Source organism: Epinephelus fuscoguttatus, linkage group LG21 (genome assembly GCF_011397635.1).
Source record: "Epinephelus fuscoguttatus linkage group LG21, E.fuscoguttatus.final_Chr_v1".
Taxonomy (NCBI): domain Eukaryota; kingdom Metazoa; phylum Chordata; class Actinopteri; order Perciformes; family Serranidae; genus Epinephelus; species Epinephelus fuscoguttatus.
The window spans coordinates 33,100,267-33,160,326 of record NC_064772.1 but is presented as its reverse complement, the minus strand read 5'-3'; the positions used below and the strand labels follow the sequence as shown (position 1 = coordinate 33,160,326).

At 44.3% G+C, this 60,060-nt stretch overlaps 1 protein-coding gene across 1 annotated transcript; it reads left to right on the top strand.

The window, feature by feature from the left end:
• Nucleotides 1-285: 285 nt before the first annotated feature.
• On the top strand, nt 286-59,802 carry znf438 (zinc finger protein 438). The gene is made up of 4 exons (XM_049564748.1): nt 286-398; nt 35,100-35,197; nt 54,893-56,677; nt 56,824-59,802. The coding sequence occupies exons 3-4, from the start codon at nt 54,921-54,923 to the stop codon at nt 57,419-57,421; spliced, it is 2,355 nt and encodes a 784-aa protein (XP_049420705.1). The 5' UTR covers nt 286-398; nt 35,100-35,197; nt 54,893-54,920; the 3' UTR covers nt 57,422-59,802.
• Nucleotides 59,803-60,060: the final 258 nt, after the last annotated feature.

Genomic DNA, 60,060 nt, shown 5'->3' with positions numbered 1-60,060 from the left:
GGTTACTACACAGCCGCTCATTGGCTGCTCTCACACAGCACAGCGAAGTAGGTCCCCGGAATTTTACGGACTGAACCATTTCTGCTTACACGGGGGTTCACCGGAAATAGTGACATCATAATATTGCTTCCTCAACCGTCTGAAACACTTTTATCCCACTAAAACACAAACTTAACGTTTGTTAGGTTGAATGTAATTAATTTTGTTACGCTTAAGCTTAGAAATGACATTGATTAGTAACTCGCTAATATTTGTTTCACCCGCCTGATCAAGTTGACGGTTTGGCTCAAAATGGCTGTAGAGAAACAGTTATGAGGATCGACGGTTTCACCAGATATTTACGAAAAATGAGCCTGTCGTAGCCCGAAGGCGCTTCCTCCACCTAACTGGGGATCCAGGTGAGACATGTTTACAGTTAATCCGACATTTTGCCGCAGCCCGCCGCCGTTAGACAGTCAAAATGAAGCCTAGCTGGGCTCGTTTGCAGTGTTACCACGGTAGCATTTGTATGCAGCAGTGAGGACCTCTGGCTTTGCCCTGTATTTACAGAATGACAAACTGCTCCAAACTCAGATAACAGTCCTCACCAAGTGTCGATGTGACGTGACAGTGCACGTGCAAGGGACAGCGGGTGGATACACGTATGGTGGGTGTCATGCAGTGTGTGTGCAGCTAATGCAGAGCAGGCCTGCGGCTAACCCTGCAGCTGTGCATCGCAGACATACGTCATCAGGCTAGGATTCCCCGCAGTCAGATCTGTACACACACACACACACACACACACACACACACACACACATCAGCGAGATGAGCAAACACACAGTGCACTGGGTGTTGTGTGGACAACCCCACGTCTGTCCTCAGCTCTCCTCCTGAGTGTCCCCAGTGCTGGATGTGCAGCTGTACCTTGTGTAAACCTCTGAGGAGGGAGTCAGGGTAGATTTGGGATCTGTTAGTAGGCACTGTAGTGTAGGAGAGTGCACTGACGTAGATCATATGTAGTAGCCTGCAACATGCTTATCAATATTGGGGTAATCCAACTCAGTTTGGTTGCTGTGGATATAATAAAAGATAAATGCAGAGAGCAAACACACGATCCTATTGAAACAGAAAATGTAATGCAGTTAATATTTGCTGCATTAATGACTCTTATTGCAGTTTGTATAATTTATTTAAATGCACACAGATTGACCCAGTCTTTGGGCAATCTGATGACATCTACTGTGCGCTCTAATACCTGTACTATATAGTACTCCACAAAGAGATTTAGCATGTCCCAGTACATAGTATGTCAGATGCAGAAAACTGCCAGGATATTTTCGGACTATTCTGACCCACAATCCTCTGCACAGCTGACGATACGTCACATCGACTGAGCAGCAACTTGACAGCTGTCAGAAGTCACAATGATGGACGATAGCACATTCAACTAACTGATGACCAGTCGAATAGTAATTATAGGAATATTGATTAAGTAAACAAAATAGAATGTACAATATACATATATTGCAAAGTGACAACAGCAGAGCTCTTGAGTTCAAATTTGGTGAGTTGCGTTTATCCCCAAAGTAACGGATATAAAAGCAAGACGGTCAGAGTTCAGGGTGTAATGTTATTAGGAAATAGTATGTCCCGATTGTGTGCATGCATGCAACAGTACGTACTTCTCAAGGGCAGTAAAAAGAAAAAGTATGCGACTCAGAAAGTTGTGTAAACTCTGAGAGGCGTTGCTAGTCGGTGTTTAAAGTGTGAGAGTTGTGGCTGTGTAGGCCGTTGCAAGAAATGTTCAAACTATGCAGCAGGACTGGATTTAAACGATTTTTTGCATCACTTTGATGGAGTGCCTTCATTAAACATAACTATGATAAATTCGTTTTTACTCATATCACCCATCACTGAAGGGCCCTCATCACTTTAATTACTGTCACTGGAGTTTTGTCCTCTGATCCTGTCACAATCATTTTCAAAGTACTGTTACACTGTAAAACACGGAGCACTGTCTGTTTGATTTGCTCCATGCAGATCTGCTAAACTCCCTGTTACCCTTTAAGAACTCCATTTCCCAGCAGCCTTAGCTTGATCATGCGCCACTTCTCAGCACAGTTGTGTTAGTCTGTTCCAACCTCCAAAGCGGCGAGCCACATGTCTGCTGCTCAGTCTAGTCCAGTTCCTGTGTTCCCTTTGTGAAGACAGGTGTGTTTCTGTATGAATAAACCACACACACACACACACACACACACACACACACACACACACACACACGTCCTGATATTTATAACACATCTCATCTGGGCTTCCATGTGTAACCCAACTGTTCAAGAGACTGCTGTGGAGCTTTGTCCCTGGATTGCCAGCATATTCCTTCTGACCAGGGACGAATCAGGTGGTGCACGTTTCCTCCAGCTACTAGATGCAGTGGCTCAGACATGTAGGTGCCTACTTTTTATGCTTTGGATTGAATTACAGATAATTATCATCAGTGATGCACCAGTCTGATGTGCACAGGTACTAGGTCTGGGTATTGGTTAACAGGTGTCAACTGAAATGACCCAGTCCAGAGTAGTATCGAAAGTTCTCCAGTCAAACACAGTTCAGGGCGACGTCTAGCTCACCTGGTAGATTGTTCGTCCCACATTGGCTGAGTCCTCTGCAGCAGCTCCGGTTTGATTCCGACTTGTGACCCTTTGCCGCATGTCATCCCCCCTCTTATGTGGTTTTGCTCGCTGCCAATCTCCGCAAGCATTCTTCGATTTAATGCGACCTATGATTCGTCCACTACCGCAGCAGCTATAACACACACAGTTTGGTGTGGTGCAGTTGAGTGCGGTGTCTTTGACAGAGTTGGCAGTTCAGCATACCAAGATGCCACCAAAACGTTCGTAAGTGTGCCTCTACTACAGGCCGCTAGCCTCTGGTGGCATATCCCTTTTGAAGTACTGGTATTGTAATTTATTTGAGATGATCCCCAACCTTAGCAAGTATTGACCCTACTACACTTGGCATCAACAAGACCTGACAGAGCTTATTGACTTATTTACTGCACTGTCTCTTAGTCACTGTCAATGTAATCTCTCAAGACAGATTCTGCAATTTACATTGTAGAATCTTTAGAAGCTTTAGCCAATCACAATGGAGGGGGCGTAGCCAAGACGTGCAGGTGTCCCCAGGAAATGTGTACCTACAGAAACAGCAAGCTCCGCGTCCATGGCAATCGCTCCGCCTAAAACGCAGTCTCGTCAACGTGAAAAAAATTTGAATAAATTTTGAATAAATTTTGAATAAATACCACACATAGCAACACAAAACTGCTTTGCTAGCTCAATCATGTTCTAACTAAGATATCCGCTGGAAAAAATATTTTATTCACGGACCGTTTATTGAGTTATTACCTTATTTTTATACAGTCTATGGTTATTACAGACACCGCTAACGTTAACAGTTAATGGTTAGCCCAGCTAATCTACGATAACCATGTTATTAATTACAAAACGTGCACACAGAAATAGTAACATTTGTTCAGTCATTGTGTTTATAGACTTAAAAAACATCAGATTAATCTACACGGTGATATAGTGATGTGAAAAATGTGATATATAGCTAAACTCTGCTGGTTTTCTAGCCAAAGTATTTGTAAACAACACGGCGATTTCCTGGGGGCACCGCCGGAAGTGAAGGGCGTGAGCGATGGCAGACGTCCCTGCACTTCCGTTAGTCGAAAAACTCCGGGCAGGAAGAAAAAAAAAGTGTTTTTTTTTTTTTTTTTTTTTTTAAACTGATGGATTTCCAGATAGCTGTCAATGTAATATTGTAACATTGAAAGTTTTACAAAGCAAAGTTCAGGTGTCACAAACTTTGCTGGGAAAGAAAAGGTAAATTCCATTGATGCAGCGATGAAGCTCTTCAGCTGCCATCAGGCTGCTGTTGGAGGGGAATTCTTTAATTCTAAAACATTTCTGGCACTTCTCCACAGGGAGGTCAAAGGTCAGATCTTGGGTACAGGAGTGTTTGTGTTGCTCATTGAAATGTTGCTGACATGTTGCTCAAAATGATCCTGTTGCTTCACACGAGCTTCTCTAGAAAGGGTGACGGAAACTGCAAGAGTTCCTCGGTACACTTATATTAGGCCTTGTGTTCCATACTAGGAAACACTCAGTGCATGATTTCATGTCTTGAATTTGGAGCACTGATGCAGTCTCAGTGTCGGCTCTGTGAGGATGGATTCTGGTGGAGGAGAAAATTCCCCTTCAGTCAGGTCCATCGTATTGGAACTGGAATTCCCTCTCGCTGTGGTGTACAGTATGTTCCAGAGGGTGTTCTTGCTTTTCCTTTCCAGATACAACAATTTATCATTTTCATTATCTGCAGCAGCCCAGTTTTTGTCACATAAAAGATGCCGTAAAGGTCAGCAAACCCCACGTCTAAGGTCTTTATGCCGGGAAAGTTGACTGAAAACAGTTTTCTTTTTGACAACAGTTTCGCTTTTTCAGTTCTCACTAATTTAGAACTGGGAGGTTCCCAGTACAAACACATTTTTTTTATTTTTTCCTGAGGATTTGGGGCTTCAGTGGCTTTCTGAAGGGGTCTGGTGTTGATCTGACGCGACTCGGTTTTGTATGTGTCAGACTCTGACAAAGGTCTGACTCACTGTAAGGCAACATTATTAAGACCTGTCGAGAGAAAAATGCTTTACTGTTGCACCTTTTTTTGGGTAGAAAAACTGCTGCCTCAGCATTATTTTGTGCTGATGATGGAAAGAAGGTCACACCACACAAATCAGCAAACACTTTTTCGCATTTGGTACAGCTTTCACACTCATAACAGAAACTCCCACGGCACAGCCGACACCTACTCCATACCGGTGCTTGTTTATCATAGTTAACAAATACCGCTTACTTTCCCTCCATGACACGCTCCAGTTTGATTGTGGTTGTTGTCGTCGGTGGGGAAATCCTGCGCTCTTGATTGTTGTGATTGGCTGGCTCACACAGACATCATGTCAACTCCTCCAAAAAAGCTGTTTAGTTCAGTCGGTTTTATGTGGTCAGGTTTTGATACCTGTCAGTGAGATTTCTGAATCCATGCAACAGATGTGAATGGTAATTTGTTTGTGTTCACACGAAGCAAGACTGGACTCATGACCTCGGCGTGTCTAAAATCTTGGTTAGGGCCCTGGTCCTGGTTACCTTAGATAATTCACAGAACAGTTTTTAATGAAACTACTTTCTACCACAGAAAGAGTCTCTAGAAAACCTAGAGCTGAAAGAGAGAAAATCAGTTGACAACTATTTTATTAATCGACAAATACTACATTTTCAAGCACTTTTTCTGGGCTGCTTTTCTTTGTCTTACTTGCCTAGGTCAAGACCTTGGAATCCGCAGTTGATCTGGCGTCATGACATGAAACAGCGGTTTCTCCATTGAAATAAAATACAACCAATGAGCACTGTGAGGGGACCAATGATTAGCCAATAGGGGTGTGTCATATCATCTTCTTCATGATCATACCGGTATGATTTTTAATGTCATATGAAAAATTCATATTGTGATACTTGCGATGTTTCGACTTGTTGACATTGACGTCATACTGTTACTCACGGCAACAACAAGCACGGCTGAAAGCGATATTATTACGAACTCCATGGTGGTTCCAAAAAGAGGAGCAGCTTCAGTAGTGTGGAATAAACTGTGGCGTCCTGAATGTTTTATGAACAGCCTCAGACTTCTCAGACTCTTTTAGTGACTTACTGCTCAGAGGGAACTCATTCAGCGGCTCCTCTGGCAGCAGCATCTCTCCCTCTTCTCTTTCGTCGTGTGCACACGGGAGTCAATGTCTTCAAGTGATTTTGTCATAAACCTTTGACTTCAATCCGTGTAACCAATAATGAGGAAATGCAGTGAGTGACAACAACCCCGCCCATGTTTAAGAGTACTGTTTGCGGTGGAAACGCTAAGGTCTAGATACCATGTCTGAAGGGTTACTTTTGGTTCCAAAGGTACTATAGCGAAAGTGTTCGGTGGGAACGGGGCTTATGTGACGTGATATTCGGACGCTCGCTTGCTGTTACGACTAGTGTTACTATGTTCCACTTGGGATGAGTTAAGTGCGACACCTAGTGGTAAAATTAGGTAGTCCAGTCCGATGATTGGCTTAACATCAAACCGTTTTGAACATTTTTACACCGGCCCAACCCAAATCTGGTCAAATAAAACCAAACATACCTGCATGCCTATGCAGCACTAGAGCTAAGAGGCAAAATATGTATTGTCCTTAAATTGAGTGAACTGACCCTTTAATACTGTCAACTTTATAACATGCCCCACTCTGCCTTAAGTGGCTGCTTTCTGTTTGCCTTGTGAGAACGCAGAGTGCTTGTCATGTTGTATAAGCGCAGGTCACCTCAGTAGAAACAGGCCGTACAGTTCATCCAAGGTATCTGTCAGAGTATGTGACCGGACCAGTTTTAAAGCTAATCAGACACACTTTAATCTGCTTTCATTCTGGCTCCAGTTCATCTGATAAATTACTTTCCATTTACATTTATTTATTTATTTATTTATTTACTTTCAAAGCAGCGTGCTGCTCACTTGGAAAATTGGTTAGCCTACACTTTTTTTTTGTTCAGATTTTTTGCAGACTCAGAGCAGCTCTCTGCCTTATAGATGAGTCAGTGTGAGGAACACCCTCCCTTCCCACACACACACACACACACGGAGCAGAGTTTGACTGTGACGGGCCTCCTTTATCTCGCAGCTCACTGTGGGAAATGTCTCACACTTTAAGGTTCATTGCATACAATGATTATAAAAGAGGAATTACACTGCGTGATATTTATCACCAGAATATGAGTAAGGGGTTGGCACGTCAAGCTGGCATCCAGTGTAAACACATGCCATGTGACCGGCTGGAGCGTTTACTTTGGCCGGCGAGCAGTTCCAGTGTGGTTTCACATGTGGCTAGATGAGGAGGGTAGAAGCAGGCGGAGGAAACTTAGATGCTTGTCTAACATTTCCGCTCAATCATAACCAAGATCATGTTACCATAACACACACAAGATTTTTTTTCCCAGGCGCCACTCATTGCAGGCTTTGAAGTACCAGTCTAAGGAGCAGGCAGTAACCAAGAAGTTGCGAATGTTCCCAAATCTTGTTGACATTTTGCACAAGGGGTATGATAATACAGCTCAACACTCAGCCAGCCATTCTGCACGGCGAGGCTTGCAGGTCGGACACTGATTGTGTTTTTCTGAGTTAAATTTTGCTTTAAGGCTTGGCCTACTTTTTAAATTATGGCATCTCTACATTATGGATGTAATACAGGCACTGCAAGACTGCATTAAAATGCAGCTCTCCCCTAAAAACATTAATACGCTGGCTAATTCAGTGATGCATTCAGAGACAGAATCCTCTTGTGTACGTTTTGGAGTAAAACCTTAAGTCCTGATGCAAAATTAGAAAGACCATCAGCCTATTAAGCCTAATTGATTAAAATGTTGAAGTCGTCTTTCCACATTTAAATATATATATTTTTAGTCATACCTGAATTCTAAGCAGCTGATATGTATCCCGTCTGTTAAGTGCTGCCCAAAGATGTCATGAGTGGAGAGCTGAAGAACAAGGAAAGTGCATCTCCTGTCTGAATAATGAATGGAGACCATATTGTGGATGGAAAAGGGAGGATGTGGTTCAGTAATAGTCTGGTGAACATTTCTCTCTCTGCTAAATTGTTGGTCTTGCTAGATTCTTGTTTCCAAGAAAAGTTAATGAAAATTACATGTGAAGCCTAATGACTGACTTTTACAGGATTTGTAGGCTGCAGGCATCTCGGGCATATTATTATATTAGGCTGCTCCTTTGAGCATTAGCATAGTTCCTGGCTGTGCTCCACTTCTAGCAAACCATTTTGTTCGCTGTGTGCGTGGTCAAAAATCGGTCGTCGTGTGGTAACATAAGAGGCTGATGAGAAGCGACAGCAGCATCGGACTTGTACGGTCATCGTAACTGGCTGCTAGTTTTTTACATCTGTCATTTCACTTAGTGTAATGATGCTTTTATGATGCATCATAAGTTTCCTCTAAAATAAAAGTTAAGTCAGACAGGTTTTAAAATGGAGTCCAGTGAAGGCCAGCTTTTATAAATCTGGTCAGGGAAGTGGGAGAGCAGTCCTTCTGTTATAACCCACGCTTACTGTAGCTGCCTTTGAGCATTGCAAGCATAACCACAAACTGTTGAAGCAGCCAGCGACAGATAAGACCGTGGTTGTACAGACCAGTTTCAAGGAACTCAAAGTGAAAGACGGGCTGTTCCTGTAAAAGATTTGTGCTCAGTAACTGAAGGCTTTTAAAAAAAGGGAAGCTGTGTTCCGCCACTATCATGAAAAAGCAGTGTCGTGGTTCAGCTGTGCTGCGGGAGGGATTGCAATCAGGGGTTTTTCATTGTTTAGGTATTTTTAGATTTAGGTACATGACGTGATGAAGGGAATTCCTTTAAATATAAATATCAAACTCGTTCTAAGGTAACGAAAACACAACAGTTATTAGATTCAGGTGATTTATATACTAATGAAAACATAGGCTAATCATATTAATTGCTGCCAATAGATCCCCTAAAGCAGTGTTGGCCCAATGACCATTTTCTGATTCACAATGAAAACACAGTGAGCCACACTGGGATTTTCTCTTATTAGGAATGCACGATAGTATCTGCATGTCATCAGTATTGGCCAATATTGGCTTTAACATGAGTTATTGGAATTGGCCTAATGTTTTTCTTATGTTGCACAATGATTGAATATTACATACATTGAAAAGTATTTCATGTCTCCATCTGCTGGTGGGCCGTCATGTCAAGAGTATACATCCATAATATGATGCTAATGCCACGACAGAAGAGACTTGGTGGGGAAAAAAGTGGATATATCTATCGGCTATTGGTCAGATGAATTGTTACATATCAGCATATCGGAAATCGGCTAAAACCCAATATTGTGCATTTTTTTTATACTTTGAATGTAAATGGTGCCACAATGCTTCGAAATAAAAAGCTTATCTATCAAAAGAAGTGCAAAGGGAGGACACATGCGAACTCCCCAACAGATGACCAGGCTAATTATTTATGTATTAATTATTAATGTCTGTTTATCAACTGGCCCCTGGCCGTCTGTCATTTTGCACAATTGGCCTCCTGGCAAAGCAAGCTGAGTATCCCTGCCTTAAACCCTACTCACTGCTCTTTTGAATGATAGCAAACTGAACATGTTTGAGTTTTGGATAAAATCAGAAACAGTGAAAATGTTAATTTTGGCTCTGAGAACTTGTGATTGGCCTTTTTCAGTACTCTATCAAATTCTTTTACCAATAAATAAACCATTTAACTGTGAAATCACCAGATGTGGATGAAGTGAAATACTTTGAATCAATGGGCATCTTCAGCACCTTCAGATCAGGCGGTAAAGCTGGACCCAACTTCAGGCCCTGTCATGACAGTAATGATGTTGTTTAGTGGAGCATATTAACACATTTTCAATTAAATTAGCACAAACATGTTGGCACACAGTCGGCCCGGAGCTCGTAGGACCCCTGGCGTTCTGGAAACCTTCCAGTCCTCAATGAGTGCTCTGTGTAAAACTCAGCTGTGGTTTAATGGATGGGCTGATTGGATGCAACACACTGACTGTGAACCGGGTCTTCAGATTAAGGTTTTTTACTTCTACTCAAATTTAGTTTAGTCTGCATCAATAAGCTAAGGTAAACTGGAAACCAAAATGGAAAGAATGGAAATAAAAACGGAGGTGAGAAAGTGAATCTGTTAGTTTATATGGAGCGGTTTATTCCTGGTTGAATGTTTTGGTCTATATGAAGAGGTATACATTTATTTATGTCTACCAGCCTGAATTTCTCAATTAGTTTCAGACATTAGGGAAAATCTAAGTCATTTTGGGCCTACGCGTGTTTATTCTGTCTGAGACAGGCTTGTGAATTTGAGACCCAAGCCCACGCCTTGTCATTCCTCTGCGGTCCCTCCCACCCCAGCGGTGGGTGCAGCACGTGCATGAAAAGCAGCAGAGAGGCGTTCACTTTCATCCCCTGTCATTTGGCCGCTTCCCAAATATATCATCCAACCGCTGCTCATTTCTCTGCCCGTCCCACCCACTGTCTCCTCGGCGTCTCATCCCCCTGCGTATCTTTCTTGCAAACACATTTGTGTGTCTCCCTCTCTCCATCCCACAGCTATGATTTTGGCGTCAGGGTTGCTCCCACTCCCTCCCAGCCCTGGATCATGTTACCCTGCCATTACTCAGTCGTTCCCCCTGCGAGGGTGCTCCATGTCAGGCGTAGCGGAGCCTGCCTGCCTGCTCGCTGCCTGCCTCTCCGGACCTGCGGACTAGCTCAGTGCAACCACAGACGCCCCTGGTCAGTGGAGGCGCTCCAGCTATGGCACAGACTCCCTGGAAAATTATGCAGAGGAGCGAGCGGCGGGGAGCGGGGTTAGCTGCAGTTTTAGAGCTGTGTTTTCAATTTCACGTGGGGTGAGGGAAACTCCAGCATTTAGACTGCTTCCATCTGACTGCAGGACAAATGGGTCACATTAGGAATCAGTGTTGTTGTTGTTTCTACTCTTACACCCACAAACACGAGCGTTTACTGGCAGGGTTGTGAGCCGCACAACAAGCCCAACCCTGCCGTGCATCACAAATCGGCCGGTGATTTGTGGACCTCATCGTTTTATGGTTATGCAATGTCGGTTCCCTTGACGAGTAAAACCTCTTGTTAAACCCCACGCCGCCCTATTCCCATAAAAGTGAGTGATGCAGGCAGTGGGCCTTGCTGTCCCGTTAAGGCTGGCCTGTCTTCCTACAGCACATGTCATGGGACTGGATGGGATCTGCACAGGTGGCTTAGCCAAAGCATGACACTGCAGAAATTTCACCGACTTGGCTTTATCGCTTGATTAATGCATGCTGAGTAAAACTACTAAATCTGCTGAGGAACTGTGGGATCCTATAGGTCTAATTTATGAGCATCAGCGAGGGAAGGTGTGTACCTGTGTGTCCGCCCGCTCCCTTTCATAGGGTGTCAACTTTTATGGAGGCTACAGCATCCTCCTCCTATTAAGCCTGTTGTGCACTCTAGTGGAGCCATAACTCCCCTCTCTGCTCTCGCCAAGCTTTCAGCTCCTCTGTAATTTATTTAGGTCTGACATATGGCTGTCCTGTGCGATGCAAGGTAACATATCGCAGCACAGGAAGGCCCGCTCAGGCTAGGCTAATCCTTTCTAATTGAAAGGGAGGCAGCGTTTTGGGCCAGTGGCTTGTATGTCGCTCATCTCTCTGCTTGTTTTACAGTAATGAGACATCTGGGGCTGGAGAGCAGAGCTGTTTGTAGAGGGAGAAACGGCTCTGGAGCCCGAGGGCCTGCAGGGCTGTCACAGACAGAACAACAGAGCTGACTGCATGTTTACTCCTGTCTGTATGTGGGCATTTTATTCTCCCCGTACACCGTCTCGGCACAGTCTCACTCGCCATGCTGATGTTGGATTAGATTTATTTCACAGGAAAGAATCATACATTTGGGATATTTAGGCCAAGGGTAAGGCTATTTAAGGCTAAGGGAGGACATCTCTGTGCCCAAAAGAGAGTCTGCTATTATTAGGCCCACATTCCCATCATCTCCACTATTAGTCTGTAGTGTTTTGTAGCCGTCACTGCAGGCTGTTTGTCCCATTATTACTACAGATAAAACTTCTGTTGCAGCTTTTACAATTTGTTTAACTGTTATTCAGTCTTAATTGGTGTGGAGTGGTTGTGTATATGAAAACAGAATAGTCTGAGTAGAACTAATATAGGTCTAATTTATTGTAGTACATTTATTAGATGCTTAGGTGCCTGAGCACACTTAGCAAACACCTTGTAGATACTGTGTGTACTCCTACACCAGGCAGTACGGGATTCAGAGGTCAGCCAACCTGCTACAGTTCCGTATGAAACTGTACTCCTCTTCTTGCCCAAAGTTGTTGCCATATCACCCCCCGTAGTTTTGGTGTGATTCGTCATAGTTTGACTGTACTGACTCATGATCGCTTGTCAGAGGCATGTGGTCTCTGGTGCTTAAAACAACCACAATCATATACACACCCTATTGTGAACGGTTTTATTTATTTATTTCATTTTAACTTTTTCTACCAGGTACACCTGTCAATCAGCTGTCTCTATATAGAGGGAGAGAAAGAATTTCCCTCTGAGCCTTCAGATGTCATTTATGTGGTGATTTGAGCACACAAACGAGCTGCCCATGAGCTCTGCTCTACTGGGTAGGGCTACAACTGGTGTTTTCAAACCCAAGTCACAGTGGTAATACGTAATGCCGGGCAAGTTGATCGGCCAGACTGCACGTTGAGTGTGTTTAGAAGAGTGGTTCCCAGTTGGTCCAGCCACAGGTCCAGATTTCTCTTTAGTCCTTAGTCCTCACAGTTCAATACATGCAGCATCATACGTTGAGCTAGTCTGCCATGTCTGTCAAGTGGCTGTCCGTTAGTCTCTCACGGCACTTCAACATAAAAGACTTGTGCTTGAAATTCACTGTACTTACAAACTTGACATTTGGAAGTCACTTATGGTCCATTAAGAACGAACCCGAGACCCACTTTTGGACCGCAAACCCACTAGTAGGGAACTACTGTTTTAGAAGATGTCATCATTTTAATTACACCTGACAGCGAAAATGCATTGTGATTGGCTGAACATGTCATGTCATTTTTTTCGTCATCTTTTTTTCCCATTGTCCGGTGGGATGATATTAGTGGCTGGCCTTCTGTGGTGGTCACGACAACAAGTGGAGGAGAAACTGGTGGTAGTGGTTGCTGGATACCCAGAGCTATACAGCCCGATGATAGACAGCAGGTTGTCAAACTGCCCCTGAGTCATCCTAAAATATGCCTGGAAACAGCCATCATGAGGAGAAGCTCCTCGACCAACTGGTGGTACTCCCCATGATCCACCCTCTTTTTTAGGGTCTCATGTACCCACACAGATCTCTGTTCATCTGCTGACAGCCTCTCACCCTCAACCAGAGCTACAGACAGCACCCTCTGCCTCAACATGGCAGGAACTGGCTACAAACTACTGTCAAATAACTAACTAGTAGATTGATTACACGGCAAGGTTAGAATAAGGAAATGAGTCCGTGGTTTCTTGGCAACAATACTAAGGTGCAGGAAGAGGTTTTTTTCACTTGTGGCATTCAATTAAAAAAAAAAAAAGGCAGTGCGGTTCACCTCGCGATCAAGGCGCAACATAAAAACACACACAGTTATATGGCACAACACAGTCCCTGAGCCTGCATACCTAAGATGTTAGAGTGCATGCTAAAATATGTCAAGTTAAAACAATAAAAACAATATAAAATAGTAAACACAACAAACACTGGGTTACTTGGTGGAAACACTGTGATGTGTTTTGTACAGTTTTAACATTAAGTATCAATAACTGAAGGAAAACAAATCTAAAGGGAGCTTTATCTTTCTGCATATGTATTATAAATATCAAAAACTATGAAAGGGTTATTTTCATTTTTTGGCTGCAGGGTCAGAGAAAATACACAAGTGGCCTGTAAAACTCTGATCTACTACCTTGAGGGGCAGTGGGGGAAAATGTTACGTTGTATGCTGATGATGGTCAGTAATATTTTGGCAGATACAGTCAGTGCTGGCTGTCTGAATGGTTGTGACCCCACTGGCTACAAGACCGTTATGTTACCTCTAAATTGTGCCAGTACATATCCTTCAACACTTCTTCTTTCTTGCACAGTTCCACAGTTTTGCACACAACTGCATTTGTTTTCTTCGATGGCTGCACCCTGACATAGTTTTATAGTACTCAGGTATGGATAAATGTCTTATCTCTGGTGGTCGTGGCTGAACACAGTGCTTGAGTGGCAGATACACTAAGGGCAGTCAGTGGCACTGAGTATATAGTGTATTTTCTTAGCTTTTACCCGGCACCACCACCTTGTTTATGTGCCCGGAGCTACAAGCAGCCATACTGGCCTTGTATTGCCATTTTCACACAGTACCGGTGACCTGGCAGTGCATTAAGGCAGGTCTGCAGCTACACTCCAGATCCAGTTGGACACGCTAAGCCCTCTAGAGCTCACCAGAGACCTCTAAATTACTGCTTTTCACGAGCAGAAAAGCACCTCACATGTTTGAGGAGGGATTTTTCTGTGTTTGCCGTTATGTTTTTCTCTGCTTCAGCGGCGACTTCAGTGCACACACACGCAGAGGAACAGTTTGTACATCTGATATCTTTGCTTGTATGAGTAAAATCTACTCGCTTATACTCACGTGTGCGTGCCGCAGCAGTGTTACTTCATGTTTTATCCTACTCAGGAAAATATACGCTCACACTCTGAGATGTATGAATCTGAGTAACCTTGGCAAAGATACTCGAGAGGCTTAAGGTTAATACTAAACTGCTGTAATCCATTATTTGGTTGGTTTGAGAGCAGAGATAGCAATGGTTCAGCATGTACCTGTCAGTACTAAATGATTGCTTATTTCCTGCCTGAGGAGGGGGGTTTGAGGTGGACTAATAGCAAGCAGCTGCCTCAGCTGGACCTTACCTTTCCTTTCTGTCAGCCTGCTGTTCTCTCCAGCTAGCCTGCGTGCCAAAACACCTACTTGTGCTCAAGCTCTGCACTGCCCGTTCAAAGGAGCAACTGCTGTAGGTGGTGTGTAATCAGGACGGAGTACAAGAAAAGCTTGATCCACCTTGATGAGTGATAACTTCCTGTGAGGCGGCGTTGGAGTAAGCATTACGAGCAAATGAAAAGCATCATTGTTTGTCCGGCGAGTTCACTGAACGCCTCCTGCTTATGACAATCCTTTTTTATTCTTCCTTCTGTGGCGCTCCTTTGTGATTAGCTAAATGCTCCATCGATTGGCCAAGTTGAGGCACCCAGAGCCAGGGAGCCATATTTATCACACAGTGAGAGGAGCATGCAGGATGTTGCACCGGCTGTCCCTCTTTCATTGGAAAACGATAAACATAAATCTGTGAAATGCGTCCATGTGATATAAGTCTACGGCGGACCAGGGAGGGAAGAGGGGGGAAGGAAAAAGGCCTGATCTGCTCCGCTCTCCTCAGGCACTAGAATTAGAGAGCCGGAGCTCTGTGGGGTTTACTGACATTTGAGGGGAAAAAAGCCCACCCTCAGCAAAGACAGACTTGCAAATCAGTGTCACAAGTGCAGGATTGTGACTCTAAAATAGACGAGAGGATGCGAGGGCTTCTGAGGAGCCCCCTCAGCAATGCAGAGGGACTGTGTATAGGGCAAGGCTTCTCCCTCTGAATCACAGCTAATTAACGAAAGTAATTAAGATCAGAATCTCTGCTCAGAGAAGGACTCTAAATTGTCTATACATTCAAATAGGCCATCAAAAGGAAATCCCTTCCATTCATGAAAGGGGTAAATTAAAGCGTTCAGACCCTTTCCTCTCTATTATCCTCGCCGTGTGTCACACAAGGGACATCTGTTGAAAAGAGCAAGCCAGTGTTACGGTGAGTTAAAGCTCTCTCTGCTCCATCAGAAGCACTGTTCATAATGCATTCGCTATACATATTTCAGCTTGAGTGAATTTATTTCAATAAATAATGTCACTCCAAGGACACGCTTCGATCTTTCCGCGGCGGCCGCACCGACTGTAAGCCACACCATATTGTTATCTCATTCCTCTTGTGGCAAATGATAGATTAACAAACAGTTTATAAACAGGGCACTGAGCATGTCCGCAGTTTTATCATCACCGCACACTGCCAGAACAACCTCTCTTTATGATGGATGTATTTTCCAGGTTTATTCTGCTGCTACAAGCTGCAAGGATATCTATGGGTATGGCCGTAATGTTAGGGCTTACAGGGAATCTCATATAGTGGGCGCACAGTGGATTGGATTTATAGCCGGGATTAAGTCCAGTGGGCTTTTTCTGGTAGGCAGTATTTAGGTGGTGCTGTCATTTACAGTGTCTGCTTTTAAATGCTGCATCTTTTCCCCGAAATGCATCTTGAATAGAATGTTTCCTGGGACTTGGGGAAAGTGCTGCAGTGCTCTCTCGTGTCATGTCAGTGTCTCAGTCAGTGGTTGATTTCCACAAAGTAGACACAACTGAAGCTTCTTAAAAACAGGCATATTACAGCCTTTCTAGCCAGTGGTGTGGTTTTAGGGATGGCAGTGTTGGATAGTCAGCTAGTCAGCCCTTTACTTGGTGCCAGTGCTCCCTGCTGTTGACAACCATGGATACATGACCACAGAATGTTTCTCAGACATTCATCTTCCCCACAGGATGAATCCTAATGATCTCCAAACCTTTCCTCTGATGCCACCAGCAGGTCAAAGGTTTCACTAATTGAGCGAAACCAAGCGACATGATGAATCCTCCTGGACCACAGTTTGTTTGGCTGTGCTTTAAACAGATACACTTGTTCTTTTGTTGCATTTCTGACAGTGTAGCTGCTCAAGATATGTTTGCTGCCACCTTGATTTGATAGACATGTCATTTGTCACCTGGCAAGATTTTAGATTTTGGACAATTCTGCATTACCCTGAATTATGGTCGGTAATGGGTTTTTATTAACGTCCAGTTATGTCCAATTATGTCCAATACTTTTTTTTAAAATACTTGCCTTCTGTGCAGTATGATTAAAGCAGCTGTGCAGAACTTTACGTTTTTGTTGATTATAGTATGGTATGACACCCACAGCCTGGTGTCATAAAATTCCGACTCTAGCCGGCATTCGGCTTCATTCGTAAAATCTCGACCGCAACCGGCAATTACCGCATGCATTTGTTTTGGAGAGCGAGAGGTAAATCATAAATGTTCTGGTGTAGCTCTGAATTTCTTATAAACTGAGGACAACTGCCTGCTGTGTATTTGTGTTCACGGTCACAGTCACAGATAATTTTGTGGTGTTTGTTGTAACGTTACTAGACAAAAGCGGTTCACATCAGCTAACATTATATTTAGCTTGCATATAACTTCCATGTTGTCATATATTGAAGTGAAACAACGTCTAACAAGTTGCGGTATATTCTCTAAATAAAAACAAAAATGACATACCTGTCGATTAGGAAAAGGGCCAACTCGGGATCAGTTTTAAAACCTTTCAAATCTCTCAGCTCTCTCCACTTGGTGACCGAGGTTTACATGCGTTTGGGCTCGAGCCCTATCACTGTCCCGTTTAGCCTTCTTCTGTTTTTCTGTTCTTTTACTTTTCGATGGTGCTCCTTCTCTATCCGCCATGACATCGAAAGTACAACCAAGTTCTTATAGATACATCTGGTAAAACTGTTATGTGTTCAGCAATGCCCGTTTCGTACCGCTTACTCGAAGAACACTCTCTGTAAACACAGCTCCTTCTTCTATGGTTTAATGGCTGCGGGTCGCTGCGGGTGTGCAGACTTACTTCTGCCTCCAGGTGCCGTATTCTGGTTTGCTGACTTCCGCTGTGTCTGACCCTACCGAGGCAACGCTAAATAGCCATATAGAGAAAGGCTTTTTTGTTGCTGTTGGGTTCAAATAAATATGCGGATCTTCAAGGGGGGGGTGATACGAGCTAGGGACAGTTTTATAAATGGTAAAAAGTTCTGCACAGCTGCTTTAAGAATAAGGAAATATCCTTGTAATGAAGTTATGGATAATTGAGGGCTTGACCGGTTTGAGTGACAGACATGTGCCATTCGTTGAGAATTCGATTCGTGAGATTCGCTACCGTGGTGACAACGTTCGTCAGGTAATGTAACCATGGTGCAACCCCAAACGGCTAGCAGTTAGGATTAGTTCCACTTTTAAATTGGAACTAATTGTAGGTAAAATAGTGAGTGATCAGTTGGTAACCTTGTGGAACTTTGAGACTTTCATGTAAGAGGACAGCTCGTGAACTGGAGGTTCAAAATGTGTAAAAGTTCATCAAATACAAAGAATATAATTTCCAATAATGACTGAATGATTAATGATGATTAATAAACATTTACTGGGGTCTAAATGGAGTAATTTCAGCTAATGTCAGCTGTCATTATGTCAGTATGTTTTTAGTTTATTAAAGGTAATTGTGACATTTTCATTGTCTAGAAAAGCCCTGTTCAGCATTTGGTTGTACTTGAGATTCAGTTTTTCCAGTTAGTACATTTTGTTTTTATGGTTTTACGCCTGTTTTTGTGAGCGAAAATTAGCATTAGCACTACCACTGTTAACCATATCTGTAAATACACTGTGCTAACCATACTAGCAGTTAGGGTTAGCTCCACTTTCTCAAAATGGGAGTCCACAAACCAGTGGGTGATGTCATGGTGGCTCTGTTCATTTTTCTATACAGTCATTGGTCCAGCACTCACTCCTGATGACAACCACTGGATGGATGACGATGGAATATTTCTTAGACATAAATACTCCCAGAGGATGAAACCTAATGATCCCCTGGCCTCTCCTGTAGTGCCACCAGCAGGTCAAAGGTTTCACTTGTTGAGTATAACAGGTTGACCATCTACAAAATGGGCTGGTACAGAATATTGTCCAGTACAGACATCTGTGGTCCCTGAGGAGGAATCCTGAAAACTGTATATGAATATTTTGATAGCTGTTGGATGGATTGCCATGATATTTGGTACAGACACTCATGGTCCCCGCGGGATTAATTTTAACTTTGCTATTGATAATATAAACATACATGGAGCTCAAAATAGCTTTCCTTTACGTGCACACAGCAGGGCTTCTCACAGGAAATTGGTGGAAACTAACTTGAGCTTGTCTGTTTGTCTCTACTCAGCACAACTTGTAAAATCAGAAGGTTTCCTTTTTCCCCTGACATTTGGATGAACTGCTTTGATTAATTACTAATGTATGACGTGATCGATCGGTCGATCACCTCCCGAGCAGAATCAGATGGATCCTGATTCATCTCATCTCAGTAAATGGCGATTAAAGCAGTTGCCTCGCTCATTAAATATGCGGCCTTTTCTGTGTGATATAATGCCTGTGCGAGTTTTCCCAGAAGCTTAATAAGCTTTATATTTCATAAAAATTTAATACTTTCCTCTGACATTAGAGGAGGCACGCTGTGGGAAAACATGCACAGGACACCACTTAGCCCGGAAAATCAGGCTGGAAATCAGACGTGTTTACATGCTCCGTTGGGTGCTGCTGTAAATATGTGTATACATGCAGTATATTATTTGTAACGTGGTCATGTTCACTCCCTAGTGTGGCTGTAAACTCCAGGGTGCTACCCCTGTGTGCGTGCGTCTATGTGTGCAACTCCTTTTCCTCAGCTGGGTCACAGGACAGCGCAGGAATAGGCCTCTTATAGCAGGACTTATGGGTTGATAAGTGTTCTCTGCTCAGGGTACAAAGCAAACCCCTGTTTCCTGAGCTGTCTTGTGCAATTTGTGCTGAGCTCAGTTCAGCGCCAGAACATTTCCACTTATGTTTCACCTCAGCCTATATACTCTGCCGAAAGACACACCGGATCGAGACAGTGATGGGGAAATTCAAGCAGAGTCTATGTTGAGTTTAGAGGCCACTACCTTTTTTTCCCAGTGCTTTTCTTGTATCACATTTGAGCCCTGGGTCCTCACACATCACCTTTCTGAACGCCGACGTAGGTAGAGATCACACTCACAGAGCCAGGAAGTGTTACTTTCAAGAGAAGTGAAACTGCTTCTTTCCAGGTTTCTAAATTAACTGTCTAAATTTAGCATTTGTAAAAACCTAGCGTACCTATAAATGCCAACAGGCTCGCTTTCAGGTTACAGTTGAAATCCGTCACATAGTCCAAATCACTTCCTCTTCTCTTTCCTCTCAGGCATGAAGGGGTTACTCTCCATGTTTCCTGTCCAATTCCCAGAGCTCCGGCTACGTTCTGATTGCTTTCTTGATGTTAAACATTCCCAGGCTCCTATAACCTTCTAGCTTGCCTCCGCCGTCCAAGAGCCGTCCCAGGTGAACGAGTGGGCGAACCTCCTGTTTTTAAGGATAAAATCTCTACAATTTTTTTTTTCTCACAGGGGGTGGGAGATACAGGGACTGGAGGGGCAGGGAGCCGTGCGATGGGAAAGCATTCTTTCTTTGCATTCCGTTTAGTTGTTGTAAGGCTGTGGGAAAGCATGTTTTCCCAACAGTGGTCCGCTTCTTGTGAAATAAGGCCGTATTCAAGCTGGAGGTTTGATTGTGAAAAAGCAGGGCACAGCATTTAGACCCATTTAAACTGTGATAGCATAAATAAATATGAGTCAGTCAACTTTAGGAACACGCATCTCCGACTCATATTTTCTGGATATATCGAGGTTAACATGTGCTTCCTTTTCAAACGTCATCCCTTTATATTTTTTTTTTCTTCCACGACTCCTTCCCACTCACTTCCTTCCCTCCCGAGACACCTGATCGACGGCTGAGTTATGTTATCTCGTCTGAGTCAGCGGGGCCTTCACATCAGTCATAAAACAAACGGGATCCAGATTGAAGTAACATGCCTGCGTGGAGGCTGCGGTGTGGATATGACCCAGGAGCAGAGCTGGGCCAAGCCGGACTATATTTAGCCCAGCGTTGCTCAGGCTAATTGCCCTCCCAGGCCTAATCATTTCCAGGCTCTGCAGCTCACAAACGACTGGAGGGGAGGCCAAACACCCACTAACCTCATGTTAAAGAGATGTCGGCATCAATGGGGTTGTCAGAGCGCTCCACAGACAAGACAAATTAGCACAATATCCTTCCTCCTCGTATGCTATTAGATGTTCTATAAGCGGATTGGATTGGAGAGTTCAGTACTGCTGTCTGCTGTCGTGTATTAATTGAATATGTTTTCCTCTTACTGTATCAGTAATGTGAAGAGTCTTGGCAGCATCCTCTACAGGCGACATTGGGAGGTAGTCTTCACTTCATCCCAGCTTTTGAGGCCTGCTTGAGAAATCCCCTGTGAATGATAAATCCCTCCACTGCTGCCTCCTACGGCCAGCTTAGCTCCTCTATGTGGGCCTAACCTGGCCTGAAAAGAGAAATGCGCCAAACTCGCCTTAGCTGTGATGTGGCGTTGGTGGAAAAGTTTACTTTGTGGTATTTTGTTCTCACCACCCCCTCTGCGCGAGTTCCTGTCCGTGTCTGGTTGCGCCGTTTCCTGTGTGGTTCCTGTCCCAGAGACCTGCCCAGGTTAAACAGCGGGCACGTGATGGCCCAGGTCACGGGACGGGGGCTTTGTGGCGAGGGGATGGTAGGATGAACAGGTTGGGGCACCTCTCTGTGATACTCAGCCCCACGCTTCCTTCCTGGTCTAGTTCCCAAAGGCATGCTGGGAGACCTGATTTTTTTTTCCAAGGTCTTTACCATGCTGCACACCTGTAGTGAGACCAGGTGGACGGCCAGTAATCATTTATTTAAAAGGGGCACATCTGACTTTATTATTTGTCTGATTTCATCATTGTAATACAAACTTCAAACCATTTTGTTGACGGAAGTTTGTGTAAAAAGTTTCCTCTTTGAAAATAATTGAAATAAAGATGAGATTCTCCGTCGAGTTGCATTTTTAATATTAATATCGTAAATAAGCAAATGTACACGGTATGATAATCCTCAACTTTCATATCACGGTATACCTTGAGACTGGTATACCACTGCAACCCTAGTCCTGACCCCAAGTGTCGCAACTTCAGAGTAGGTGCTGCAGTCCCACCTGTGTGATCTGCCCTAAAAGACAGTCAGTGTTGCCTTCTTTAGCAATTTAGGTTTCGGATGGCTGCGGCTCAGGAGTAGGTCGTCCCCTCCTTGGAAGATTGGTGGTTCGATCCCCAGCTCCTGGGGCGATACAGCTCAGATTGCATGTAAATGTCTAAACTGAGCAGCCTTGGCCACCAGCGTGTGAACGTGTGTGTGAATGTGACTGTAGTTTAAAAGTGCTTTGAGTGGTTGAAAGAATGGAAGGGAGCTATACAAGTGCTGTCCATTCACCAACGTTTCTCTCAACAGACTGAGAGTCCCATCTTCTCAGGAGGTAGAGCGGGTCATCCACCAATCGTAAGATCAGTGGTTCAATCCCCACCTCCTCCATGTAGAAGTATCCTTGAGCAAGATACTGAGCCCCAAATTGCTCCTGATAGCTGCTCCATTGGTGTGTGAGTGTGTGAGGTGGCACCTCGGTAGCCTTGGCCACCAGTGTATGAATGTGTGTGTGTGAATGGGTGAATAAGACTTGTGTACAAAGCATTTGAGTCGTTATATGACTAGGAAGGCACAATATATTACCTATATTACCATTTATCATGTCACAGAATTGAAGTGGTGGTGACAAATATGTATGACTGTTTTGCTCTTCAGGCGACTCTGACTGCAAAAACATGAATTCATCAGTGCTGTTTGCCAGTTTTGTTCTTAAATCAGAAATAAGAAACTTGATATTTTTGAGTTACCATCACTCTTGGTGTTAAGAGAACACCTCACTATCATTTTCAAACTGTTGTGTTGTTGAATAGACCCTAATTAGACTCGACACAGAGGAGCTGTGGTTGAAGTTGAAATCCAAGCTTGCCTCCTTAAAAAAATTAACCTCCGTATCTTTTAGGTCGGGGCCCGTTCAGTCAGAAGGTGAGCCGAGATCCAGAGGGAGAGAAAGAATAAGTGAACTGTGTTTGTCAGCTTTTTAAACCCTGAAATTGATTCTTCTTCTGCGCTCTTTATTCTAATGACAAGCTAATCCCCTCTCCTGTTTCCCTCTGTTATAAATAGAGCCTCTTATTTCCCCGCTCCGCCGTGCGCTGCTTCTGAAAATTAGCACTCATGATGAGTCTGCGCTCTCGGCAATCAATTTGCCACACTAAGTCCCTCCAAAAAGGTTACCTGTGGCAACTGAGCCCCGGTCACGTAACTCTGGATTCGCCTTTTTTTTTTTTTTCATTCAGCTAGTTAAATAAATGGCTCTGTCTGGAGAGTCAGCTGAATGAAATGTCAAAATATTGATGTTGAATAGTTACGTGATTTCAGGGCATTTGTCACGGGGAGAGGAGAGTTGGTTGGTGCAGGTGGTGCACGGGGATAGGGGGGCGTGCCAGCCTCAGGGTTACTTTAATGATATTAGTAGAGATCTGCTTATTTATGAGGCTGTAAGTTATTCATGCTCAGCACTGGCTATCCATCACAGCTAGGTCGGCTTATTGTAGCCTGCAACAGTCAGAGCTAAGTAGTGTTGCCACCAGTGTGTCTGATAATAACACCTTGTTTATTCACTAGTTTAATTTTCGATCATAATAGTCTGAATGCTGCGATGCAAAAAAGTATTTTATTCTGTCTCTGCTCACCTTCCCTCTAACAGTATCTGAGGTGTGGAGGAACGCTGCCTGCTGTTTGGGTGTAATAACTCCCTTTGATTTCACCTCCCACCTTTTCTCTCCTCTTGCTCCCACTTAGAGGTTCAGTGTGCTTGAAACAAGCTAGTTTGTAAATTGTGTCTGACCGTGGCCAAAGGTAGAAGTGTTTAAAGCTGTTCTAAATGTCCAAAGTTAAATGTGCTGCAAAACTCTGCCATTGCAGCCTCCCTCAGACTGCATCACACTGCCTCTCCAGTCTCTCTCCGAGTTTGTTTTAGTCTTGACACAATGAATGAGACAAATGAGGATAAAGGTGCTTGGTTGCTGACACCTTTCTGCCAAAATTAGGTGGGCTGACATTCATGTGACGATTATATAACCTCAGCCAGCATCCTGCATGGATCCGATTTTCAAGACCCCCTCAAGAACCCGAACCGGATGTGTAATACCGCACCCACATATGAGCAATTAGTTCCACAACCTGACCCAACCTGCTGACACAAGATTTGCAGCCATACCCGACCCGAAACTGCAAATCCTTTCATAACCGTGCACTGTTCAAATAATTTGGTTATGCAGCTTGTTTAAAGTGATAATTTCAGGACATTTCTCAGGTGTGAAACTAAGATAGTATATTTTAAAAAGAAGGTAATTCAGAAAATACAACTTGAATGAATATTTTTTTGCTTATTCTCATAATAATAAGCAGCACATTTCCACAGTTGACCTGCCTCTTAGTAACGCACCTGATTAAAGCAGCTCTCCTATTCCAGCCGACTCACACGGTCAGCAGTCAGAGAATTAACACATTGAATTACATTATTTTCATTTTATTTTAATTTATTATTTATCGAAGACCCAAATGTTTTTATTTTTACCCAGAACCTGCGGATACCCGACCTGAACACCCCACTGCAGAATTAGTTTCAGAGTTGTAACAGCCTGTCTCACAGTGCTATAAACACATCCACACATATAGTGTAGGTAAGCTGCTGATAAGCCAACAAACAGATGCCTCCATCACTCCAACCTGAATCTTTTTTCAGTACCTGATCAACACGTACTGCCCCTGACCTGTGAAGTGACCTCACTTTATTTTGTCAAACAGCAAGGCCTTAGAGTGACATCACTGACCTTTGACCTTCTAAACCTGGGATTCTCAACTTTCTCCTGGGGGCCACTTTTGTAAAATGACAGGAGTCAGGGGGCCAATTGAAACAAACATTGATGATATTAATCAGAATATATAATAAGCTAATTGCCTGTTTTTAATTACCCACTGTGCCCACTAATTTTTACAAATCCAGTCACAGCAGCCTCACACAGGTCAGGTGTCAGGAGCACAACCAGCTTAACTTTGATGCCTTTTTATGCACTCTAGCACCTTGTATACAGTTGTATTCAATTTACAAAACTAAGTTCTTAGTGAGAATCAATTTATTTTCATTGTGAATTAGAAAATGGTTGGCAGGACCACTCTGTCCGACTCTTGGCCTGCAAGTTGAGTATCACTGTTCTAAACTAAAGCCCTATTCGGACGGGATTAGTTTAATGTGGAGACGTGGGGTAAAGTAATTATTACCAGGGATTTTAGTCCCGTCTGAACGCGGCATGTCTGTAATCATTACGGATAATGTCAGTAAAAATTATGGAGACTTTTACCTTCTGTCCGGAGAAAATACCTCGGGTAATATTAATCCCATGTGAAAGCGAGCCTCTGTAAAAATGTATGTAAATATTTCGTCATGTCCTGTTTACAAGCATTTTTATGCGTTTACAACTAGTTTTCTGCGTTTTTTTTGATGACATTCTTCTAATGATCGCATAGCCCAACGTGGGAGACCAATCAAAAACGTCAAGAAGAACGCACTTTTCAGAGACTTCTGGTTGTGTTAGGTAGGCCTAATATAAATCCATATTGCTAATCGTTGTGTACACACAATGTAAATGTAACACATACAGGAAGCAACGCAGCATGCGCATGCCTACAGGGAGGTGACGCCAGGGCACAAACCGAGTTACCACTCCCATCTCTGGTAGATTTACGGAGATTTCTTGTCCCGTGCGAATCGGACATTTATATTACAGACACCCTGTGGTGAACTGACATTAGTCCACATCCCTGTGTAAAACTAACCCCGTCCAAATAGTACTAAAGAGTGTAAATGCTGAATTCCCCTCATGCCCCTTTTTGAAATTCAGTTGATTAAATATAATGTCATACAGTGGCAGAAGGAAGTTACGACAGGTCCTAATACACGCTATCATGCATGTACTGTCTTGATGCAAATAGGGACTTGACATCAACAAACACTACCCAGCAAACATCATTGTATATTTGACAAAAATGTCAAAGAAAATTAATCATCTAATTGAATAGTTTTCATAGCTAATTCATGGATTTTATATCTTATGTAGAAAAGTATATAATGTTGCTTTAGGTATCTACTGAAAATTAAATTTAAATGAATAAGAATAAAAAAGTAAACCATGACGTAGATGGCTTTGCCTTGTGTATATAGCAAATGGCACCATTATTAAATTAGGAACATTCTTGTTTTATCATTACTCATATTCAAGCTGGCAATCCGAATCACTTGTACTTGCCTGCTATCTCTGCGTGCCCCTCCAGCCCACGGGCCCCAGTGCAACGGCACTGCCTGCACTGTCTATATTTACGCCCCAGATGTCATATTAAGTGTATTCTATACAAGAAAAATGTTAATAATATCTGGGATTCTGAGGTCCCTTTGCAGAAACACATTAATATACTCATAACATGTTCTGCACATAAAATGTTTTTCAGCTATTTTGCCTATATTTTGTTGCCACAGCTCAACTGTAGGACAAACCAAGCTGTTTACCCCTTCAGCACGTTCTGAGAGAGACAAATAACATGAGAAGGGAATCAGATTTTTAGGTCATGGAAGTGGTTCAGCCCTGTTTGAGAAGTCATGAGCAAAGTTGTGGATCTCTGGTGAAACTGGTTGGAAACAAGAAGTAAATGCATTTTAAGATTCGAGTCTCATTTGGAGATAATTCTTTGCCCATCTGGTTTCGGTCATGACATTAAACAAGAGTGAATTTGTTGTAGAATGGTGATAATGACTTCATACTGTACTGTTAAATACATCCATTGAATTAGAGCGGACACACACACCACCTTATTGTGTGTTTGTGTGCTCCTGTTGGTGCTGGGCAGGTCTGCGGTGTGTCTGGCAGGCTGCGGGGTCTCTGGGTTGCTCTGATAGCGCTTGTTCCTTTGAGGCCCCCAACATGCTGTGGATAACGACACCGGCCCCGTCCAGAGTCTGATCTCAGGCCAGCGCAAAACCATCCAACGTTTCAGCTGCCAGGACCTGGGCAGGATAAAGATACACCCGCGGTTGATTGGTTGAGCTCATCATCAGACATGTAACACAGGTTTGATAGCTGATAGCAGCGGTCCTCCCTGCTCTGGCTCTTTGCTGGCACACAACGATGCCTGGATGCACCCTCGGAGAACGAGCCCACCCCTCTTGTCTCCCTCGTCTCCCCTTGATCTGCCTCATATGGCTCCTCTCCCCCCACAGTTCCCCTCTGTTCTTTCTGTGCCTCTCCCCCCGAAACCGTCTTTCTTCTTCGCCTTCTCCCCTCCCAGTTCCTCGTCAGATCCACAGGGCCAGATTTTTATCGCTTTTCTGCGAGTCCTGCGAGGGGAACCTTGAGGGTCTCAGTGGGATCAATTTAAAAGGGAAGCGCTTGTCTCTCCTCCTCTCCTTGGCCCTCTCGGCTGATTGGGTCCGCTCGCCAGGAACTTGCAGGCTTTTGATCTCAACCACCCCCCTCACCGCTCCCACCCACCTCTGCTCGAAGTTTTTGTCGGAGCTTGGCTCTAAAAAAAAAAAAAAAATCCTGTTCCACTTTCTGAGAAATGTGGGCCCCATCCCCTTTCTGTGCACCTGTGAGAGACCGAGTAAAAGTTTTGTAAACCCACTGGGTGGTACTAACAATCTATGGCGTGATTGACTTCTCTTTGAAGATGTGAGAGCGATCCGTCTCTTCAGGTGGAGGTACACCGAAGAGGACTCGTGGTCCTCGGGCAGCTCACTTGAACAACTGGTGAGAAGTTGCTGGGAGCGGCGATGCATAATTCACACAGTGTGGGGAACGGCTCTCTGTGTTACAAAGAGGAGAAAGGTACGAGGTGGTGCCTGGAAGCGTTCCCATGCTGAGCTGTGTTGAAGTCGCTCCCTCCTTTGTACGACATGAAGGAACAGTGACCCTGCAGCAAGAGGGACTACAATAGACTACAGTAACCAACCAGAGAGTGCCGTGTCCAGGCTTTCATGTTTCTGCTGCAAACCTAGAGCGCTGTTAAAGGATGATCCAGGGTTTGTTGGCTATTTTGTCGGTTTTTGTGTCTATTACTGTGTTAAAAGTAACCGATCTGGGGGGTTGTATTTTTTCCTGTTTTATTAAATAAAATTTGCATTATGCATTTACACCTTGTAGGGTCGGGTACCATTCACATTTGAACTAATACCTGTTACGCTAGCTGGAATTTGGCACCAGTATCCAAAAGAGCTTTTTTGGTACCTTACTTTCTCTGTAGTACAGCAGCCCAATCTGATCGAGCATCTTTGGACGTGCTGGTACCCCACCTCACAACTGACAGGTCTCAAATGATCCGAAGCCAGCACCCATGTGTCTGTGCCTTGACATGTCAGAGACAAGTCCGATCCAGGGAGGCACCACCGTGGATTAGGGGTGCCTCTGAGGTACCAGCACGTCCTATGGATGCTCGATCAGATTTGGATCTGGGGAATTTGGAGGCCAGGGTGATGCCTTTAGCTTTTTGTCACGTTCCTTGGGCCATTCCTGAGCAGTTTCGGCAGTTTAGGGGGAGCACTGCACTGTAACGAGATGATCAATGTTACTCACTTCACTCGACAGTGGTTCTAATTTTTTGGCTTGTATGTCGACAGTGTTCTTGTGAATTCAGTGTCAACTCAACTTGCTACCAGCCACAGCTCTTGAGCTTAAAGGAGACTGTGGGAATGAGAGAGTTGAACCGTTGCAAAAATCAAGATTTCTCGCTAATATAATTGCTGGTTGGTGGATCAGGTACACGCCAAATTAATCTCCACAACTCATCAAGTTGCTCCTCCTTTTTCACAGTCAAGAGACTCCATGTTCTTGAGTGTCCTCAGTGTTCACTGCTTCCCATTGGGTGCTGGAAAGAGCACACCTTGTGTTTTTTGCCAATGTTCATATCATTGAACTTCAGTATTCGCATGAGCCAAGACTAAAAACTTAAGTGAAACTTGTTTTATATTTTTTGGAATGTCAAGATGAGAAAGAGAGTGACTGAAGACAGCTCGGACTGAGTTTTATGACTGCGAGATCGAGATCACAGGTGCACGCACCAACCGAGGTAAAACTCTCAGGATTTTATTACGACATTGGAAATTTGTCTGCAACAGTGAAATTGCTTGAAAAGTCGTTTGGTGTGAGGCCAGCGTTACTCTGTATCAGCAGAATTTGAGGTAATGGAATGCCATGGCCTCTGCTTTACTGCCCACTGTGTGTGGGGTGGAGAAAAAAAGAAAGAGGCAGGGCTACATCTGCCATACGACCAGAAATGACACAGACATGGTGTTTTCCACTGTGCTTATCTAACTCCTTGGTTTCCTCAGAACAGAAACATGACCTTAAAATACGCATTTTTAGTACTGGTCCCCATCCAGAACCACATTTTGGTCAAGAGGCCAAATTCATGAACATATGACCTCAGCTGTAATAAATGGGAACATCCAGATGTAGCTCAATGTCTGGAGCAACTAGTGAAATCTCCTCAGCATATGATTACGTGAGTTTGTTGTGTAATAGAATTGGTTTTCTGAGGAATGGGCAGTAGAAGCACTCTGTCAGTGTTTGGACAGGAGCCAGGCCCCGTCACCCTCCTCCTCCTCCTCCTCCTCCTCCTCCTCTTCGTCCTCTGTCTCCTGCCAGGTCACTGGAGGTCACACAGGAGTTTTTCTTGTCCTACCTCGCTGACCTCTCCTCCTCTGGGAAAACTCCAGTCACGACTCAGGATTAAAATTCTTGGTAAATTTAGCCAAACCCGGCCACAGCCTCTTGTGCTTTTGTTTTCTCAGGCCGAGTCAAAAGAACATCACCTTCCTTCTTGCCAGCTGGATGGAATAAACAACTTCTCTCCGCCGCCGCGCTCCTCAGAGACGACCTGAAAGTTTGAGGTGGTTTGGTTGCGAGCGGCTGATGTTGTAAAGCAAAGCACCCCTTATTTTCAGGGCTCTTGGGTCCCTCGGTGATGACATCATCGGTGTAGTTGTGCACTAATTGAGGTTTAATGCTAGAGTAGAGAGAGCAGGGCTGTAATTTTCCCGCCCCGGCCTGGAATAGAGACGACGGCTTTTCATGTGGTCCGGGCTAATTTAGGTTGCAGTGCTGCAGCTGTGGGACACCTCACACTTTTTGTCCTTCTCATTCTGCCGTGAGATTAAAAAAAAAAAAAAAAAGTGGAAAAAGCAGCTTGTTTGTAAAGTAATGTGAAGGACAGACTTAGACGTACAGTAGAGCTGATCGAATGAGGCATAAGTCAATAAACTGTTGCTAAGACGTTAGAAGACTTTGGACATGGAAATTGGGCTTTATAAACGTTTTGGTGATATTTTTTCCAGCGTCTGCTGCAAAACCACCAGCGTTCTTAAGTAAGCCTCAAAGAAATAAATCTATCCCATCCACCTCTGCCTAAAAACTGCACCCATTCTTAGTGTGAAGCAACACAATGCGGTTTATATAGGCCTGTGTAGGTGGATTAGGAGGAGCTTGAGAGAGATGCAGCTGTAATATACAGAATGGCATTCGGTGTGTCATTATGGTTGTATGTCCACAGAGCTTGGGCGTAATGACATTCATCCTCCCATCAAGGCAAACAAACAAACACACACGCACACTGACAGAAACACAGAGCTCTACCTGCTCTTTATCCCATCCGCCATATCAGGGCCTGTGTAAACATCAGGCCCGTTTGAAGTGGAGAGCCTTAATCACAAGTGTAATCATTGACATTGCGAGGTGGTTACTGGACTGCGAGAGGAGGGGCAGGAGAGGCCGGGGATACCGTTGAGGTCTGCAGAGACACCTGATAGCAGCCAGAGACCAGACAGCAGACTGGGTCAGTCTGATTCTGTCTCTGGGGGCAAAGTAGAGACAGTCTAATGCTGCTTTTTGCTTTTACTCCGGAGAACAATGCTACAGCATCATGTAATTGCAAATACTGACACCAGTCAAATTCAGATTTTCTTTGTTGATGTGTTAAACTGTTAATGAACCAATTAGAGCCATATTAAATAGGTCAAACCTTCGAAACTTAATTCATTATGTTAACATTCTTAATCAACATGATGACTGTTGGTTGACTAGGGAAATTCTAAGTGGGGGCAGCACGATTAAATTAGGACTGGGCTTTTAATTGAAGGTTTACAGTATGCAGACATGCAAAATCATTTTCAAAAACCAAGTTCATGGTATTAGAAATAGAGAAATAGAGCGGAACGTGCTTACAGTGATCGCGTCTTTGTGGGTCAAATTGATCACTATTAGTAGATGATCGTCGACAGCTTCGCTATTTACTGAATCAGAATACACTACAGCTGTTTCAAACACTTTTCAAATTACCATCAGGCACTTCAATAAATCCCACTGTCATCAGCGCTCCAAATGTTTTCCTCCGTGTATTTTTGTGCGGCAAAATGACGCCTACCAAAATGTGCCTTTTTCGGGGCAATGGGGGGCCTGAGCAAGTAACAAAACATGTAGCTCGGCGTGTGACGTAAACAGTGACGTGGGAGGGAAGCGGCGGCTGGTCAGTCCTCCGACGATTCTGACGGTTAATGGCCTCTTCGTTTGCGAGGACAAGGAGGGCGCGCAATTCCTTGTCTCCCCAGTTGCTCATCTTTACAGTGTCTGTCAGGTTTGTGTTTCCCTCTTGCTACTAGCTGCTCATTCCTGCTATCAGCTGTTTCCTGGTTGTCCACCGCCAGTGGCTCGCACGTGCGGCGTCATCAACAGCTCCTCCCACAAGTCTTCAACAGCTCCTCCCGTGGCGGAAGGACGCCTCGTTCTTTTTAAACCAAAAGGGTTCCGTGGATATGTCTACCCTATGAGGTGGAAAATTGGGCACCTCGGATCAACTCACCAATCCGGCCCTGTGTGTATGAACGCTCGCAGCTTGCCGGCAAAACGGCCCAACATTTGCGTAAAATCTGGCAGTGTAAAAGGGGCTTATGTCAACCTCGGCAGCCTCACCATGCACTTTTCTAAACCCAATGTTCTCTCTTTTTAAATCAAACCAGCCTATGGAAACTTTGAATTGTCCTCTTCCAGGCTCACTGCCAGTTCTTCTGCCTTTTCTCCCCACTCAAGAGGGCATTAGCCGACCTGACTGGGCATTATCAGTCCACTTGTTGAGGGTGGCTTCATCCACAAGTGTTTAACCTGTGCAAGTAAAGTAAAACAAACAGAATTCATGTAGTTTAAAACACATTTCCACATATTGTCATGATGACCCAAAATGGACACTGTAAGCAGAGCACTTGATTACTAAAAGCAAATTATTTGAACAGCACTTCTGTCCCGAGCACTTTGATCCACATAACAACTGTTGCCGTGATCACTATAAGCTGTCTCCACTGTGTTTGTGTTCCATCATTTAATCCACAATGTGCAAACTCTTGGAGCTAATCCCAACATCACTCACTGAGAATCGTGATGAAACATTGCACGGCGGCACATGCACAAACTCAAACAGAAGCTTTCTGGCAGCCGGATGCTGCGATCAGCCCTCATATGGAGGAGTTTGCGAGCGAAAATGAAAATAAGCAGTGGATGTCAATGTACATTGTGTATCAGTGCCTCTGTAATGTACAGTGGCCTCGGGGTGTGATTTAGAAATGAAAGAGCGTTTTGTGATTAACTCTCGGAACATGTGCACACGCACACACACACACTGATCCCATTGTACCAGTCGGGTCTAGCTGGCCTCTGCCTGGGCCAAAGCCTGTTAACTCCAATTCAGAGCGTAGAGGCTGGTAATGAGCACTGTCAGAGTTGACATAACAACCTCCCGCTCTGGGGCTGAACAGTAGAGTCAGACTCGGAGAGGGAGAGGGAGAACACACTCGGTCTGTGCTGGGTTTATCCTGGTTGACTATCGTTGAAGTTCACCCACTCAGACTGGTGTTTTGGCCATTTTGAAGTGTTGCAGTTTGCAGCCGGAGCTCTCGACTTCTAGATCTAAATGTCCTTTACTCTGATACGTGATCACAGGAGAGGTAAATCATGTTAACTCACACATACAGTGGCTGCTTTTGCATTTAATCCCCCTCATACCTGGGATGAATTGTTCTGCACTTTGAAGCTTAGTACTTACGAATTGTTGGAGTTTTCAAGTATTAGGAATTTCTTTGAATGCACTTTGGTGTCTGGCTGAACGGGGTTGACAATAAAACCGTTGCCCTCTGTGATCCTCAATATTTAAATAGAAGTTGTTTGCATGTGCGTAACTTTAGAATGATTTTAATTATTGTACACCATTATTCACCTTGAGTAAACGTTTTCTTTGTGGAGCCATGAATAATAGAGGTGGATAAATGAACACAGTTACAGTCAGGGAGCATGGACGTTATACAAATGTTAGGTACCCTGTGTCCTCAAGGTTAATACCCAGAGCAGTTGTTTTCTTCACGATAAGCATTTTCCTATGCGTCCCCATCCCGGCTCATTAGAATCAGCTTGTTTAGAGAGGATGACTTGCTGTGTTGTCTGATTTGAGTTCAGGCAGCACAAAAAACACAGCTCCCACATTCCAGCATGGCGTGTCCTGGACTCCCGTTTCTCAATAATTTATCCAGACAACTAGAATGATTATTCTATGAATATGCACTAAAAATTCCTCTCTTGTGCTCTTTCTCTCGAAGTTTGTGCATGTCGGTGTGTGCTCGAGTGTGTGTGCATGTGGGTGAATGTGTAGCTGTGTGTACGCGGCGCTTTTCTGCCTGAAACAAAGGAGGTGTCAGGGCGAATTAGGCCCCCTACGACTGAACGCCCAGAGAGCTTAGAGATGCACCACAGGTTCTGCTGAGTCGCACATGAGCCGCGGTGTCTGCCTCTTCCCCTCCGCTTCCCCCGCTTTGCCCCCCGCGCTCGCCCCCTCTCCACTCCTGAGTTGCTCTAACAAGGTTGTTGGAAGAGGATAAGGCGTGTTAAATGAATAATTTACACAGAAGAGCGCTCCTTATTTATTTAATACGGCTGGATCTGACTGAGTGGGCAGCCTGCGTCCCCAACTGCCAAGACACTGGCTAAACGAGCGCTCGCTCGGCTTAATGGAGGGCCAAAGCGACAGGCATTTAGAGACAGCGAGGGGGTGCATGAGAGAGTTTGTAGATTGTGTGTGTGTGCTTGTGAAACAGGCCATGCGGAGCCGTGCTAGTGTGCAAATCTTGTCGCCGCTGTATGTACTTTGTCGCTGCACCATGTTGCTCTTTATACCTTGATGCAGACAGATCACATGAGAGACCCTTCACCTATTTCAGCAGGCTTCCAGGAATTTATGGTACCGCTCCATCCTGTGTGTGGATGAAAACTACTGAAGACACACCACCTTTTTGATGCTGGTTTATGGAGACCTGAATTTGTCAACATTAAATAGACATTACATCATATTTAAATTAATTAATGACAATCATATAATCGAAAAACCAATAAATGACTAAATAATTAAATTAATTGTTCAAACTTTTTTTTATGAAACTGAGTTAGTGTATGTCATTTCATCATTTTCACCACAAAGTCTCCCGTTCCTTTTTATTTTAAAGCACCTTTATAAAACAATCTAACCCATATGTTTTGGTCATGTCCAAGTCCGAGGGAGTACTGCAAGTCTTATTTCAGCAATATTAGTAATACAGCTTTCCCCACAGATTTCTATATGTGCTGTACCTGAAGCTGGCAGAAATGTGTCCAGAAATCTAGCAAACACAGTCTCATTCACCTCTTCAACAGCCCGTTGGAGAATAACTTTACTTTGGAAGAAACTCCTGTCTCCATTTCCTGTTTCATGGCTGCGTGATACGATGTTTCTTGGAGTTGGAAAAGATCAAATTCTCCTTAAGGGGTTCGGCAGACAAATTTTATAGCGACTAGCAGCCCATGTTCGATTATGTAAAGAGCCTGATCTCTGTTTCCCCAGATTGAACACCTGGGTGAGATGATTGTTGAATATAACAGTGACAGTGTATCCCCTTTTTTAATAATTTATTTTATTTTTTAATTTTAATTTTATATGTACATATTTATTTTATTTTATTTTTTATTTAATTTCTTTTTATTTTATTTTAATTGATTATATTTGTTGTGTTATGTTCGAGTAATGTTAGTTTTTGTGATAATGTTAAAGTTGTATTTTTTTATTTTGTATGTCCTGTTTCACTATTTAACCCTTTGGGGTTCTTTACTAATTGCATAGCCGACGTGTCATAGAATTTGTCTTGTGACTGTAGTGGTTTTAGATAGAGGATAGATAGAAGATAGAAAGCGTTTTCTTGTCATTGAACAAAGAGTATACAACAAGATAAGGACTGCTACGTCTGATCAGGTGCCAACTCGTCATTAAAACAAGCAAGTAAAAGACGTAATCATTCATAAAATTTCTGTTTTACAGTTAATTTTAATGGTGACTTTTTGATGTCTTCACAGGGGGAGTGTGGAGAGGGGGGGACAGGACCACGACCCGGGCACCACCCTGAAAGAGGAGGAGCAAGGGGAGCAGCTGAGGAGGACGGATCATTCAATCGGTAATACTTTATGGTTGTTTTAAAACACACTTTATGGTATCAGTGTTTCCTGTCATTACGTTGGCACACTGTGCAGTGTGTGAGACGGTGGAGTCAGAGCGGAGGAATCTGTTTGTTCTGAAACAAACGCTAGATGAGTGTCCCGTTCAATAATTAAGCACCAGTGCTCGTGTGTAGCAGTAGCAGGAGAAACACACATAGCTCCGACCAATCAGGTTACCACCAAAATCCTTAAATCCTCTCTAACATTTGGGTGTCCTCCCCTTCCTCCTCCTCTTATTCCTCTTCTTCCTGTGGACAGAGGCAGCCCCTCTCAGAAGGAGTGATACATCCCCACAGTTCCCCTGTGTGTGTGTGTGTGTGTGTGTGTGTGTCTCCCCCAGGAGAATGAAATCCCACAGCTCACACTGACCTCATTATAAAAATAGCTCATCTATCCAGCCATCACATTTCCCTCCATTTCCCCTCTCCTCCGCAATCTCTTAGATATATATCGTGATCCTCTCTACCTTCCACTCTGCCCTCTCTGTCTCTCCATCAGTGTTTTTGCCGGACTTAACGTGAGATTAAAAGCTTATGCAAGTCCTTGTAACGGCAAGGTTCCCCCCCGCACCTGTCATTACCAATCCGGCCCTAATCTGGGATCATAAGATGTCTTTTAATCATGAAACGTCTCACAGTAACATTAAAGTCCAGGTTTACACGATCTGTTAACATTGTGCCTCGGCCCACCGTGTCTCCCTCAGCGTCCTCTCCTGTCTTGTGCGTGGTCCACTGCGTCTCTCCACGTCCCCTGCCCGTGGAGCGAGATCCCCCCCCACCCACCCCCCATTAGAGTGAACAGCGCTCACGTCTGGTTAATTTAACAGCAGCATCAGTGATCATTACGGTCCAAGGCTGGCTTTGATCCTGCCAGACAGCGTTTCCTACGGTTTTAATAACCCAACAAAGACACCTTAGCAGATGCTCAATTTATGGACTCTAGACAAAGACAGAGACGGCCCGACATGAAGGATTCACCAAATTTTAAGGAATGAGAATTGCTTTGAAAAGATTTTCTTCGGCAGACTTTGTTTAGGCAGAACAAGGTGATTGAGCTTTCATGCTGTTTTTCAGTAAAGCCCTGTTTTACATTCACAGTTCAACACACAGTCACTCCTGGGAGCTGTTTATACGAGCGCGGCACTGTTGGCCACTGAGCCACTCCACTGGAGCAGCTCGGTACTGAAGATCTGCAGAAATAATAATTAGAATACAAATGATTATGAATAACAGTAAGTGCTCCTCAGTTTCACAGAGTTTAAAGTGTGCAGCCACAGTGATCAGGAGGTGTGGAACGTAACATCGGTTCATTAATTCAGGGGCAACGTCGTTTATTCTTCACATTTTTTTGTAATGCAAAGAACAGAATTAGTGGGTATCCTGTCTGTATTATAAACTGCTGCACAGTGTTGTCGCATTGAAACAGCCTCCAAATTCACATGTCTGTTAAACTGGACTTGAAAAGTATTTCATCTCTCAGCTGCACCTGAACACACCCCTAACTACGCAGCCCCCTGTGTTGTTTGACTGCAGGGTCTGAAAGCCAACCACGTCTTTTAGAGCAAGTTGAAGTCAAGTTTCAAATCATTTGGGACAAGTCCAAGTCAAGTCTGAGCAAAGGAAGTGTCAAGGAAGTATCTGATCAAAGAGCCAAGTCAGTGGCAGGTCTTACATGTCATTTTAATGGTCAGAGAGACCTGATATTAGACTGAATTGTCAACTCGTTACACTCCGTTTCCGTCTTCACTCTGACATTGCGTTCACTCTCACTGATTTCCTTGGGAGAATGAGATTCAGTCTTCCCTTGCTAATCACAAGAGAACAGTGTCATATTAGCCGTGCTAACATACGTGGCCTAAGAGTGGAGGAGAGCGAAGTTAAACAAACTACAGTGTCAGAGAACAGTCTTGACAGCAGCATCCATCTTGTCATTGTTGTTATTACTCCTCACTGGATCAGGGCATTGCTTGACAGTGTTTGACAACAACTTGACAACAGTGTTGGTCCCACCTGTGGCGCTGATTGGCTAATCAAGTCCCCCTGCAGCTCTCATTGGTTGTTTTTGTTTTAGTTTTAATTTTAACCGAGAAACCGCTGTTTCTTCGCTGTTTTACATCGTTGCTTTATGCCCAGATCATACAGAGAGCATTCTGCAGGTTGCATAACGCAAGGCGCACCACACTGCCTTTTGTTTTTTAAATTGAATGCAACTGGTGGTAAAAAAAAAAAAAAAACTCTTGCTGCTCCTTTTTATTGTTGCCAGGCAACCTCCCCATTACCGTCTTACCCTAACATCCCCGAGTAATCAAGCTACCGTTTGTTTACCTCACAGTGATTTGTATCTAGTCCTGACATGTTGAGGCAGAGGGTGCTGTCTGTAGCTCTGGTTGAGGGTGAGAGGCTGTCAGCAGATAAACAGAGATCTATGTGGGTACATGAGACCCTAAAAAAGAGGCTGGATCATGGTCCAGGAGCTTCTCCTCATGATGGACGTTTCCAGGCATATTTTAGGATGACTCAGGGGCAGTTTGACAACCTGCTGTCCATCGTAGGGACACATAGCTAGGGGTATCCAGCAACCGCTACCACCAGTTTCTCCTTCATTGTTTACCAACTATAAACTCGTTGTCATGACCACCACAGAAGGCCTGCCTCTCAAATCATCCGATTGGACAATGAGGAAAAAACACTTCTCCGCTCTGAGTTGAAGTTTTTTCAGATTGAGTTCAGAGTACTCCGGCAAAAAACGCCAGACGTCTAGAGTGCAGAAACGCAAGGCGCATTGCAACGCAAAAAACGCGAGTAAAAAGCTTCATTCTCATTTAAAACAATTACCAAAAGCCGCCTCCAGCTGCTAAAACACTCTCTGTGTGATCAGGGCCTTAAGGTGCAAGTGATTTCAAAGTCAGCCTGCTGCATGTCTGATGAAATTCTATTTTTGCTTCGACAGTGTAGGGTTACCACCCAGTGTACGTGCACTTGTTTATGTTCCCCTCTCCTTTGTAACATTACCTTCTCACCTGCATATCCAGCAGCTTATTCCCCCCAGAAAGGCCATCTTATGTTAAATAAGAACAAGCTGCCTCACATTGACCTGCTTTCAGAAGCCCAGGCTCACCTCAACAGGAGAAGAACTGTTGGGATCATCTGCATATTCTTTTGATCTCGCACCGGGTCTCTAGGAGCAGCCGTCATTAAGGAAGTTTGTACGACGTTCCCTCTTCCTCTCATCGTGGCTGAAGCTCCACCGCGTGCCCCCTTCTCTGCTTGTGCCCTTCACTCCATTCAAAGTCCTCTACCCTGCTGCCGCCCTTCGCTTCAAAGCCGCCCTAAGTTGGGTTGAAAGCCAAAACCACTCTTGTCTGTCCTTCACTGCTAAGCTGACGTGTTTGTGTCTGTGTTGTGTTGCCCTTGGGGTGGGTTACCTCCACCCCCGCCCCCTCCATCTCATCTCTTCTCCTCCCCACCTTGCTGTTTATCTGTCTCTGGGCTCGTCACGTCCCTGAACCTGCTCTAATTAGCATCCCACACAACACTGTTTATTTACTCAGGTACCGACAGAAGGGGAGGGAGGTGAGAATGAAAGAGAGAGTCGGAAAAAAAAGTGAGAAAGAGACAGAGTAAGCTGGGAAGAGTGAGAGGGAGGGAGGGCTGGGAACAGGAAGAGAGGGAGAAATGATTCAGAGAATCAAAGAGCTATGAGACTCTCTCTCATAGCGGATGCAGGGGGTAATGATAGTTAGAAAGACATGATGCAGAAAGTCGAGAAAGTGAGAGACAGAGAACTTTCCCGCCTCTCCACGCCTCCTCTCTGCCTTTTCCAGCGTTTCATCTGAGATGCAGAGTGCCTAAAATTAGCAAGCTGGCAGCTTCCTTCCTTCCTTCCTTCCTTCCAGGGCTCCCATTGAAGTTCTCCCATTGCGTTGAGTGATCATTAAGGTGGGACTGGGAACGCAGGTGTTTTCATAGTGTCCCAGTCGAGGTTGCAGTGGCATCACTTTTCCTCGGCAGGGCCAACGTGAACAAAAAATCTTTGCAGTGCTCATCTGGGGAGCGTTTTTGTGTGTGAACAGGTTTTGTATGTGTGAGTATATGTGTATCAGAGCGTTGCAGCGCAGACTACACGTCTGTCAGTAGGGATGGAGGAGCAGATTAATAAATGAAGGGCGATGGGAGAGGACAGGACGACGGAGCTAGATGAAAACGAGCAGGGCCTGTTGTTTGCGTCTGCAGGCGGTGCAGGTTCAGACATCTTTGTGGTTATCTGATTAAATCAAGGCTATATACTACATATCAAACCAAGATACAGATCTGCTGTGCTGTGTTCAACTTATTGTGCTGTGGTCACAAAACCTGATGCAGCTGTGTCTTTACTCTTATGTCTCATGTCCTACTTTTTGTTTCTGTTTCTTACATCCCAAGGATCTCACATCTGTGTCATTAGGTCGCGGTAAGCTTCAAAAGAAGTTGAACGTCAGAGAGCAAAGGTTTATATTTGTTCTGAAAAGCCAGCTATCACAGAGCAGGGCGAGATGCACAAAACATAACATAACTGTGCAGATTGTCTGACAGTCTTTCCTCAAAGGCATTCACAGTGTTGCATCCAGTCGTTCACACAAGAAGTGACACAGTGACACCCCTTTCACACATGCACCTGACGTCAAAACAGTTCAGTTATTGCTTATAATAAAGATTACTTTGTTTCCCTGGCACATAGAGGGCGATAAGTAACACCAAAAACAGATTAAACAGTGACAGCAACAATTAGTACCAGACCCGACAGTCACTCACATTACGCTGGGTTTTCCATTCTTGAATTAAGAACCCAGTGAAGGAAAAGTCTCTTTCAAAAACATTCTGCGCAATCACTGCCAGGCTCCTTCCACCACCATAAAACCTCAAAAGAATACCCCTTGAGTGTCTCAATCGATGTCGGCGCCACCTCCTCCTCGGGCTACAAAGTTTCATCACTTGAGTCTTTCAAAATGGTGACGACGGTGTCAAAGGTTCGACTTGTGTCATTGACTTTCAAACTAAAAAGAACTGCAGCTTGATAATAGTGATTTAGATGTCAAAATGTTACACGTACACTGCAAATCTTTGTCACTTGTTTTATTCTGAAAAATAAATGTATTTTTGTGTGTAATTCATTTTTACCCGTGAATATACATATGTTTACCCGTTACACAGCTTTCTGCGACTCACCATAGACCCAGAGTATCTCTCGAGGTTTGAAATATTTCGGTCTACAGTCTGACCAAATTGCACATGGCTCCTTTTTGAGGTTTGGTTGCCAACAGTCATAATCAGCTGGTGCAGCGTTGAAGTGATACCGATACCAATAGAGTACTTCATCCATTACCGATAATGTGGATGGAGTGGTGCATAGTGCAGCCATACTTTCGGACCTTTTGGTGGCATCTCGGCATGCTGAAGTGCCAACTACTTCATATACACCCTTCTCAACTTCACCACATCACAGACTGTGTGGGTCGTAGCTGCTGCTGTGGAAGTGTGGACTCCGAGATGGGAACAGTTGCGAGTCCACCCACATACACGTAGTCAGTACGTTTACATGACATTACAGAAAATCAATTTATTGTATTAGTCAGACTAAAATCGGACTTTTAATATACATGAAAACATGTTAGTCGGACTGAAATTTTACTAGATCAAATTTCTCAGACTAACACACTCAGATGATGCGATTGGGAATCAAATTACTCCTGCATGTATAGAGTCTGTTGGACCCAGAATGGCCGAGGCGCTCTGAGCATGCTCCACAGTTTCAGCCCCGGGCTTTGACCCGGACATAGAATAGCATCAAATGCGTAACAGAAGAAGAAGCCGGTAACAACGTGGTGAAATCTACATCCAGAGCTGTGTAATTTTAGACGGACAAAGTGTACAGAGCGGTTAAGTTGCCCACCATGGTACCAGTTAGCTGCTAGCTAACCGTAGCTAACTTGTCGATTGTTTGGTCTGTGACGTAATAGGTCAACTGGAAAAAGGTCCAATACTAACAAGCTGAAAGGAGGCATATTGCTATCTACCGCAGCGGAGTCGGACATACGTCAGACAATAAGTCGATTCTCCACCTGTGCTTGTATACTGGGACAAGGACAGTAGTCCAATTATTTGGGCTAGTCGAGCTATAGCTATAACTATAGCTCAACCTAACTATGCATGTAAACGTACAGTACTGTGTGCCAAGGCTAGCTGTTAGGTAGTGTTGGCTGTGTGATGCTAACAGTCATGAACAAGTTTAACAGCAGAGTAGAGCCATATCAGTGTCAGTGTGAGTGTGTTTGGACCGCGTTCTAAGGATTGGTGTTAGCCAATGTGCAGTGTTAGCTTGTGCTAACTGGACAGAGGTTGAACTGGACATTCTCGGGAAGCAGCTCCAGAGATGCAACAGAGGGTGTGCTGATCTGGCCAGGAGTCCAGACGATCGGGGATCAGTTCCCCCAATGTGAATGCAGATATCATGTGACTGGAGATGTTACAGTACTACTTGGTACTGAGATACATCTGTCGATATCTTCGAGTACCAATACCGCAGAATTTGTATATTGTATTCTGTTGTCCAGCTGGGATTAGAACGTGGTTTGGAGTGGTCCACACAGTGGAAGTCTGCTGGTTTAACTGTCGTTATAGTCACATTATTTCATCTCCAGGGATGCCAGGCTAAGAAAAGTGTAGCCCACATTTCAGAGTAAAGACACTGTTTACTGTTTACTTCTGTTCCAGCACGCTGGGACAAATTGTTTGTTTTCCATCTTGCTTCCTACAGCACATCCGACTTAGCTCACCATGCTTTTATCTGCTACGACATTGGCACACAAGGTCACCTCGTGTGCAATACACCCACCAGTTTCCGCTTTTTTATGTGTGTTATCTGCTTTTGTAGCAATCTCACCGGGCTATCGTCATTTCCTGCCTCGTTCCTGTTGGTCACTCAGCAAAATGTACTCGCGGCAACTTCCTGACATCAGTGACTGTGCACATTTGTGAAACAAAATATTTGACTCTGCAGAGCAGCATTTTAAATAGTCCATTATCACATGCTGTCACACCGAATGACGGCCCTCTGCTGTTAGCCAAGGATCGTATCCCCCTGTGACTAAATCTGGTCTGGGGTAGTGAAATCTTCTGCATGCAGCTGTAATTGTAGGAATTTGAGATCTATTGGACCTTTCACTCGTTGTTTTTCTCTAACACATTCCTGAGCAGCATCAGCTGTCACCTCCCTGCACTGACAGCCCTCATTCCTCTCCTCTTTCATTTCTTTTTCCTCTTCTACCTCCCTTCCATTTCTCCACCTCTCTTTAGTGCTGTTTGACCTATTCAGAAGGGTCCAAATGTCACGGCGGAGGGAAAGGTCAGGTAAAGGTTTAGCGTTGAGCATGGCTAACGCAGTGCTGGCTGCCTGAGGGGGGAGCACATTAACACTTGAGACCTTGAACACACGTGCCTGCGCTCATACACACACTGCTGTCACCTCCGCTCCACGTCGACGCCACTCAGCCCTGAGCCGGCAGCCATGTCATCTGTGTGCATGTGACTGTGAGTGTGTGCGTCGTGCTCATTTGGTTCATCTGCGAGCATGGGTGATTGAAGATGTTAAAGCTTCCCGGGGATGACACATGGCCTTGTTGGACATCAGGTCAGAGGTCATTGGTTGTCAGGGCTTTACAGCATCCTGCCTTCAAAGGGCGCTGCCTCGTTTTTTATTGAGGGTCCAGCTCGTCTGTAGTGACCACTCACTCTGACGTCCCTGGGATGTTTTTTCCCACCTTGTTTGGATACAAAAGAAAGTGATTAGAGAATTTGTTTTCTTGTTTCTGTGTCAATGAAAGCAAAACACTGAGAGTCTCAGTTCAGCGTATTCTCTGAGAGGGACGGCAGGTTAGCAGCGGGATTTCTATATCGATTAATCTACATCCACATGCAGGGCAGAGCAGCTGGATCCTAATTGGAATGGATTTCTCAGTTGCATTGATTTGCTCAGGTGACAGTGGATGACATACGGTTGTGTGCATGTGTGTGTGTGTGTGTGTGTGTGTGTGTGTGTGTGTGTTTGTGCGCATGCAATGAATACCATATGATGCTGTAATGTTCTCCTTTGCAGCACCTTTCATTGTCGGTGCTTCGGTGAAAAGGTAAACGGAGCAGCTTGACACAACTAAATCACTAGTGTGTGTGTGCGCGTGTGTGCGTGTGTGTGTGTGTGTGATCACTTTCTCTCCCACTCCTTGGCCCTCTCATTGAGCAGAGCTCTGGGATGAAACAAGGACCTCTGCAAACACTGATTTCATTTTCCCCATGACCGCCTTCGCTCCAGACCTGAGCTCCCCTGCGCACACACACACACACTCACACACACACTCGTACACCTTAGGCTGGCGAGCAAAGATGAGCAGTTAGCATGCATGCAGGAAGAAGCAATCGAGCACAGATAACGTTTAAGTTCATTCAGGAGTTAACAACAAATAGAATGATCTAATTTCCTCTCTCAGTGCGAGATTCACGGAATTTTCCTTTTTTTGTGTGTGTCTTAATAACGTCCTGAAAAGGCAAGAGAAATTTTTTTGTTCTTTAACTACCTCCCTCACTCTCTCAGGTTCACTAATCCCACATGCTGTGTGTGTGTGTTTGTGTGTGTATGTGTGTGTATGAGAGAGAGAGAGAGGGAGGAGGCTGGTGAAAGATGGCCGCTGGACATGGCTTCTCACAGCCGGCTGGCCCCGACCCCCCGTGATCTGCCCCCTTATCTAGCCCAGATCCTGGCCTTTCATCTGGGCTAAAACCTGGGGGAGCTTGGCCTCTGCTGGGTTTTTAGCCCTCACACACACACACACACACACACACACACTTCATTCCAGACCCCCTCCATCTCCAGGCTCTATCTTTGAGTCCCAGATGAGCATTGCTCTCACCTACAAGGGAGATAACAAACCTCACACTACTCTGCTCCCGCTCTGCTTTCCTCAAAACACTTCACATTTGATTTTTTTTTTTTTTTTTAACTCACCACAAGAGAAACTACTTCCCTTCCCCTTCCCCTATTGTGGGAGCAGAATGCTCATCTCTGCACTTTAAACAGTAGTTAGCCCCAAAAGCGAGACAAAACAGAATCAAAGAATGCATTGGGGATGCTATCAAAACACAGCGCTCTCCGTGTTTTGACGTTTCACACAGCAGTGCTTTCACCTTGCGCTAAATTGCATTACTGGCTAACAATAGGCAGGTTGTTTCGGCCGGTCAGCCCCATCGGTCTCGGCTGGACGACCTCTACATGTGACCCAGGTCCAGGTTTGAGGATGTGAGCTGAAGTTTTTTATGTGAGCATGTGCAGTTCACTTTAAACCATTTCATTCCATTCCAGGTGGATGCCTGGCCCGTCCCCTCGCTGCCCTCCTGCTCAACCCTGACCTGTTTCCAGCATAAACAGCAGATCCTCACCTCTCACCCCTCTGGCTTTACCTGATAATCTGTCTCTGTGGATCCCCCCCCACCTTTTTTTTCTCTTTCTCCCTCCGTCTCTCTCGTTCTCTGCAGAAACCAGGTTTTTGCGTCACCCTAGCCCCGACCTCTGAACCTAGTCAGATTAGAGTGGTTGGCGTTTCAAATCCAGCGGCAGATTGAGTATTATCTGTGACCTCCCTGTGCATTTCTCCCCTTTCCCCGCTGTGTTGTACCCCTTTGAATCAAGACAGAGCCCGTCTGATCTCAGTACCAATTAGCCAGACGCAGGTTTGCAGTGGAGGGCATTTTCAGGCACTGAAACAGTACCTTAGATAACAGCTAATGCAAGTTTGTTCTGAGGCATGTAGGCCAGTGATGTGAAGGTGAATTGCAATGGCTGTGTAAAGTATTGCACAGTATACTTTTAGCACGCTTTGTGTTTTTGATTTGATAGATTAAATGCATTTATCTAACGAGGAAACATGTTGAAAATCAAAACAGGATTTACATTAAGTCTCTTTGCTGTGGCACTCTAAATTGAGTTATGTGTACCTTGTTTTCTTGTATTATTCTGAAGATGCTGGAGGCAAATTCAATAGATAGGACATGATTTGTGGCCAACTATTCACAGTGCTTGTCAGACCACCAGCCAAGTCCAAGAAACTCTCTGTGGACCTCTGCAATCAAATTGTGTTAAGGCATTTATCTTGGCAGGCGTATAAAACTTGTTCTGAAGCTTTAAATGTTCCCAGAAGCACATAACAGTGGAACTACCAGGACTGTTCCCAGAGATAGACCTGAACTCCAAGCATTGCATCTGGCAAACTAATACCATACCTGTGGTGGCAGCATCACACTATCAGGATCAATTGAGAACAACAGTCCAAAGCTGCTGTAACATTAATGTGGCTTTGACAGCTATAGAAATGACATTGGCCTGACCAACACAACACTTTTGTATTTGCTTTGCTTTTAGAAATAAAAAATCTAAGACTTTTCCTATGAACACAAACGGCTTATTTCTCTCAAATTTTGTTCACAAAGTAGTTTAAAGTTGGGTCAGTCCACCTGACAGGTGTGGCATATCAAGATGCTTATTAAACAGCGTCATTACCACACAGGTGTGTCTTGGGATGGTCACAATAAAAGGCCACTCTAAAATGTGTAGTTTTATCACACAACATAATGTCACAGATGTCCCAAGTTTTAGAGGAGCGTGTCATCAGCAGACTGACTTCAGGAGTGTCCACCAGAGCTGCTGCTTTATACCCTGCTTCCAGTGTCATTCTCGGGAGTTTGGCAGTACGTCCAACCGGCCTTCTGAGCAAGCCCAGGACCTCCACACCTGGCGTAAGATTAGCGCCCATGAGACGGTTTCTAAAGCCCAGTTCAGACCAAAGATTCATGATGAGATTAAACCGTTTTAGACCATTGAAGAGAAAAGTTGCAGTGGTGTGAACTGGCCGGTCTGAGCTCGACTCAAGCCAGCTGATGGTGTCACCTGCAACTCAACTGTTCAAATCGCAGACAGCTGGTTTTAGAACGTTAAGTGCATCAACTGTTCCTACAGCTAGTCGGCTTGTAGCAAAGTCTGCTGGCCAGGTCAGTAACAAACTGTCAGCAGACGGCGCGTTTGCTTTGCCACGGTAGGTGCTCCATCCCTGCCGAGCCCTCTGTTTCTATCCTGACAGTAGTGATGGCCAAATGAAGCCTCATGAAGCATTTTCTTTATTTTCAGAGCCCACTAGATGGCGCTTGTGGTTTAAAGAGAGAAGCTCAAAGAATGGCAATTCAGTGAAGCTTTCAACCTTGTGTTGAGCAAAAAGTGCCATCTAGTGGGCTCAGGAAATAAAGAAAATGCTTCATGAGGCTTCATTTGGCCATCACTACCTGACAGTGTGCTGGTGTCGGACAGGGGGTCGCTGCTGCTGCTAGCTGTATGTGCTTATGACCCACAACACACACACATTCTCACTGACTGATTAATTGGTGCTGCTTACTGATATTATTGTGGTGTATTTATTATGAACACAGTCCATCTGATGCTCGTTTTGTTTCTGTTTTTCACCGTTTCATCACTACTACAAATGCAGCTGTAGCCAGTATCTCACTATCACTATCCTCAATCATATTTTAAGAAGCTACAAATTATATTCAGCCACAAAATAAACCTGAAAAGCTGCAAATCAGAGCAGAAGTACAGAGAGTTGTTGCATAGAGATGATACACTGTCTCATCTAGGTTTTTAGAACGCTACAGAACAGCGCATTGCAAGTAGTCGCCTGTTTCAACTCATCTCGTTGCAAATCTTTGGTCTGAACTGGACCTGGGAAGTTTGTCCTGAAAGTCTTTGGTGGTACAAACCTACCATTAGCTTTCCATCAGCTGTTCAGGTGGCTGGTCTCAGCAGATCGTGCAGGTGAAGAACCCTGATGTGGAGGTCCTGAGCTGATGTGGTTACACATCGTTTGCGGTTGTGAGGATGGTTGGATGTACTGCCAAACTCTTGGAAATGACAGTGGAGACAGGTTATGGTAGTGACATGAACATTAAGCTCACATGCAGCAGCTCTGGTGGACATTTCTGCACGCTCCCTCAAAACTTGTGACATCTGTAGCATTGTGTGATCAAACTACACAATTTAGAGTGGCTTTTTTTGGGACTGTCCCGAGGCACACCTGTGTCGTAATGATGCTGCTTAATCAGCATCTTGATATGCCACACCTGTCAGGTGGATGGATTTATGTTGGCACAGTGCTCAGTAACACAGATTTAAACAAATTTGTGAGAAAAATGAGAGAATTATGGCTTTTGTGTGCATAGAAAAACTATCAGCTCTTTTATATCACCTCATAAAAACAAGTGCTGCATTTCTATTTTTGTTCAGCGTGTTTGCTTAACTAGAGAGAAATGATCATTTTGGGATCTTAAGCATCTGTAGACTTTCCTCCAGACAATTTCTCTCTTTCCTCTGTCTCACTGTGCACAAGACCCACCTGAGGAGAACAGAGAATGATGCTGACAGGGCAAGCTGACCGTCACTGGTACATCAACAAGTGAATAAAGCCTTCCCTTCTCCCCCTCCCTCCTCTCTCGTCCTCCCTTATTCTCTAGCCTCTCCCATGTGGCTGAGCTGGAGGAGAGAGTTGTTAACATGCTGATTATGCAGATGGAAGCACACAGAGCAAAGTATGAAAGGAGAGGACTCCCATAGAGAGGAATAATGGAAAAAGAGGATGGAGGGAGAGCAGGAAAAGGGTAGTTTGAGTGCTTTTTCAAAATAGTAATATTGGTCACCCCACACCAGTAAAGGAGACTTTGTCACTGCCCCATTCTGTGTAGTGAATAGTTTGGTTTGGCCTGAAGCTGTGTCATCATCACACACACTCACCTGTTGTATCAGCGTACTTCCTGTAGTAGAGCTCAGAGAGAGTGAGTGTGTTAAACCGGTAGCTTCAGGGCCTCTAGAAATCAGAGCAAAGCTGCACTATGAAAATACCAGCTGCTGTGGGATCAGCGACAGATGCAGTTAGTCTTAAAAGCCTTCTCTCACCATTGTCCAAGAAAATGTAGCCTTACTTTAAAAACAGTTTTGTTGTAAATGTTTGCATGCTTAATTGCACATGGAAACATATTTTGCTGATGCTAAGATGTACTTAAGTCCGTGGCTCCATCAGTGCAAAGACTGTGCCCTCCCTTGCCTCAGACACATTTTCTCTCTGGACTGCATGTGCCAAAATTCAATGTTGAACAATATCAGACATCTAGTTGTCTTTTTGCTGAAGCTGCTCACATGCCCTGTGCAAATCATACATCTGCTCCGTCGTTAGCTGCCATAAAACTCCATCCCGATGGCTATGGGTGCGTTCCTAATTGCATCCTCTTCTTTTTACTTTTCGTAGGTACTGTAGCTTTCCTTAAAAAGTACGTACTGTTGCATGCAGTGTGCACACCATGGGGGACATACTGCTTTCTCATAACATAACAACAGAGATAAAACAAATGCCACTTACCAAGTCCGCCAGAGACAGAGATCAGTCTGGAGAGCTCTGCCATTGTTACTTTGCAGTGTATGTAATTTAAGTTTATAACTGCGATGGAGACATTACATCTGCAGTTCTCTTATTTCTATAGTTATGTTCTTTTGTTGTTGGAAATATTTATGCGTCATCCCGACTTCTGACAGCTGTCAATCAGCTGCCATCTGTTTGTGGCTCAGTCCATGTGACATATCTTTTGCTGTGTAGAGACTGTGACTCAGAATAGCCAGAAAAGAATACTGACTTGCATACTGCAAAATTGGACCTAATGTAGTAGAACATCCTGGTATTTTTTGCATACTGCATCTGACATACTATGTATAGAGTGTGCCAGGGCTGACGTCAAAACCCGGAAGTTTAGCATCACGCTGGTTCCCGGAAGAGAAAGTGAATGTGATTTTTGCATTGCGCTTTGGATTATGTCAGAAAATAAGCTCTGTGGCTAACACAAGTTTATGATACTTACAGGTTTTGTTCAGCGAGATAATCTTCACATATGAACACCTTTCATACCGCATTTGAAGCTTAAATGCGATCGCCAGAAGTAAAAAGCTAACGTCAGGCTTTAACGGACTACATGACTACTCCACGGTCACATGACTCTTGACATCACCGCCACTAAGCTTTCAACTGATTTCGGCCGCTTTATTTTAAAAACATTGTATAATAGGGAAATTGGACTGTTTAAGCTAAATAAGAAGCTGTAATGGCGGACTGCCAGCACTCTCACCTGTTCAGGGGTGATAACGTTTAATGTCCCCGACAGGGTTTGTAGTCGTATTGAGCAACTTGTTAGCAACCGCCTTTTTTACGACACATGAAAGCTTCAAAATTCACAAGTAGGGTATTTACTGATGTGTTTTATGTCGTAGAACAAAACCTGAAACTCGCTTATGCTGATGGGCATCTCTGGCACTGCCCTAAATTGGTTGAAGTCCTATCTAGAAGACAGGAAGTACTTTGTTGAAATTGGTAACTGTGTCTCAGACCACATGGCCTTGACCTATGGGGTGCCCCATGGGTCAATCCTGGGACCCCTTCTGTTCAATCTCTACATGCTGCCTTTAGGCCAGTTAATACAAAGTAATAATGTGTCCTACCACAATTATGCAGACGACACTCAGATCTATGTCTCACTGACAGCAGGTGAATATGGACCAGTGGATTCACTCTGTCACTGCATCCAACAGGTCAGTGTGTGGATGCAAAACAACTTTCTCCAGCTAAATTCAGACAAGACCGAAGTCACCGTATTTGGTCCACAGAAACAAAGAGAAAGTGTCAGCAGTCACCTCCAGTCTCTCTCTCTAAAACCTATAAATCAGGTTAGAAATCTCGGGGTAATAATGGACTCAGACTTGAACTTTAACAGCCACATCAAATCAACATCAGCAGCTTTTTACCATCTAAAAAACATTGCCAAAATTAAAGGTATAGTGTCTAAACCTGACTTGGAGAGACTTATTCATGCATTTGTCTCTAGCAGGTTAGACTACTGTAACGGCCTGCTCACTGGCCTCTCCAAACGGGCTGTAAGACAGCTGCAGTACATCCAGAATGCTGCTGCTCGGGTCCTGACCAGAACCAGGAAGTACGAGCACATTAGTCCTGTGCTCAGGTCTCTACACTGGCTTCCTGTGGCTCAGAGAATAGACTTTAAAGCAGTTCTGCTTGTGTACAAGTCTCTCCACGGCCTAGCACCAAAGTACATCTCTGACATGTTAGTGCCATATGAACCATCTCGGACTCTGAGGACCTCAGGGACCGGCCTCCTGCTGGTGCCCAGAGTCAGGACTAAACATGGGGAATCAGGATTCCAGTTTTATGCAGCTAAAATCTGGAACAGTCTTTCTGAAGATGTGAGACAGGCCTCTACTCTGACAATGTTCAAATCTAGGCTCAAAACAGCTCTATTTCACTGTGCATATGACTGAAAGGATCTTATCTGCACTCTTCTCTTTTAAAGTTCATTTTATTATGATTATTTATGTTTTTATTTTGTATTGTGATTTTAATGCATTTTCTTGTTCTGTAAAGCACTTTGAATTGCTTTGTGTATGAATTGTGCTCTACAAATAAACTTGCCTTGCCTTGCCTAAGCTTTTGTTAACCACAGACCTTATTTGAGGCATTTTACCAAAATCCCATTCAAAAAACGTATTGACTTCTAGACGAGAGAACCGGAAGTGCTAAAAGTGCTAACGGAGTTCCGGGTTTACTGGCACACTCTATTGGGACATACTATATCTCTTTCTGGTATATTACATAGTATGGTAGTATGGGGATTGGAACGCACAGTATGCTGCTGCAGTGGAAATCCTTTGCATCCAAGGGATTATTTGGGACCTAAAAAAAGATTTTCTGGTCTTTCTCAGTCTGTCTGCAGCATTGATAAGCTCCTGCCACTGCAAATATTACCTCCTTCTACCAACTTGGGGTCAGATAAACCCCTAGTTTAGCTAACCCCAACTCTTGCATTTAGACCTGACGTGTGTAAAATGTAACATGTAACGTGATCACGTCAGATCGAAGGTGATTAAATTTGCTCATTCTTAATATCTTTTTTCATATATTAATAACAGGCTTCTTATCATATGCTGTTCAAAATTTAAAAGAAATCAGATAGCCCATTAGTCATGGTAAAGTAGCCAACTATTTACAGACTGTGTTGTTCCACCCCTTGTCAATAGGGAGTGCTGCAGCACCCACACCCATGCAGAAGTCCAACACTTAAGTTTATGTCCAGATACATAAAATATCAGCAGAACTTTGTTGTCCTCCTGACAAATGTTTCATTATCATCAGCATGGTAATGCTGGCAGTGCAGTTGTGTAAGCCCAAGGATACATTCTTCGTGCAAAAACAAGGTTGTTTTGATCACACATTCTGTAACAGTTACCGAAATGATTCTAATATTTGCCATCTACTTCCTCCTGTTCCTTCCTGTCTCGACTTCCTCCTGCCATGCTCCAGTCATGGTGACATCTGTCTGTCTGTGCAGACACATCTGTTTACAGGCGCTTGTAGACACAGCGACGCAAGAACAGTACACGATGGAAACATCAGTGTACATGATCAGATTAGATGTTGGATCACCTCGCCGAACGCATTTGCATAGTAATGAGAGGAATTGTAGGGACAGGCTTTGTGTTTAAGTGCTCCCTTATCTCCTCCTTTCTTAGGGTGGATTCAACGTGAACTATTGTCCGATATAAATTTTTAGACAATGCAGTTCAAACAGGATATCCAACACTGACCATGCTGCTCCGGCACTATTCCTAGTTTTCCAGGTGGATGAGACAAAGGGATATATTAAAGCCGATCTTGTTTTTTGTGGAGTTACTTGGTGTCAGGTGACGTCTGCCGAATCATCTGTGACAAAAGGATTATAGGCCTACTGGCTGCTTCTCCGGCTGTTGATACACACCTTGTTTCCCCCTCATGTCCAACTATAAACCTTCACATGGTAGAATTAATCGCCAACATTGCCTCTACAGATCCCACTTTCTATAGCCACGTAAAATGCCCAGAGGAACACACATCCCATGGTTTTATTCCGCTCGGTGTTCAGCCAAAGTCACAGTCAAACTGGAGTCAACTATCCACACAGAAAAGGAATATCTCCAGTTTTATGGAGTCGTAATGCGGTAGGGGTACTGTATAAATAATCTCTCCACACAGAAACACTTCCAGCTGTTAAACAATATGCCCTTTGCAGTTTCTCTTTTCTTCTCTGTCCTTTTGATTGTATGAAGCGTCTCGCCCAGACGGCTTTGAAAATGAATACAGACGTGTTTTTTTTTTGTGTGTGTGTGTTGAGAAATTCTGTTGTTGAATATTCGCCTTTTGTGACACCTCCAGATTGTTGCACTTTATGCTGATTATTATTACAGAGTGGAGTTGGAGCTCTGCCTGTATCAAACGCTGCTATTGAAAGTCGGGTCATAATGTGAAATTCAAACCTCCGAGTCTGTTTACAATTAGGCTCTTTGAAGCATTCCTCTGTAATCTCGCCCTCCTTTTGATATAAAGATTCAGTATTGATATAAATGAAGGAAATTCTGCCTTTGTTTTTAAAGCCATACCTGTGGCTTTTGATTGATGGATGGAAACTGTACGGTAGATTTATATAATATAGACTGGTTTCAAACCTCACTCTGAGGTTATAGTTCCCCGTAGACTTCAGCAGTATTTGTATCCACACAGTCAGAATGGCGATCCGCAGAGGGGTGAAGCCTCATCCCCGTTGGATAACCATGAAACGTTTGTGAACAAGGGATGATAAAGTAAATCCAAGGCTTTTTTCAGGGGCATCCTCATTGCCTTTGGCCATGTTGCAGCGCTGGTCAGTGGAGGGGGAGATGAGAGGGGAGCCCCTCTTCATCTCGTAAAGATCCCGCCGTTGGGCAGCTTTCACGCTCCACTGGCTGATCCTTCCAGGAAGTGGGGGGGGGTATAAGGAGCCCCCCCGCAGAGCCCCAGCATGTACCACTGCTGCGTGCTGAGCCTAAATCAAAGGGGGCAGTCTGTCCTTAGCCTGGGGGAGAGTGAGTCTGCTGTGTGACCACAGAGACATGGGTAATAGGACAGCTTGTCACACTTGTGCAGATGCCTGTATTTCTGACAGTGTGTTTGCTTCTCTCCCGTCTGGGTTGCACAGTAATGACACCGTCAAAAACGCTGAGGCCTTGTGCAGTGAGGTCACATTTACAGTCATGACCTTGGCAGCTTTCAGAAGAGACCAAAGGAAGTCATCTAGCCATCTCAGTTATTTCTATTAAGTATGTTAGATCAAACCGATTTAAGTCTGCAGTCATACAGTGTTGCAGTGTTGGCAGTTATTGTTGATGTGGAAACTTGAGGTAAGAGGGTCTGGGCTAAAAGGGCACATTAAAGGAATATTTCACCCCTAAAAAATGATTTTTTTTTTTTGTGTCAAAACATCGGTTTGCAAATGCTCACACAACTCATGCAGTAAAATCCAAGTCTTATTTATCCAGTCTTTGACTTAGTACCTCCCAATGTATCTTTGATGGCTTCAAAGCCAGACTCCATTGACAAAAACAGTAATTTTACTTCACTGCACACAGGAGTTGCTGGTCTAACGCTGCCTCTGACAGTTAGTTTACTAGCTTTATTGTGTGAGTTTGGGGAATCCAAACTAATGCTTTAAGACACCAAAGTCACACAAGAACACAGACAAGCTACAGAACCAGGCAGCAGTTGACCAGCAGCTCCTGTGTTCAGTGAGGTAAAATTACAGTTTATTTCAGTGGAGTCTGGCTTTGAAGAGAGCGTAGATTAGTTTCAGTTCCTAGTCGAAAAGGGGAGTCTGTTTGCGAAGTACTGGGCACACGACTGGATAAATGGGACTTGGATTAAACTGCAGGAGTGTGTAAATGGATGTTTTGATTGAATTTTGCTCTTGTTGAACACGGACCCCTGTGACTTCCATTCATTAAGTATTTCCTCTGTTTTTGTGTTCTTTGAGGCATGTTAAAAAGTTCTTCCCAAATTCACTTAGATCTTTACTAAATGATTTTTGTGACATTGACATGTCAGTTACAACAGCATAATAAAATAGTTGGAAAATAATAAGAGCTAACGAAACAAAAACTGCTTGGATAATTACACATTTTTACAGCCTTAAGGATTAATGTATCTATTGATTGTTATTCCAGTACGATGTCGTCTTTTTGAGTCTTGTATAGAGTCTATTCTTATTTCTTGTAGTCTCAGTAGGTGTGTCAATTTCTCCAGTAAAAAGATTTCTTCCATTTGTTAGCCATTGGTCCTTCATTGGTGGTGTTTCTTTGCCCCAGTTTCTGGTGATAGCTTTCCTGCTTGCCACTAGCAATATTTTGATATCAAATATCTATCACTAGCAATAACATTTTGTTCAGAAAATTTGCATAGATGAAGCACCAAACAACTGTTAGGAACCTCATATCATAGTAGGGAAGAAAAAATAACTGTATATTGGGAAATGGTATATGTAAAGAGCTTAAGCATAACACAGGGCGAGTCACTGACACACAGTTGGTCATTTGTGGGGTGAATTATTCCTTTAAAGCTGAACAGACTTGCTGGTCTCAGTAAGTGCAGTAACTAATTAAACTGTGTTTCTTCTGTGATTGTGTTTCAGTTGGTAGCCAGTGAGTCCAGCCCTTGAGATGAAGAGCCTTCAGTTCCGGAGCATTGCCCCCAAGGCCCCGGCCGTGGTGCCCTCCCCCTCCCCTGCGGTCCTGTCCTGCCAGCCTCCCTCTGCCCTCCCTGAGGCCTCCACCGCCTCCAGCCCTAAGTCCATCATTGTGCCCACCCAAAACTATGCACTGATGCAAATAGCAGGTCAGGATGGCACCTTCTCTCTGGTTGCGCTGCCCCCTTCTGTCTCCTCCCAGACACCACAGCAACAACAGCAACAAACCCAAAAGAACCTCAAGTTGCCCATTCCCAGATACCAGCCGGTGAGGAGCAAAGGGACCGCAGATAAGGTCAAGTCACCACCTCTAGCTGCTCGGGTGAAAACAGCCGCCAAGGTTGCTGTGACAGCGCAGACGAAGACAGTGGTGAGTGGGGCATCAACAGTGGTGAAGATAAAACAGCAGGAGTCCAAGCACACAAAGGAAACCCCGGTGCCCAAAGAGGAGCGTTCAGAGCAAGTAATTCTGATTGACCCAGCCTCCTCCGACATCTCTGTCACTGCTCTGCTCCCAGACAATGCTGTCCTGTACCCGGGTTCTCAGTTAGAGCGAGCGCCAGATGGCTCTGAACGACCTGCTACAACTGGCCTTATTCAGAACCTCCAGTACCCCCCTGCGGCTGTCAAAGGCTCCCCAGGCAAATCCCCAGAGGAAAGTAAGACTACAGTGAGGCTGTGCCAGTCGAAGCCTGCTGCAGCCCAGCCACAGAGCAGTATCACTGTCCTGTCCTCTGCCATCTTCAGCAAAGCTGTCCAGATTATCGCGTCCCCACCTAAAGGTAAACTGCCCATCCTGCCCTACTCTAAAATGAAGAGCACCCTTATCCCAGCTGCCAAGCTCAGCAATTTGTCCCCAGAGAAGAAGGGTTTCTCCAGCCAGACAGGCCTCACCAGCCCCTTAGATCCTACATCCAAGACACTCGAGACAGCTGAAGCTGCGGGTCACAACCAGGTGCCAAACTCCACTGTCCAGCCCCAGGCCAAGACCACACTCATGCCTGTGTTGGGAGCCCTCCAGAAACCACCTGGCAAAAAGAGAGGGAGAAAGAGAAAGACAATGGAGGACATCTTGGCATTTGAGGCCAGAAAGAAGAGGTCCTTGTCTTTCTTCCGTAGAAGGGTGCCAGAGAAACCGCCAGCAGTCGCTCCAGGCTCCAAACAAAAGGAAGTTGACATTTCAAAGAAGTACCGCAGCATCCGGCCCAAGCCCATGCTGGTTATGGAGACAGTTCCCCAACTGGTTAGTTTGCCTGCCATTACCCCAGACGGCCAAGAACAGGAGCTCGTACTTGGTCATCAGCTCCCCAGCACTACCACAACCAAGACCCTGGACTGCCCTCCCCAACCAGCTCCAGTAACCCTCCACCTGAGAGGTGCCTCCCATCCCAGAGTGTTCATAGGCAGCCGTCCGCTCCACCGCTGCCCCACATGTAGCCGCTGTTTCCAGTTCAAGCATCACCTCCAGAGCCACATGAACAGTCACACCAACAGCCGACCCTACGTCTGCCCGGTGTGCCGCAAAGCGTACGCTCACTCCGGCAGCCTGAGCACCCACATGAAGCTACACCACTCTGAGGTACGCCCACGACGGTCTCTGTGCTGCGAGTTCTGCGAGAAGGCCTTTGGATATGTGGGAGTTTACTTCAGTCATCTGAGAGAGGTCCATAAGGTGGTGCTGACCGTGGAGCCGTCCATCAGCCATCATGAGGATGACCTTTCTGTGGAGGGGTGAGACTATTATCGATTGAGATAACTCATGAATACATGTGCACCTACTTCACTGTGATGTTTACCTTGTAGCAGGTTTTATGCAACTTTTTCCAAACAGTCATAACAAAGTTGCACTGTTGATTTTTTTTTTTTTTTCTCACCAGGGCCAACTCTCCAGAGCCATCAGACGAGCAGGATCGTGAAGACCCTGTGGAGCTGCAGATTAAATGTGGCCGCTGCCAGGCCATCACTCCCACCTTTGCTGACATGAAGATGCACTTGCTGTATGTGCACGGAGAGGAGATCCACGTTCCGCATCACGATGGCCAACCACTGCGGGGTGGCCGCGAGGCTGAGAACGAGTTGGTAAAGCACGCTGCGCACTACTGGCGGCAACTCAACGAGAAGCGCAATCTGGTCAAATGTGGCAGCTGCGACGAGGAGTTCTTCTCCTTCTCCAAGCTTAAGAGGCACATCATGTCTCAGCACCGTGGAAAGGAGGGGGAGGACAGCGAGACTGTCTCATCACCTGATAGCAGCGGAAGCCTCGGGGTCCTTGCAGCAGGTGCGGCTTTTAACTGTGTGCTTTGCAGCGAGGTATTGGACACTAAAGACGGGGTTATGGAGCACTGGAGGAGTCGCCACCACTGTGAGCAGCCCGGCCTTCTATGGGACGCACTGAGCTCGTACTCCGGCCACGAGGAGGGCGAGGCGGACGGAGATCCGGACACTCCAGCTCCAAGCCCACACTATCCAGCCTAGCCCAGGGATGGGCGTGGAGCCCCTCACTGTGGCTGCTCCTCACACACACTCAGTCCTAACAATCAGCAGCACAGGGATGGAGAGTTTCTCTTATGTCTTTTATCACTAGCTTCATCTTTCACCAGTTGACACAAGAGAAAACAATGAAAAAAAAAAAATCAAACCAATGGTGGAAATTGATCTTTGTGTTACAATTCATAAGGGGTGCTCTCTCTAGGTCAGAGAATCCAATTTTATAAACGATATTATTTTTCATGTTGTTGTTTTGATTGCACTGTTCTGTTTTTGACATTTCTTTTGGAGGTATGTATTTAATATCCTGTTGGATTATTTTTTTCTACTGCTTATTTAAATCTTATTGAAAGGGTAATTTATAACCTAGCTGACACAGTAATACTGTTAAAGGGTCATTTCACCCAAACGCTAGCCATGTAGATAATTTGTGCACAGTTTTTGAGAAATCTGCTGAGAGCTCTGCCTCCACCCTGATGGAAAATGACAATTTAAAAGTTTAACGACAACATTTCATTGCAGAAATAGCACCCCTGTTACTCTGTGGATTATCCAGAGGAAACATTTTTAGTAGAGTACTGTAAACCACACAAATAAAATCCCATTCATCTACATTTCATGGGGTCAGAGGCAGAAAACTCAAGATATCGTCATCTTGACTCAAACTACCAAATCTGCACGGCTGGTTTTAATTTGGGTGGACTGACCCTTTTTGAAATACTGAGAAATGTTAATCTCAAAACAAGGGCACACTGTCTATTGTCACACTGGCTGACATTTTATCTATTGGCCTTGGATTGTTACAGGTTAAGATAAATCCATGTGTGTGTACACAATCCTTTGATGTAATATTGCTCCTGTAACGGAAAATCAATTTTTAAGTTATGACTTGAACTTTTGCCGTCCGATTACGGGCAGTATTAGGGTCGCCTGTCAACCCGGACCCATGAAGGAACACTTTTCTAACCAGCACCCAAGTGACATCCTTGTGGCCTTCTGAGAAAAAAAAAAAATATATATATATGGGTGTTCATGCGTAGTGTGGCTTACCGTCAGTATGGTCCTCTGTAGGCCAAGTTCTATCTCCTTGACTTGTTGATTAATGCCTATATGTGTATTCTGTGATATGCCAAGGGTCTATTCACACTAGTGATTGTAGAAGTGAGTTTTGCATTTAAGCTTTTTAACCACTGACAGAATACTTTCTGTTGACTTAGTAAATACGCAAAGGAAACCATCGAATTGCCTACCTGTTGTTGCCAGCTCATGTACGCACCTGTGGAATTGTGTGCACCCAGACTCTATTGTTAGAGTTAATATAAACTGTTGTCAAGTCCAGATAATATGCTATTTTATACTCTAGATTAATACAGAGGTCTTTTAGTATATTTATGCTTGTTGTTGGTCCTTAAAGAACCAGCACTGAGACATTGTTATGTTTGCTTCTTCTCAGTTGGGGGATGCTTAATGTCTTGTTTCTTGATGGGAAGCCATTACTACGTGGCGAGTATCTCTGCTAACATTTGTCTGTGTTTATCTTTCATATGAAGAAGAAAAAAAAGCATCACAGGGTCAAGTGAATGTACATGAATGTTTTCAAAACCCTACCAAAAGTATATATATATATATGTATATATATATATGCTATATAGACTTATTCCATAGATAGAATATATAGATATATTGAGAAAAAAATATATATATTTACATAGAGTAACTAGTGAATCAGCTGCTTTGTTCTGTCATAGTGGAGGAGGGAAACAAGAGACGAATATATCATTGCCAAGACTGGTAACAAAAGCCATGCAGAGCTGTCCTTATGTGTCTGACACAAAACGTAGGACTGTGAGTGAAGGGCGGAGCACTGATGTGCACATGTCGCACTGAGTGGGGATTCGACAGTAATAGGGTACTACTGTTTATTGAATGCCATGTTTGAGTGTTCATCAGTGAGCTGTCCTTTGTTTTCAAGCCCTCAACACAAACCGCTGATGGGAGAAGTTTGCCCTCAGGGCTTTGTGCCAGGAAGCCTCGTCTTGGTCAGGTTTGTAAAAAGACTGTGGTTTTGGTTGCAAAAAAAGACATCTGGCAGAACGCCCTGAAGACTTAACTTCTCCCATGTGCACACAAACCAGGAAGTGACAGAATTAAGGGTCAGACTCTTCTTTCCTCAGTTTGATGAGAAACGTACATGACCGTCAGCACAAGTCGGAAAATGAAAACTCCCACATTAGGTGACGTGACGTGTTTGACTCACTTAATATGTTGACTGTGTCCAAAAAAAAAGACTGAAAGTGTTTGTGCTCGTGACTGTTTGTGCACCTGAAGAACCCGATGTTTATGAGAATAAAGATATGCTTTGTTGAGGACACTGTGACTGTAGTGCTTTCTTAGGAAAGTATTCAAACACAATTCCATACAATTTCCATAGTATCAGGGGGCCAAGAAAGGCGTATACTTAGGTTCAAAACTTCTAACACAAAAAGTATGTCACCCAACTGGAAATTGTTTTCAACTGTGTATGTTAGGTGTCATGACATTTTGCTTCCCTTGGGTAAAGTTAAATCAAATGTAAGCCTCCGAACTGCAGCTACAAGCCTCTGAAAGATTACAGGTGAGGTTATGTA

Coding starts and splice junctions, on each gene's coding strand:
- znf438 (XM_049564748.1), top strand. CDS start 54,921: ATGAAGAGCCTTCAGTTCCGGAGCATTGCCCCCAAGGCCCCGGCCGTG. Junction 56,678..56,823: donor GATGACCTTTCTGTGGAGGG/GTGAGACTATTA, acceptor TTTTCTCACCAG/GGCCAACTCTCCAGAGCCAT.